At 37.0% G+C, this 72,089-nt stretch overlaps 2 protein-coding genes across 5 annotated transcripts; both read right to left on the bottom strand.

Moving 5' to 3' along the window:
- Positions 1-10,243: 10,243 nt before the first annotated feature.
- On the bottom strand, positions 10,244-33,200 carry LOC149797763 (shiftless antiviral inhibitor of ribosomal frameshifting protein homolog). 3 transcript variants are annotated; one of them, XM_089962704.1, is made up of 7 exons: positions 33,100-33,187; positions 27,870-27,916; positions 26,739-26,876; positions 24,837-24,937; positions 16,803-17,077; positions 12,550-12,644; positions 10,244-10,490 (listed from the first exon to the last, which is right to left on the bottom strand). In XM_089962704.1, exons 1-6 carry the CDS (start codon positions 33,149-33,151, stop codon positions 12,574-12,576), a joined length of 684 nt encoding a protein of 227 aa, XP_089818830.1. In that variant the 5' UTR covers positions 33,152-33,187; the 3' UTR covers positions 10,244-10,490; positions 12,550-12,573. The 3 variants fall into 3 exon arrangements, with proteins under 3 accessions (XP_089818830.1, XP_089818829.1, XP_089818828.1); XM_089962703.1 differs by lacking the exons at positions 10,244-10,490; positions 12,550-12,644 and adding an exon at positions 12,656-13,158 and having other exon boundaries at positions 27,870-27,913; positions 33,100-33,200; XM_089962702.1 differs by lacking the exons at positions 10,244-10,490; positions 12,550-12,644 and adding an exon at positions 12,656-13,158 and having other exon boundaries at positions 33,100-33,186.
- Positions 33,201-43,100: 9,900 nt separating this feature from the next.
- LOC149797762 (solute carrier organic anion transporter family member 2A1-like) lies at positions 43,101-67,095 on the bottom strand. 2 transcript variants are annotated; one of them, XM_089960479.1, is made up of 9 exons: positions 66,386-67,095; positions 65,784-65,870; positions 65,142-65,336; positions 63,718-63,882; positions 57,668-57,860; positions 57,233-57,359; positions 55,991-56,145; positions 54,830-54,894; positions 43,101-45,706 (listed from the first exon to the last, which is right to left on the bottom strand). In XM_089960479.1, exons 1-9 carry the CDS (start codon positions 67,038-67,040, stop codon positions 45,420-45,422), a joined length of 1,929 nt encoding a protein of 642 aa, XP_089816605.1. In that variant the 5' UTR covers positions 67,041-67,095; the 3' UTR covers positions 43,101-45,419. The 2 variants fall into 2 exon arrangements, with proteins under 2 accessions (XP_089816605.1, XP_089816606.1); XM_089960480.1 differs by having other exon boundaries at positions 57,233-57,341.
- Positions 67,096-72,089: the final 4,994 nt, after the last annotated feature.

Genomic DNA, 72,089 nt, shown 5'->3' with positions numbered 1-72,089 from the left:
GTGGAAGGCATCGATCATCAATGGCAAGCCGATTTATCCGATGTCTCTCATTTGGCCAGCTACAATCGTGGCTACAAATATTTGTTTTGTGTCATCGACGTCTTTTCCAAATTTGCCTGGGTCGTGCCCTTGACTTCCAAATCGAGCAGCGACTTAGTGCGAGCCCTGCAACGAGTGTTGAAACAAAGCGGTCGTCACCCTCTTCGATGGCAAACGGACAAAGGCACCGAATTTCTGAACCAAGCTTTCCAAAAAGAATTAAAGAAACGTGACATTCATTTTTTTACCACCGAGAATCCTGAAACCAAAGCCAGCATCGTGGAACGTTTTCAACGCACTTTGAAAGAACGCATGTGGAAATATTTTACGCAACACCACACTCTGAAGTACATCGACATCTTACCGCACCTGGTGCAAGCGTACAACCAATCTTACCATCGAAGCATCGGACGTGCCCCGCAAGAAGTGACTTCCGACAACGAAGTGTTGGTGTTTGAGCACCTGTTTGGTACGTCCCCGACGAGGGCTGTCCCCAAGAAAAGTGGAGAGTTGACCGTAGGAGATTGGGTGCGCATTGGCAAAACCAAACGCACTTTCGACAAAGGTTACTTACCTAACTGGACGACCGAATTGTTTCGTGTCACTGAACGAGTGCATGGCCGTCATCCTGCCGTCTATAAAGTGGAAGACATAAACGGAGAAGTGCTCAAAGGAACGTTTTATTTGCCCGAGTTACAACCTGTCACCAAAAAAGAAGACGACGTGTACGACATCGAAAGCATTCTCGAACGTAGAACCCGTAAAGTGGGCAAACAACGTGTCAAAGAATTCAAAGTACGTTGGAAAGGATATCCACCCAGTTTTGATTCTTGGATCGACGCTTCGCAAGTCATCGACTATAAAAAGAAGTGATCATCATGCCCTTTCACACAGACGCAGCTACGTCGACCACTCCTTCACCCAGTTCTTCTGTGCAAGATTTACAAAAACAACCCTTGTGGGTGTGGTGTGGAGAACGTGTGCCTAAAACGCAAATCCTCTTTTTCTGCCAAATCTTTGTGGTGTATTGTGTCATCGGGGCAGCCATCGCCAATTTGAGTTTGCAACAAGGAGACAAACAATTGTGGACCATTTTATTGAGCAGTTGCATCGGTTACCTGCTTCCTAGTCCCTCCCTGAAATTCACCTCGAACGGGAACCACGGGAACCTTGTGTCCAGTGCCAGTGCCAGTCACCACTCCAACCACAACAATAACAACCCCATTTTAGGCGGAGACACGCATCTGACGTCCAGTAACCCCTCGGGCAGCCACAGAACTCTGGAATTATGAGTCACCAAAACCAATTTTACTTAATCTTACCCAGTGACAATTCCATGGAGGTGTTTCCCCACAACACGTTGTGCTGTTACACGGCCAAATTACCTCAGGCCATCCCATTAGAGCACGAAGCCTATTGGGAAGTGGCTTTGGTAGAAATGATTTACCCAACACAAATCAAAAACATCACTGAAACTCAAAACACTTTTGACGTCGAAATTCTGGACCCAACGGTGCAGCAAACGATGACGAACACTCCTCAACATAGATCATTTCTTGCGAAGGACCCAATACCCCGCAGCAGCAGTGACACTTCTCCTCCTTTTTACGTTTATCACTTTAAAATTAACTCAGGCCATTATTTTAGTGGTCAACATCTGGTGGAGGCCATCGCTGACAAATTCTATGCAACATTTGACAAAGTTCTGACCGGACTAAAAAAACGTGTCACCATTGCGTACCACAAACTGTCTCATCGTCTACTCATCAAATTTGAAAGTGAGAAAAAAAGTATACGTATTAAATTTTGCCCTGAATTGTATGACATTTTGGGTGGAGACCTCAATTTGGTCACGGATAAAAAGACCAAAAAGATAGAGAAAGCAGAGATTGACAACAACGGGCATTTTGCAAGGTATTTTCGTTTCCCGGTAGAACTGAACCAGGGACTGAATTTGTGTACTCCGATGTGGTGGAGTACAACGTGGTGGGACACACCTCCGTGCCGTTACTGCGTGTCATTCCTTTCAAAGTAAATTCTGCCACGAACACTGACGAGGAAGGTGGAAACACTTACCACGTCCACAGCGAATTTGTACATCCTCACTATTTGCCTGTCGGCAAGTCGTATTTGGACACGGTCAACATTCCTATAAAAGGAGATCTGGGACAAAATATTCCATTCACCAAAGGAAAAGTCACGGTGAAACTCCATTTTCGAAAACGGTTCTCTAGCGACTCGTAAGTCATGTATCCAGTGTACCGAGGGGTTGCTCGACAGCGAGGACACGGTTTAGGAGATATGTTGAAATCGGCTTTTCGTTCGGTGGCTCCGGTGTTGAAACCGATGGTGACACGCGGATTGCACGCCTTGAAAGATGCTGCACTGACACAAGGCAAAGAATTTCTCCAAAATTTCATCATCGACAAACAAAACCCTAAAGAAGCCTTCATGAGGGCAGGCAAAAATGTCTTGCTACAAACGGGTAAAGACCTTTTGGGCCGACGAGACACAGCTATAAATGCCCTGCACGCTACCGAGTCAGGCATTCAGCAAGGACACGGCAGAAAGAGACGACGAAGAAAACACCATTTCACCAGACTTCACACGTCTAAAGCTAGAAAGACCAAGAAAAGAAGAACCGTTCGAGACTTAGACATTTTCGATTATTGAGAAACAGCAACAAAAAAATGATGCACCGAGAGTCATGCGCCTGTTCCAAGTCGGAACTGGATCTGTTTGCCATGCCCCCCACCATGATGACGATGCAAGAATCCCAATGGGTGGAATTTCACCCTGTCTCCTCATTGACAGATTCCGCTCCCATCGAGTTTGAAATCAAGGGACAGCCCGAAGATTACATCGATCTGAATAGCAGTTACTTGTACCTGAAAGTCAAAGTTCTAGATAAGGATGATGGTGCAGTAGAAGACACTGAGAATATAGCTCCCGTCAACAATTTCATGCATTCCTTGTTCAGCTCAGTGGACTTGTACTTGAATAACAAACTGGTCAGCAGCAGCATGGATACTTACCCTTACCGTGCCTACCTGGAAAATCTCTTGACGTACGGAAAAGAAGCCAAGAATACTCATCTCAATGCTTGTGTGCTATGGGAGCCTGACGAAGCGGGCAAGTTTGACTTAATAAATAAAGACAATGACGGCTTTGAGGAAGACGAAACAAAATCAAAGATGGACACAGTTTAGAACTGATGGATCGTTTGCATTTGGACATGTGGTTGTAAGAGAAATATTTGCTGAACGGTGTCAATGTTCGCTTGAGACTGAATCGCAGCAGTGCCGCTTTCCATTTGTTGGCTGATACTGCTGCTGACAAACCTAAAAGCAAAATCGAGGAGGTGAAACTCTACGTACGACGCGTGGAAATGTTACCCAAAGTGGGAAACGACGTTAGTCAGACATTGAGCAGAACGACCGCCAAATATCCCTTACGACGCGTGGAAGTGAAAACCTTCACCATTCCCACTGGACATCATTCCATGATCGAAGATCATCTGTTCCAAGGACAGTTACCCAAACGTTTAATCCTTGGTATGGTCAAGAATTCAGCCTTCAACAGAGACTTCACTAAAAATCCTTCTAAGTTTAAACACTTTAAGGTGAAGGAAATCGAAGTCAGTCGCGATGGCAAGACCTTGTGTACCAGACCTTTCGAACCTGATTTTAGTGACACGAAGATGAATTACTTGAGATCGTACTTGTCCCTGTACCAAGCCACCGGCCAGTTAGGGACCAACACCAGTCACGGCATTACGTACGAAGATTACGCAGGAGGCTATGCTTTGTGGGTTTTCGATTTCACTCCAGACCAAGGCAGTGACGAGGGACATTTTCACCCTATAAAATCCGGCCAGATTCGTGTGGAACTTCAGTTTGCAGAAGAAGTGAAAGAGACAGTGAACGTCATCCTGTATGCAGAATTCGATAATACGATAGAAATCAACAGTTTGAGAGAAGTCATTCTAGACTATTAGAAGATATGGAAGACTGTTATCCCTCTTTACCTAGTGGAGAAACTTTGGACATGGAATGTGAGGAGACCGTGGAAGGAGAATCCCAAGACAAAGATGAAGAAGTTGTCATGATGAAGTCGAGATGGCCAGAACAAGAAGCCCATTTAGTCTCCTGTTTTGCCAAACACTTGGTCGAAAAAATGACGGAATTGATCAAGAAAGATTGCTATGGATGTCAAAACGATCATCCCAGTCAAATTCAACACGATAAATGCCTGATGCTGAGTCAAGAAGAAAATTGGACGAGTATCTGGACGAAGCTTGGAGTCTCATCTCGGACGAAGTCGTGTTGCACCAGTGGTATAAAGACTTGCGTGAACATTCTTGTCCACCATTAACCACTCAAGAGATCCATCGTATCAAAGCTCTCCTGAATCAGAGTGAGGAGACGAAACGAAGAAACGGTTATTTGTCAGACATTTTCAAGCAAAAAGTCAGGATCGAATTGATGACTTATTATTACCTGTGAAGAAGATAAAAACCAAAACATGGATACCTGGGAACTTTATTAACTTTTGAACCACATTTCGTATACGACTTCTTGGAATCCTGTCATCTGTGCTAAAGATGAACTCCCTCATCGCAAACCTCAAGACCATCTAGCTTATGTCATCAACACGGACGACAGTCATCTCCCAGGAACCCACTGGGTAGCCGTCTACTTTCCTCAAGAAGGATGTGTGGAATATTTTGATTCGTACGGATTGCCCCCTTTGCAAGACGATATCATTGACTTTATGAGAAGAAATTCTCAGACCACCCGATTCAATAATGTGAAATTACAAGGCACAGATTCCTTGGTGTGTGGACAATATTGCGTGTATTTTCTGCATCATCGCAGCCTGGGCTATTCCTTAGAACATTTAGTGACTCATTTTGATCCTCGTTCTTCTTCTAGAAACGATGTGAAAGTAGATCGATGGTTTTGTGACCATTATGCTTATCTTTTGTCTCAAGCTAGGAAACGTAGTGTCCATCAATGGCCTAATGATTTCCAACAGTGGAAATCACAATTTCATTCACAACGTTGTCAGCCCTGTTTAAAGTAGAGTGTGAATTGAAAAAAAAATGTTTGTCATTTGAAAAAAAATGATGTTATATTGTTGGATTATTGTTAAAAATGTTAGAGTTGTTTGTTACTGTTAAGTAATTTGGAATAAAAAATGTTGTGTTTTGAAAAAAAATGCCTTTGTCTTTTGTTTGGCACTAAGAATGTTGATTCATGCTCTTTGACTTCTTACTATCCCTCTCATGACACTCATTGAACGTTGCGGCTCGAAAACCATAGAGGAATGTTTTCCTTCACGTCCGTGCTTTGACTTTAAGAACCGGGGAAGTTTCCAGTCTAACCATCCATTGTCGACTCATCCTCCTACGAAGATGTGCTCCAAACTAGCTAAGCTAAACGAAGCCTACGTGAGTTTGCATAGGGTCAGACACAGTCTGATACCGAAGCCAGAAGAGATAGAGAATGTGAGAATGTTAAAAGTCACTGAAGACCTGATAGAAGAGCTCTTCAGAGAAGAAGTGAACAGGGAGAAAGAAGAATGGACAGAGAAGTACAGACTTCAGAGGCAGCAGCAACAGCAACAACAGCAGCAGCAGCAGCAGCAACCTGAACCTGACAGAGGCTTTGTCGATTGTCGTATCGACACCAAAGAGTTCTTCTTCTCTTTCCGAAGAAGCAGACCTATCGTCAGAAAGTCTATCCTCAGAGGACGTCGCATTCTTAGAAACTAAAAGATTGCCATAGCAAACAAAAAAAAAAACAGCCCTTTTCAGGGCTACCCAATACTCTAGAAAAGAAATAACAATCCATTTGCCAATGTGTGTAGGTAGAGTAGTGTGAATATAAACACTGACTCTTTTGTGATGTGAGTGTATGTGTTTGTGTATAGGATTGTGTGTTTGTAAGTGCTCACGTACGTTGGTGTGGATAGTAGATTAAGATCATGTTTTTTTTTTTTTTTGCTGTTTGAGGTGTGGGGAGAGTAGATTTGGGGATGGATTGGATTGCTTTGCGTATGTGAATAGTATATTATTTGTTTAATAAAATTTTTTGAATAGTGATGGGTAGTATAAAAAAGTGAGTGTTTCTTTTAGGTCCGCGCGTTGTTTGGTTATGATCTAGGTAAGATCAATTTTGCTTAAGGGGATGTTTTCCTTCACGTCCGCGCTTTTAGTATAAATTGAAACTCACTGGGCAGTCTAGCTACCCTGTTCATTCGTTGACAAGACAATGAATACCAGAATTGTGAAACTGCTAGAACTCCAGATGCACCTGGAATATGCCAGGCGCATACTAAATGAACTGGCCGCGGAAGCCATTGTCGAAGAGGCAAGGATGAAAGAGGAGGAGGAGGAAAGAAGAAAAAAAGAAGAGGAGGAAAAGGAAAGAGGAAATTTCAGAATCCCAGAGACAGAAAATTGGGATTCTGAAGCCACTTATCCCGCCTCTGCACTCCCAAGTAGAAAGGTAAAAGGAGACTGGGGAAGAAGATGTGTGTGTGGTGCCAGGCCTGGAAGGTGCCATCATTAACCAGGTGTCACTGGAGTTCAAAAACAAACAGCCCTTTTCAGGGGTACCCAAACCTTTAGAAAAGAAATAGTAATCAATTTGCCAATGTGTGTGTGTATGTAGAGTAGTGTGAATATAAACACTGACTCTTTTTTATAGTGTTTGTGTTTGAGTTTGTAAGCGCTGATGTAGGTTGGTGTGGATAGTAAATTTGGGTTTCATTTTAATGCTGTGCGTGTGTAAATAGTAGATTAGGGGTTTGTTTATTGATGCTTCACGTATGTGGATAGTAGATCATATAAAATGAGAAAAGTAGGGGATGTTTTCCATCACGTCCGCGCTTTTCGTATAAGAACCCACAGTATTCGTCGTTCAAACCATTCTACAGAGAAGATGGCTTCAAACCACCTCGATAAAATGCAAACATTGCAAGACGTCCTGGACAATTTGGGCATGATGGAACAAATGCTAGTGAGGCTAAACGAAGATCACTATTCTTATAGTCCCCATCGAGTGAAGATGGAGATTAACAACTTTCGAAAAGTAAAGGACATGATAAGTGATGTGATGAAAGAAATAAAGGAGGAGAAGGAGGATGAAGAGGAAAGGATAAGGATAAGAGCATGAATGAAAAAATTGAAAAAGAAGAAGAAAATGAGAAGAGGAAGAAAGAAGAGGAGGAGAAGAAGAAAGAAGAGAAAAAAGGAAGAAAAGAAAGAAAAGAAGAGAAAGAGTGTAGGGCAGAAAATAAGAAGTTGGTGGAGAAATAGAAGAAATTAGAAGAAGAAGAAACCCAAAGGCCCTTTTCAGGGCCACTCATTGGTCTCGAAAAGAGAATGACTTTCCATTGCCTACCCTTTTTTTTAAAAAAAATAGGGTCCCAACCCTATTCCATTTCCCCTTGAGGCTCAACAGGCCCAAACGTCTTTTTCTTCCAATGTTAAATTCCCTTGAGGCTAAACAGGCCCAGGGTTTTTTGCCCATGTTAAATTTCCATTGAGGCTAAACAGGCCCAGGGTGGTTAATGTTAAATTTCCATTGAGGCTAAACAGGCCCAGGGGGTCTGTAATGCTAATTCCCACTGAGGCTAAACTAACCCACTTCACTACTGTGGACCCTTCCAAACGTCGGAATGGCAAGAATGCACCTGCTATCACGTATCCGGACCTTCGTTCATCCATCGCTCCAGTCTCACACTGCCCTGAGCTCCCCGTATCTACTCCTCCGACCGCTCCGGTGGCCTAGTGGTTAGAGCGTCCACCTCGGATGCAGGAGATCGTGGGTTCGATCCCCGACCGAGTCATACCAAAGACTTATAAAAAATGGTACCAACAGCTGCATCGCTAGGAGGTTAATGTTAGGACTGGTCGGCCTGGTGTCAGGATAATGAGGCTGGGTGGGACATCATGCTACATGTCTCTGTCATGATGCACCAGTGTTAGACATCACTATAAACTGCCACACTGCAGAAATCCAAATCACACACACACACACACACACACACTACCACTCCTCCGGAGACAGAGAGAGAGCAGCCGTCTTTAGAAGTGAGCAGCAAGTCAGAAAGCGAGGAAGACGTTGTAGTTTCAGATGATAATTTCAGAGATGGAGCTCAGAGAGAAACCCACACTACCCCAACCAAAAAGACCTCAACGACTTGATCAGGGATCGCGGTCTCACCAAGTCAAATGCCAATCTTTTGACGTCTAGGCTCAAGCAGTGGATCTTGTTGGATGGAAGTGTGCAAGTCGCAGATCAGAGGAAGCGTCAGAAGGCTTTTTCCAGCTTATTAACCCGTCAAGATGGCTCTGCTTCTGCCACAGTGTGACCAGTCGAGGCAATCGGAATCGCCTGTAACCAGAATGAGTGGCACCTCTTCATTGACAGCTCATCCACGAACCTCAAAGCCGTGCTACTCTATAATGGGAACAAGTACACATCTCTTCACCTGGCTCACTCACTGCACCTCAAAGAGGATTATAACATCATCAAGACCTTGCTGGATGTCTTGAAATACGATGAGTACGGCTGGGAGGTCATCGGAGACTTCAAAATGATGGCATTTCTGATGGTTCTCCAAGGCCGTTTTACCAAGTTTCCCTGCTATCTTTGCCTTTGGGGCAGCATGGACACCAAGGCGCACTACCACAGGCGAGACTGGCCACAGCGGACCGAGTTCTCTGTGGGAAGGAACAAAGTCAAGTAGGAGCTACTGGTGGACCCCCGAAAGGTGCTGATGCTACCTTTGCACATACAATTGGGCCTTATGAAGCAATTTGTCAGAGCTCTACATAAGGAGTCAGCAGCCTTTAAGTACCTTCACGACTTCTTCCCTAAGTTGTCTGAAGCAAAGGTCAAAGCCAGTGTCTTCGTCGGACCACATATAAAGAAGATCCTGGAGTGCAATGAATTCCCCCATGAAGCTCACTAGTAATGAGAAAGCGGCGTGGAACAGCTTTGTCGCAGTGGTTCGGGGATTCCTGGGCAATCAAACAGCCGAAAACTATGTGGAGTTGGCTGAGACTCTGGTGAAGAACTACGGCACAATGGGATACAGGTCAAAGTCCATATCCTTGATGTTCATCTTTCTAAATTCAAGGAGAATATGGGAGTATACTCGGAGGAGCAAGGCAAGCGCTACCAGCAGAATATACTGGACCTCGAACACCGCTACCAAGGACAGTATAACGAGAACATGATGGGAGACTACATTTGGCGGGGCAAATTCGTGAAAGTGATTAACAGTATGATCTTAAATCTCGAAAAACTACTCACTTCTAAATCTTTTGTGGTCATTTTTATATTACTTTAGTATAAATACATGTTAATTTTGATTTATATGTTGTTATTTTCTGACGTTATGTGTACGAAAAGACTCAAATTTGCCCGTTTTCTCATTGGAAATATGTAAAATTCAAAATATCACTGTCCTGTCACCAAAGCAAAGTTTGTGGTGAATAATAGATATTTTAAATTTTTTTTAGGCATAAGCAATTACGAAATAACACTTACTACCAGGAAAAAAAATGTTACATTGTGTTCTGATTGTAATATGGAAAGCCTGTATGTATGTGTCTATGTTTATACAATACACAGGAAAGAAAACTCCTCCAATGTTTTGTTGGGGTGGGTGGGTGGGGTCGGGATGGGGTCATTTGTGATCCATCATTGCTTGAATTCGCAAAATGATTGGGGAAAGAGGGAATTAAATCCTCAAGTTATCTTGAACTGTTTCTTGAACCAGTCTGCTTTTTGAAGTAACTACCAACCACGAGAGAGAGAGAAAGAGAGAGAGAGAGAGAGAGAGAGAGAGAGAGAGAGAGAGAGAGAGAGATTTGCAGGGACTGGAGTGTGAGAAAAGGGTGGTTCAAAGGAGTCATTTCTATAAACCTGAAATTTAGAAGAATGCATACTTATGTATTTAATGAAAGATGATTCAATTCCTCTGATGGTTTCTATGGTCGTTTTGCTGCTTGTTTGTTTTTGTTCTTTTTCTCTAACATCCTCAATTTTTGCAATAACGTTAAATTTGATTAGAATAATTTAGAGCAGATGGTTGAATACTGGCGTTCTTTAAAAGATGAAAATGTGGTAAGGAAGACCCCCCCCCCCCCCCGGACTCCATCGCATAAATTATCTTTGACAGTAACTGGAGTCACAAGCATATATTGTGGGATCAGTGGTCGTGAGGATTTTCTCAGACACTTTGAAAATCGCAAAAATATTAGAAAGTTAAAAAGGCATCCAGCAGCAGATAGATTCCTATCAAGCTTGGATCGTCGTATTCAAAAAGCATATCTGATGAGGAGGGAGCTGGTGGTATCCAAGTTCCATAATCCAAGTAGGCCTCACGGATTGAAGAATACTTGTTCGGTACAACCCAATCCGATTAGCGTGCTGGAAAAGCAATATCATGTCTGAATGAAATCACGGGCAGTTAAAGTTAGAAATTTACGAAATCACAATAAAAATAGCACATGTGAAAGAATAAGACAAGTCTTGGAATTTTTAAACATAAATTATTATCGACAGAGAAACTGATATAATTAGGACATTAATTTCTATTTAGTTTAATTCACTGCTATTAATCATGGCATATGGTGGAAGTAATACTGTGCTATACAACATTAGGCATGGCATATGGTGGAAGTAATACTGTGCTATACAACATTAGGCATGGCATATGGTGGAAGTAATACTGTGCTATACAACATTAGGCAGCGCAATACCAATACTTTAGGGTCTATTTTCAAACATACCAGGCCATCCATCTCTTTAGGAGCTATATTATGTGGAATATAAATGTTAAGTATGAAAGTCAACAACTCACTCCAGTATTAAAAGCTTTGGTTTAAATAAAGGTATTACTCAACTTTGATAGTTCGTCACAAGTCAAAGACGGTCGATGGAATGACCGGCAAACAGTTTGGATACATAACATAACAAGTGAAAACATATATAAGAGCACATTCACAAACTTTACGCTTCCAATTACTTCATGATGTCCACTATTACAGCAATAATCGTTGTAATTAAGGACTTGTTTCGTGTATGCAATTGTAAAACCACCCTCCCAACCCATAATGTTGCATTTCAAAGCTCCATTTCTGCAAGGAAGGAATAGCCAATAAATGAAGATTTCCCAGGTCTAATAACAGCTAGTTTGTTTCTCTGCTTCCTTTGTTCCTTACATTATAGCGAGATGGAACGCAGGGAGCTTAGGAAACAGGAAACCAGACTATATTAACAACAACAATTGACTTCTTATGGGAGAATCAGTAAGACAGCATCCAGTCATATCTTGCAGTAAGATAGCAGCCACCAATCATATTGTGTAGTAGGATAGCAACCACCAATCATATCTTGTAGTAAGATAGCAGCAACCATATCTTTTCCAAATGCTGTTTATCTGCTTAGTAACACATCTGTGACAATTCCTCCTGCGATATCGGGAGAAAGCTTAGCCAGAATATAACATTACAGAAAATTGAAGTATGAGAAGAAATTTTAAATGTAGCCTTTAAAATAAAAATTCGTAATTAAAATGATTTTCCCTTTAAAATAAAAATATCTCACGTCAAGAAACAATGAACAGCATATTAGTCGAAAAATAAAAGAATATGAACGACGACCTTGATTGGCTGACATGAATTCAATAATTTGAATGCAGTCATATATATATATATATATATATATATATATATATATATATATATATATATATATATATATATATATATATATATATATATATATATATATATATATATATATATATATATATATATATATATTGCTGGATCCTGTGTTCAGAATGATTTGCGTCTTGATATATGTTATATCGTGATGGTCTGCTAATGTAGTGGATGATCCTCTTTTTAAATTGTCAAGAAATGGCCGAATCCTGCCCAGATTAGGTCGTAGTCTCTAGACATGACTCTTAACTCCAATCATCTATACACAATACAACCCTTGACCTTTATGTTTCGATGTGCATTTAAACAGTCATTTATCAGACAGTCAGTTGTTTTATTTCGTAAATTTGGGATTTTTCATGTACTAACGTGGCATGATCGCAATTTTGCAGGAAAGTAATGTGCACAAAATATTGTTAATAGCCTTCCAAATGGATTTTTTTCCGGTATGTAACACCACGACAGAAGTATGTCATACAATCTTACCCTTGTCCATTCGTTCCACAATTGTAAAGGCTTGAGTTTTTATTTTAGTTGTATCCACTGTGGCGCGGAATCCTTGTTCGATAAACACGTTTTTAGATTTTATTCGTGTCATGTGAAAGTTTTCATAAAATTTTAAAATATTAGGGAAATAAAAACAAATTACAGCTCTGTTACCTTAACAGTAGACTTAACAATAACTTGTTCAAAAATATAAAATGTACAATATGCTAATCAGCAGATTTTGTGATTTGCACAAACTAATATTTGTTATTTACTTCAAAATGTAAATTTAGTACTTTCTAGGATAAGATGTTCTCCACCATGAATGGCCCGTTCAACCCGGAACAATGACGTATACACTGCATTAGACCTGAAAGATACATCTAAAACGTCATCAAAAAAGTAGTAAAATGTGACATATGGTTTTAATTTAAAGACTTATTCATATTCACTTACTAATACAATCAAAGACATAAAAAATCAAAACCACATAAAAACAAAGTACAAAAGCAAAAGAAAAGCAATAACAACAAAAGCAACACAAACAAAAACACCAAAATCTCCAACAAAATAACTACAGCAATAGCATGCAACAAAATAACCACAACAATAGCATACAACAAAATAACCACAGCAATAGCATGCAACAAAATACATGGTTTTCGATCTGGAGCTGTGAAGCTGATGAGTCCAGGTAGTTCATCGACCCTCGTCGTCATCGGAGTCCCCCTCCTCGCCGATGGTATCAATACTAGGGTGGAAGGTGTTAAAGTCCCCCTGTTTAAGGAACGTGTCCACGGTGGAACCCGTGCTTTGATGTACAAGACTGGGAACGATCACCGTACGCTTATTTTGTCTCGAAATAGGGTGGATGCATACGGGGTCTGTAATGGAAAGTTTGCAAAATGCATGTTTCCAGTTCGTGAATCATAAAATGCACCCCTCTGTCTCTGTCTCTCTCTCCAAACACCTACACAGGTTTCGATTTTAAGGAGTTTCTGTTTATTGAGGTTCGTACATTTTACCTATTCTGATAGGCAAATAACCTGATATGCAGTTAGTTACATGCAATCATTTGTCCCGTTAGCTAAAGCTTAATATGTATTGATTAGTGCCTGCTTCACGTATTTATTAAGAAAATGATACTGTTTTATTAATATTTATAATTTATGTGATACACTAATTTTCATTTAACACATGCATCTTTATCTCTGTGCACATTTACAAGTTAAAAGTCCCGTTGACTAACATTATTTTGTTATATAATAACTGACTTAGTCAAATGATTGGCAAATAAACACAATCTCCTTCGGTTTGCATAAGTATTGCAATATGTTACAAATAAATGATTGCACAAGATAACAGGTCATCAGCCTGTTTTTTTTTTTTTTTTTTTTTTGGTGTGTGTATGTGTGTGTCCTGTCTGATCTTTGCACACCATTCGAATCGTTCCCCATCCTTAAGTTATGGTTACCCGAAGGCTTATATTGTAATCAAGTGACCCGAAGGCTTATTTGTGTGATAAATGCTATAACTTTTCAGTTAGTGTTTCTGTATTCCGCCAGTGCACGGGATAAGTTTTATGGCATATGTTGATTTCCTATTATTAGCCATTTTTCATGATTTGTCTTTTACCGTCAGAGCACGGGACTTTTTCCATGGTTTTTATGGGTAAAGGTAAGGGTCGTTTTTGTCCATTTGAATCTTTTCTTAATTGTTTTTTCTTCTTTGTCCATCTGGATCTTTTGTTAAAATTTCAAAATTAAAGTCTTCTAATTCGTATTCTGCATCTTCTTCGAGCTCCTTGTCAAATGTCAGTTTATATACATCTCTGATTTTCCTTTCACTTTCTTCGGAGGTTGTTTGTGATTGGTCCTTTTGAAAAATATTGTTTAGGGATCTTCGAGCTTTCTTCTTTCTCTTTTTCATTTTTTTTGTGCCTGTTCTGTCTGTGGTAAGTTTTCTGCCCTTTCCATCCTTGCAGCCTGCTCACTGTTTTGTTCTATCGAATGTTCACTTTTCTGTCTATATGTTTGTTGTTGTTCTTGTACATGTGTCTCTCTTTGTTTCTCTTTCCCTTTTGTTTTCTGATTTTTGGGTTGGGTCGTCGGTTTTGTATTTCTTTGTTTAGCTCACTTTGTTGTATTTGTTGTTTCTTATTCCGTGGTCTGGGTACTGGTACCTTCTCTTCTTGTGTTTCTTGTGTGCCTTTCTGTTTGGAGTTCGTACTGGTTCCACTGCTATGGATTGTTTTTCCTGATAGTTCTTTAGTTGTTGGACATTTTTGGTGTGAAAGTCTTACATTTCCACACTTCTTGCACCTCCTATGATAAATACAGCCCTTATACAATGTTCTCACCAGAAGTCACTTTCTTCATTGTCCTGATTGTTTCCTTGTCTATTTCAAGGATTCTAACTCCAGAAATCCAGAGTGTGTGTCCAATCTTGCTTTGGTGACTTTGAGTTTAAACTTTTTCTCGAATCTTTGTACTGTAGCATCCAATGGTATTTCAAGCGGGATGTCAGATGTGTGTGATTCAGCAGTTCGTATTTTATCTTCCGCAGAAAGGGTGCTGCCTCTTTATGTCAAGATTCAGCCCTCCACAATCCAGTTTTCCAAATGGAAGTATTGGAGTATTCCCTTTATGTCTCAGGATAAATGCTTCATCTCCTTTCCTATTCAATGAATCCGCGAGGTCAATGAAGTTCTTGTCAATCAGTCTCGGGGTTGTCAGCACTCTTGCCATGCTAGGTCTTTTCTCTAACTCCATCTCTCTCATACTTATTTCTTGTGTTCCTGCCTTGTATGTACATTCTAAAAAAAAAGCCATCCTCTGTCTCAATTCTCCTCGTATCGAAGTATTTTTTCCAGCTCGGTTACTTCTCTATGTTATGACATTGTTATTTTTGCAAGTGCAGTCCGTGAATTCAGTTCAGTCGTTATGAGTACAAGTTTCTGTTTTTATTTCTTCTTCTTCTATTGAAATTGTAATAATTTTGTGTATCCTATTCTATGATTCGAATTCCTCTTGTTGTAGAGGTCCTCTATTTTACTTTTATACTTCCGATGGTACAATTTGGGTCCGGTGGACTTTATTGCTATTTGCTTTGTACGTGCCATTCAGCCTGTTCTAAAGACCACTCAGTCTGATTAAAATCAGATCTCCGCTGTCCTACGTGAAGATCTGACGACGATTGCTCAAGGGTCATGTTTTGGCGATCTTTGCTTTAACCATGGAAATGCACCTTTAAAAATCTGAAAGTGACACAAAGCGTTCGGTACACATTCATGCTCTTCATTCACAGTGCTCTGTCTCTAAAAGCAAAGATATAAGACTCCATCTGATTGGTTCATAAAATAAGCGATTATAGCAATAACACACATTACCAGAATATGAACCATAAGTGGTCGCTGTCAGATCTTCATGTATAACAGCGGATATTCGATTTTAATCAGACTCAAAGACAACTGCTTATCCTATAGTTTTCTCTGGTCGTAATCTATGTCAGCGTTTCTGCTGGGCTTTGTTGTGCTTCAAGCCACGCTATTTCCAGACCTCGGGCCGACCTCATTACTGGTTTAAACGGGTGAGAGGTTTTCATAATTTTTTAATGAAAATTGAAGATGGAAATATTTGGGAGCGTCCAAATGTTTTGGTTTAGGAAGGTTCTGGTCTTGACCTGTTCACACACACACACACAAACACTCGAAAAGGATAAGGATACGTGGGCGTGTGTGTGTGTGTGTGTGTGAGTGAGAGCGACTTTACGGTCGTAAGATACACGAACGCAGATGATTGATTTGATTTTCCAGTTAATCAGATAACAATTGTTTCAGTTCTGTCTTATTTATAATCCTTTACTTAGCAGCACAATTTTAGTGAGAGGTGATATTATTATTTCCTTAGAGTCTTTTTGCCCTCGTATGCTTTTTGACGGGTGAAAGTCCAGCTAGATGAGCTTTTTTGTCTTTCCTTCCTTTGTACGTTGTCATTTCACCGTTTCACAATTTTCATTCACCTATATAACGTTATTAAAAAAAATCAAAAGATCACAACCAAACAATATTTTAAAAAACTATTGAGAGATTTTCCACGACTGAATTTCCAAGGTTTCACCAAATTTAAAGCAAACGGTACATTATATTCGCTTTGATTTCTATAAACCTCATAAAGCAAAAATGTCATTGTATCTTACCACAATCTGTCTATGATAATAACTGGAATAACCGAAAGATGAGTGACCGTGCTGAAGTAGAATATATGTAACACGCATCCACGGCTGGGATCGCTAGATAATTCCTTAAATCGATTATCGGTTGAAAAAACTATTGATGATAATCGATGATATCTACTTAATGTTGTCAAGTCAGATATTTTGATATCCGATACTTTAATAATATTTGGTAAAAATTAGTCTCTGTCAGATTACTGATTACCTGACAAGAGTTGATGTCGATAATCGGTTGTAATTTTAGAAATATGTGCATATAGTTGAAATAAATTTATTTTCTAAACCCTCTGCCCACCCCGTCGATGCATCCTTCGTGATGTGACACGATATGGGTGATATCCGTAGTTTTGTCTGCTGCCGTAATCCAGGCATCCTCTAAGCGGGTCACACCGACTGCCAAACTGACGATAAGCAGGACAGTCTGGGGCGTTACAACTATGTCGAGTCCGTGACAGTGGTCTCCTGCGATGTCTGTTTGGTGGGATTATGCGTGCAGGAAATGCCATTCTTCCACATCCGCCTTTATTCATGTAGCATTCACTTTGTGTCACATTCATTTGACCATAGCCACTGAAAACAGAGAAGCATACAAACCATACTTACACATGTACTTACAGCTTATTCAGATCACCTTTGTCTACTCCTCGACACATTGATACTTGTCGCTGAAAGAAAATAAGACCCTGGTACCGATGTTTAACAAAACCATCGCTAGCCTGGTATACTGTCATCTCAAGATGTTCCTTAGGAAAGACGGGCATCATGCTAGACCAACACATGCATGTTCTATCAACGCGTTTTCAGTCGTCTTCTGTGTTTCCGCTGACAACTGCAGACGGTGCTGGTGAGACTGCAAACTATAACTCGTTCTGCACAGCATCGCGAATGATATCCGAGTCTGTTTCTCTTTGAATTTTCACGTCAGTATCTCCAAATGTCACTTAAATTACCGAATTCTTTACGCGCACGAAAGATTTAAACATAATGCATATTGACTTACAACGCAACACCGTTTATTCAATACAAGCTGATAAAAACTCTTCTCTGTTTATGTAATCCGCCATGTTCGTCCAGAGTTCTGGAAGAGTCCATTTTTGATACTGCAAAAAAATTTAATGGGGAGGGAACTACATTATGACCGAATTGGAAAGCTGTTCATTCCTTTTTAAACAAATCGACTCTTCCACAGGTCATGGTGGCATCGAAAAGTTTGGTATAAATAGACCGCCATGTTATAGCAGGTATTTAATGAGACGTGTTACGCTCGATCGGAAATGAACGATGTTGAAAATACTTCGTGCGCTAAAAGAATAAGTTACAGTTAATGACATTAACCGGAAAATTTAGCAAGCTACAGACGTGAATATCATCTGCGATGCTGTGCGAAACCACTGGAGTCTGACGTTTTATCAATAAAGTACGAAGAAATCTCTGACAGCACGAATCGGTAATATTAAAAGATAACACAGACTCTGCTCCGTGATCAGTTCGAGTAGTAGATCCTACCGCTTATTTACTGCAGGATATAATCTGGTGAAATATGCTACATCCGCCTAATGGTGTTCTGTAGAAAGACTTTGTGACCGTAATGGTGAAAATAAAGGTTAATTCGCCGGAATAGATTCATGCGATGGTCGTCTGAGAGTTATGCGTTGGTAGGTTACTGTAATTTTGAATGGATATGTGTTGTTTTTCAGTCTTTTGGCGATTCTGAAGCGATAAAAGACACGTGACAAAAGTCGAATTGAGCGGAGGCTGGGGGTCACGCTTGCACTCCTTGTGTTAATTTATCGTACCGATACGATGATTTCGTGTTGTCAGAGATTTCATCGTACTTTATTGATAAAACGTCAGACTCCTGTGGTGAAAGGAATTCTCTATGTGACCGAAAGTACGGAAAGATGAACACCGCTCCAGAAGTGCCTGCAAAATTACATTTTTGGTGGGTAGGGGACAGGAAACATATAGTGGTCAACATACAATGCACTTTAGAGATGGTAGAATAAATTTGTGTCAAAGTGGTCGATGCGTGTCCGTTTTTGGTACAAAATGAATACATGGCAGTCAAACGATTTGCAGAATTATGGGGAAACATGCTGTAAAGCACGTCATGTAATCGGTTTTGTTCGTGTCAATGTTATAGCCAACCATCATTGAGACACTGAGTGTAAAAACCAGATACACTCGAATGAGACTTGGAAACTTTGGTAAATATTCATTATTGAAAATAAATTATGGATATAGGCCTTTTTGGAAGCTTGAGAGGGAAGCTCTTCAGTGCCGACAACAACTTCCGGGGACTATGAAATCAATGAATGCGGTCGTGGAATCAACAACTTCCGGGGACTATGAAATCAATGAATGCTTTCGTGGAATCAAGGAATCTTTGATAACGCATGTAAAAACAAATCTTCAAAATGTAGGATGATATTAATGTACGGTCAAATAACATAAATAATAAAATTAATAAATTTTGTGAAAACTGATTGGAATTGGAAGGATATTTAAAAGCAATTCCCCCCCCCCCCCAAATTGTACCTCACCGTCATGCAATTAAGGATGTCAAACCATAAGTTATTTGCTGAATCTTGTCAATGCAATAACATTTCATATGAAGAAAGAAAATATATCAAATGTGAAAATAATGTTTGGGTGACGAGTTCCATTACCTCTTGAAGTGTGAAATCTCCAAGAAGGCTAGATTGAATTTGATTAAGAAATAGAAACACACACACTACCAAATATTTTGAAATATCAGCATTTAATAAAAATAAGAACAAAATACTAGTGACAAATTTAAGCATATTAGTTACAAAATTATGAACGAATTAGAAACGGAATAGAAGAATGGATAGCCACCTATGCTGATTTCACATTCCAACCGTTTGCGACACTTTTACGTATTAAGTGAGACATAAAAACGTTTTCATTTAAATCATTGATCACTTTTCTTTAGCAACTTCCTTGACTTGTAATATCGAGATAATCCTCTCTCTCTCTCTCTCTCTCTCGTCTGTTTCGTAGCATTTCTTACTTCTCCCTTTTCCTTATATCACACCATAATGGCTTCGTACATGGGCGACCGCAGCATAGGTCAAGTGGGGTCACGTGACCCCTCCTGGGAATCATACTGCAAACATATATATAAATTCCGACAAGTTTAATCACGTAAATGAAGCTGAAAATATGTCACAAGATTCTGTTCAAAATGCTTAGTAAATAGTAGCTTTAGTTTCAGGCTGCTTCCTATACTCTCTCGGCCGTGATTGACTCCCCCCCCCAAAAAAAATGTCCTACCCCCCCCCCCCCCCTGCAAAAACTCTTGCGGGCGCCCATGAATTCGTATATAATATAACCTCGACAGTACTTCACTCGCATGCCTTGTATGCATGGCCCGAGTACGATATTTTCATTAATTCTTGCTCTGTTCTGTTCATTAGTTCTACATTTTGTTTAAACAATACTTTATTGTGATTGGTGTTACGCGAAATGTGAATTGGAGAAATAGAATACACCTCTGCAAAATCGACCAAAATCCTATGTTACTTGCAATGCTTTCTCTGTTTTCTTTTTTTGGAGGTGGGGTGGAGGTGGATCTTTTGATTATGAACAGCTAAGTCACAGTATCTAAGCCGCGTATACATGGTTCTACCTACATCATAACTTCTTCACCTGCATTGCTCTGATCTTTGCGAGAAGACTCAATATCATAACAAAACGTGAAGACCAACAATTATTTCAAGGGGTCTTCATATCAAAGGAAATTTCAGCGGACAAGGTGTTTTACATTATTCAGTCTTTATTTTGTAAACATATGGAAGAAAATAAATCTAAATCCAGACATACCTATTCGGATCTTACGGAGAAATAGTATCTACTGATATAATTAATAAAACAGTAAATTTTAGAAACTCCACGTGGTAGACTTGCTTGAATTTGATTTCCTGTTTAACAACCGAATCTGATCAGAACGTGACAGATTAGAAGTAGCAATAGAACCCGGAAGTTGTGGTGCCAAAGTGAGCATGCGCACTGAGTGGACCGAAGACTTCTAATTTAAGGGGAGAACCATACTTTCCGAAAAGGCCTATATCATAATGAACTAGCGCGATATGGCTGATGAGGCAGTACGAGTGTCCTACGTTTCGATATTGTTCGCAAATTATGACAAAAGAAACCAAGCAAACAAATACAAAATGGAAATTTACATCAAAGAGTGTTTTGAAGGAGTTTTGCAGAAGAAATTATTTACTGGCAGTGACCTTTCGAAAAAAGCGAGAGCGCCACCTGCAAATAATATTGGCTAACTCTCAAATCGTTCATCTTGAATGTCTCGTGCCTTTCTGCGAGCAAAAATACACTGAATTTAGTAGTATTAACATGTTTAATCCCCCCACCTTTAGAAATATAATCTGACCAGTTCAGTACTATTGTCTTTCAAAAATACATAAAATGTAGCTTACAGTGACAAGAACTCAGGAAAATTTACTTTTAAAGCGGATATGAATTTGAGAGGAAAGGATCGATTTAGAACAGTCGGCGGAGTTTGAACTATCAGAAGGATGAACTACGACTGCTTGTTGCCAGTGGCATCACTAGGGTTGGTGTCATCCAGTGCGGTAACTCATGATGTCACCCCATGGACCTCCTTCCTGAACAGAAATTCAAACATTTTTTAGACAGTCATTTTGGTGCCACAACCTCTCATGGTGTCACCCGGTGCGGTCCGTACCCCCCCCCCTCCGTGACGCCACTGCTTCACGCTATGCCGGCACACTTGACATTGATAAATTATCGTGGTTTTACTTGGAATATACGATCCTCATGTTCTTTGGTTGAGACTACACTATCCAATAGTGTTAATACCGTGATTTCTTTTTAATATCCACCCCTATTAAATAATAGACAGAATGTAAATTGATTTTACCAAATTGAAGTGAACACAAATATATTTAGAGAGATATTTTTTTCTACTTGTTTTCAGTCTGAATCGCGTAAAAATAGATAATATGTCGTGATGTGATTGTTCGTAATATATATGGAGGATCTCAAATGGGTAATGATTTAATATTGAATTTATGAAACGAGTTGAATAATATCTAGCGTTTGCGAGCCTTGACGATTCCTTTTATCACATGGTTTTGATTTCAGTGGAAACTATTTAAATAGAAAGAAGAAAGAATAATTTCTTTCATTCTGATAGACGATGTAACTTTCATTTGTTGTGCGTAAAAATAGTCCCAAACAAAGTTGAACTAGTATTGACGTTTAAATGTAGATTGTAGTTTTCTTACAAACTATAAGTCAAAGACAAAGCGTCCTGCCTAATAAGCACAACATTTTACACAGACAAAATCATTTTTCAGCACAGAACGTCCAATGCGCGTGATGTCGCATTGTTTGATGAATTACCCCATTAGAGTGCAGTAGACGATCCATGTTTACGTAACCTAACCTGTCACTTTCACAACTAACCATTACATTGTTGCAATTTTCGTGAAAGAAGGTTTACTGGATTCAGATATTCCCATATTTACTGTAATGTATTTGCGACCGGATATTTGCAGTACTTGACTTGGAACAGCAGACTACAGAATATGTAAACAAATTTTCTTTTGAGTTGGAATTGCATCATATATTTACCGCTTAAATATGCAGCGGTTGGATAGACGTCTGTCAGTTTGGAGACCGATTGATGTCCACATTATTCTGTGAACAGAGGTGATTTTATTTACTTTTGTAAGTTAACATTTAAGCTACGCTTGTATATAGGGTGGATTCTATACTACAGGTTTACTGCCCACCTCCACCCTCACCCTTCACACCCATTATAAACTGAGCAATACTCTTAGTTTTACATGTTGTTGTTGTTGTGTTGGAGTTTTTACGCCATTTTTCTTATGATGATATTGTTATAGAACTCATGCGAGACTAAATTGTCCAGATTCAGACAAACGAGATAATTTTTCCTCAAGTTCCTTTTGCAAGTCGGGGTGAAAAAACGGCCGCCAAAATGTTCATTGAAAACAAAATATTCCAGAATGCGGGGTTTCAAAAAACGTTTTCACACGATCGAAGCAAATCAGTAAAGAGAATACTGCCTAATAATTTCATGGGCTTATTTAGACCAATCCGAATCACATGATGTTCACATATTAAAATATAAATAATATGAAAACTCCACACACTGTAGACAAAGTATACCGACTATGTGATAAATAAAGTATCTCAAATGGGTAATGATTTACTATCAAATTTGTGAAACAAGTTGAATGATGTCCTGCTTTTGCGAAACTTAGCGAGCAAAAACTGGACGTTATTCAACGAGTTTCATATATTTAATATTAAATCATTACCCATTTGAGATTCTTTTTATCAAATAGTGTTTATTTCAGTGGAAATTATTTAGATGGAAATGTGACAGACGTTGCACTTTTCATTTGTTGTTAGTAAAAAATAGTCCCAACCAAAGCTGAACTTGTATTGACGTTTAAAAGTAGATTATACTTTTCTTACAACTATAAATCAAAGAACCAGCATCTTTCCGAACAAACATAACATTTTACACTGACAAAATCATTTTTCAACACAGAATGTCCAATGTGTCTCATGTCGCATTGTTTGATGCACTATCCGTACAGTTGACAATCCATGATTTACATAACCATAAAGTGTTACTTTAACAACTAAACATTATATTGATATTGCGATGTGAAAGAATGTTTACTGGATGTAGAAATTCACATGCTTACTATAATGTATTTGTGACGGGATATTTGCAGTCTTTGATTTGGAACAATAGACTACAGAATATGTAAATAAATTTCAATTTGAGTCGGAATTGCATCTTATTTTTACCGCGTAAATATTCAGTCTTCTGACAGTTTGGAGACCGGTTAAATGTCCACATTATTCTGTGAGTAGAGGTGAGTTTATTTATTTCTATAAGTTAATATTTAAACCACGCTTGTATATAGGGTGGATTACATGTTACAGATATACCGCCTCCTTCAACCCTTACCCCATAAAAGGAATACCCATAATTTTGCTTGTTATTGTTTTTGTCTTGTGGTTTTAGCCATTTTTCATGTTATGATATGCTATGCACGACTTAACAAACCCCTATTGGGGGTAAATTAGCCATATTGAAACAGGAGAAACCATTTTTCCACAATTCGTTTTCGCGAGTCTGTTAAAAATGGCGGCCAAAAATATTTATTGAAAACAAAAAGTCCAGAAGGCGGAGTTAAAAAAGTTTTCCCACGATCAATTAAGAGAATACTGCGCAATAATTTCATGAGGTTATTTGGACCAATCGGAATCATATAAAGTACTATTTTAACGTGTGGTAATATAAACAATATAAAACTGCACATACTATAGGAAAACTATAATTACTATTTGATAAACTGAGTTATGACAGACCAGCAGTGACGTCATGATGCATGACAACAAACTTATTGCAGATAAATGCATCCATTAAGTGCGTGATGACGTAAGTTGAAAATTTACTGGATCAACCTACACAATGCATTTGCATAGGCAGTCACGAGCTGGGTATATAAGAAGAGAACGAGACCTTGATAGTCTAACTACTGTCTGCAAAAGTTCATAGTGCACATACGTCATCTGAAGGAGTACCGTAGTATGAAGGCGTGTACCACTGGTGGATACGTCTAATTTTGTTGGTTTGCTTGGTATGAGTTTAACGACATTGTCAGCACATGATAGGCTACATGCCAGCTAGTATTTGGTGGAGGAAGAACCAAGAAAACAAAGGAAGAACCAACACCACACGGGAAGATACCGGCAAACTTTCTCACATACAAACATTGGCTGAACCCGAGTCTCGAAGCCACGCGAACAGAAGTGATATGTCATGTGATCTTTAAAGGCGAGCGCCTTAGATCACTCGACCATCCCCCAGTCTAAATGGGAAGAAAATTCTGGTATTCAGAGGTATGTATGCATGGGTATGAAGTGTGCATGCATTTGTGGCAGAGTTAGAAATTCAATCCTTTTGAACTAGAAAGTACGAATTAATTATCTAAAATACTCGACAAAGATAAAGATAGAACTCATAATTTTAATTGGTTACATAAAAATCGCTGGCACTGCACGCACGGCAAACTCGTACAATATCCATGGGTGAGTTAACAACATAATTGATGTTGTTTTGCGAGCAATTTATTTAGTTTTGTGTTGTTTTAAGTAGTGTTATATTGTTTTAAGTAGTGTTATATTTTTTTAAGTAGTTGTATGTTTATGTCTTAAATTTTTAGTATTTTTTATGTTGTTTCTCAGTTAACCGTTGTTTTTCTTTGCATACCCAAATTTCCTGCTGCAGTCACACTCAAAAATAGCCCATCCCCATTCTTTACTTCTGGGGATAGCTTCGTATCTCGTCCAGCAGTTCATGTATTTGGATACCTATTTCAGGAAATGAAAGTCAGTATGATAAACCATAAAAAATATCACTTATTATATAATAATGAAATTGTCATTATGCGCCAATATTTAGTATTTTGTTTAATATAAAAAATTATGTTGTTACTGTTCGGAAAGTACCAAAGGACGTATTAAATGTTCTACACGCATGATGGTGGTCGACGTGTGCAAGGCCACTAGTTGAACATCCAAGTTGACCCCAGCCCTTGGTACAGTCATTTGTGACTTTCTTGTGAGGGATTCATAATTTCAGATCTCACCAACTGTTACAGCTATGCCTTCTTCTGTCCTGTTAAATCTACGAGGTCATCCAGTACAAGGGATTCCTGGTGTTTCGACCATTATATTTTAGAAAATTTTGATTCCGAGCATCTAATCAAAAGAGAAGGTGAGTAGCATCCGGGGTCTGTAAGACCATGATTTGATTCAGTCGAACTATTACATAAATTTAATCGTGGGGTACCAAATACGTGATATTTTAACGAGTGGCGACGACACGAATTAAATATATCGTTTTTGGTACCACAAGATGAAATATATCCGGAATTAACGTATGAAAAAGATTCTTTTTATTATGTACCAATTTTGCTCCAGAATCGAAATTTAGATGATTAAACTCATTCTCCGGCACAGCACGTAAACCCCCACCCCTTTGCGTAAATTCACTATACTTTTATATACAGGGGCCCGTATCGCTGCTTACAGTTTAGCTATCAGTAATACATATAGTATAAAATAATACAAGGGAAGATGCTTCTCTCATTTCTCGCGCGACCCAATTAGAACCAGCGCTGATATTTCAAGCTATATTTCGCGTAGCGTAATAAATTTGGTACCGATGTTTAGTTCAGGCATTCGACTTAGTATAGCTATCCAGAATTTGGCTACTATCATATCTTTAACGACTTCCAGACCATTTTCTCACGCTACTGTTCGACATGGCCATGATCGTGCCCGCTTAATATGTAAGTGAAATCCCGCTGAATGTAATGCTTTCCTCTTAATGTTTAAAAAAGAATGACGTCCTGCATTATTTATAGTTTATTTTCAGTTGGCCAATGAGAAGGCAGTATTCCACTGAGCGCGTTGTTATAGCTACATCAATGTCAACAACTATTGATACATCTTACGCAATGTACTCTTTAAATATCTTAAAATAGAATTGTATATCCGTGTACAAAATATAACTAATATATTGACAATAGATGATTATTAAAATTTATGAATAAAAACTACATATAAAATAGACACAATCATCTACCAAGACCTTCAAAAATATAGATATACAAAACACGAATTCTGAAAGTGATTCATAAATGGCATCCTTAATTTGAAAAGTAATACTTTAACTAGTACATATTTACTTCATATGCTTTTCTATTATCTTTTCGGAATAATTCTCTGATTCATCTCGATAGCTCGACTTTGCAAATCTCCCTTTTTATCGCACATAACCTTTCTTGAAACAGTAGTATTATAGACTTCTGATGACACCCCGTCTCGATCCCTCATTCACCCTTGGCAGCGAAAAAGGCTGAACTATTACCCAAATCCTTTATTGACATGCTATTTGTTACCTCTGTGAGTACATAAATGAAGTTGTTTAAGAGTGAAAAATATCACCCTAATTTATCATTTGATCCCTTTCTTAGACCCAGGTGGGTGAAAAGAGGACGGGCAGGGGAGTGGGCGAAATTGAGTGAACGAGTAACAGACAGGTGGGGCGAATCACAATATTTCCAATGTTTATTTCTAACGAATATAAGGATAAAACCCTACATACCGTTTTTCTTGCTGGAACTTCTCGCCACCACATATGATCGCATGGCTCACATGCAAATTGTCTGGTTTCGAATCCTGGGCTTTGCTTTCTAAGGAGATCTTGGATAATTTCATCCTTTTGAATTGTTTCGATCTCATCCTAGACCGAGATGAATAGAAATATTGTCCGTTTACGATTATGTTATTTTTTAATACAAAAAAATGATACCAATATTAGATTTATATTATATAATCGAGGAATTGATCTATTTCCAACGCGGAGATAGCGCGACCTAGGCTACACCTTAGCATATAGAGTCTTGCAATTTTAAGAGATTTAATTTTCACAATTAGCTCATTAATTAATATGAATTCCAGGTATATACAGACATTTTCGTGAAAATTGGATGACAAAAGGTTAGGTTAAAACAATTTGAATTTGTATATGTTCAGAAGTCGCATTAGTGTACGAGTGTAAGTAAAGAAAACTGCAATTTTTGCTGACTCATCTAGCTTGTGATAAGAGCAGTTATGGGACTACTGTAATTTGCAGTATGCTCGAACTTTACTTTATCGTGCTAGGTTGTACGAGCTTACGAAATTAGTCAGGTGGTGTATTTGTGCATGTGCGTTTATACCGTATACTTGATAAAAAATGTATGCATGTATGTATGTATGTATGTATGTATGTATGTATGTATGTATGTATGCATGGATGGATGGATGGATGGATGGATGGAATGGATGGATGGATGTATGGATGTATGTATGTATGGGTTTTAACGTCACGTCAGCGCAATGCTAGCAATGTAGTGTTAATTAAAAGGTTATGCCAATATAAAGCTAACACACTGCAAGAGAAACAAGCCAAAAACACCTTTGGGAAGATAAAACCTTTCAAATAAACAGAAGCAGGACAACAAAATAAAAGGTACATATATTAAAAGTCTATAAATGGTACATATATTAAAAGTCCGTAAATGATACATATATTAAAAGTCCGTAAGTGGTACATGTATTAAAAGTCTGTAAATGGTACATATATTAAAAGTCTGTAAGAGGTACATATATTAAAATTCTGTAAATGATATAGAAAAAATGTAATTCTCAAAATACAAGTAGATCCGTGATGAATATAAATGGGTTAAATCACCTTATCATTCCTACGAAGCATCTCCCGCAGGTCACTATGGTCAGCTACTAGTAGAAAAAAGTTATAATTAATAAGTCTGTAATAATAATATGTACTAATTATTAAATAGCATGTAATATTACTACTACTACTACTACTACTACTACTACTACTACTAATAATAATAATAAGAGGAAGAAGAAGAAGAAGAAGAAGAAGAAGAAGAAGAAGAAGAAAAAGAAGAAGAAGAAATTAAATTGTTATTCCATCATGACGAAGTATAATCATTAGATTGTATTTGTAAAAATGTATTTTATAATCTCAATTGTACCGTTGAGTTAGATGATGTCTCAGTGTATCTACCTGTTTAGGGTTGATCTGCTGAAAACTGATAAAGGGACGGAGAAGTATGGATGAATCATTCATCGACAATGTTCAAATTAGATTGGGTAAGATGGAAAATGTAGGAAATTTCGCGTCAGATTATTTTCAGATTCTAGAACTCTCTAGCATGTCATTCTGTCAGATCTAAAATTACATAAATATTTATATCACCATTCAAGTTATGAGAGTGACAACTGTATAGATGACGTATCTGTCCAGTACATTGACCGGGGGGAGACTATCGTTTCCGGCAGGTCAACACGCTTAGTTCACTCAGGTTTTCCCTTTGCCTGAACTTACAACTCTCGAATTCCGTTATCACAGAATATATTAAAATTAATCGCATAAACCTTGAGAATAAGTTACATATTATTATTAATAATACATATTTAGTTCGAAAGCGAAAGCGTAGACTAGAAGGATTATGTTTGCTATCTAAGTTAAAGGTCGAAACTGATAAAAATTGGGTCAATAATTCGAATGAGATAGAGTCTTTTTATTGGTTGAATGCCAGTGATTACATCATAGGAAGATAGTAACCAAGTCATACCTGGAGAACGTTTTTGAGCTCTAGTGCAAATATTGCCATTTGTCTTTAAGTTTAAATCAGAGCACTTTAAAACATGTTCAGTTACTGTCAACATAGTAGCTAATTACAAGACAAATGGAGCCATTACTTTTCCTTTTGGAATTCAGAAACTGATGCTTATATGTTTGCATTCTAATTCAACATCGATCATGTATATTGAACTGATTTCTTTTCTAGTAGGTTAGTATTTTTAAAAAAAAACTATTTGCATCCTATTTGTGACAAATATAAATTGTCCATGGACATGAACAATTCGTCACGAACGTTATGGCATAAATAAACAGGTTTTGATTTCCAAAGTCTTATTTTTAAATACTCCATAAAACAGTAAAACTGGGAAACCCAAACAACAAAAAGAAGAAAGACATTTTTATGCATATATTGCTCCAGTATGACTAGAAGCGAAAACGAATCGCAATTCCAAGCTCAGATATTAAATTAAATGATTTTAAAAAATGAAGAAAACCCCAAAACAAAATAAAATCCAAATAGTTTCCATGAAAAATTCATTCGATGTCGATGTTAATGAGAAATTGGTGATAGATTAAAAATTGAAAATGACTATGTCTTGTTTTATTCTTCAAAATTTGAACGTTTTCATTACAATACAATATGGTTCCCGAAGCTTGTATAATTAGATTTCAATGTTGTTATTGTTTGTTTGTAAAATCTGTAATAAAATCTCCACATTATTGCATCATAATATTAAACGCATACTGACAAGGCAACGAAATATTTCTCTTGTTGCAGTTTTAAGGTAGCACTAAACAGGTTTCAACATCTGCTGGAGTTGAGGATGTATCCTTTCACCCTTGAAGTCACCCACTAATTAAACTCCAGCATGTATATGTCTTCAAGTTCTTCACAGAAAGGGCAAATCAACTCAGTAAAAGAGAACGGCAACGATTATCCTTCTTTGATTATATGATTATGATCAGCGGTTGCTCAGAGGTCTGACTTGTAACCTTACAAAGTTTACGGGTTCGATTGCTACCGTTGGATGAACATTTTCGGCTGATGTGGTATCCCAATCGGCAAGGTACTTTTTTCCCCTGGCAAGGTACTTTATTGCAAATACTTTGGCACCTAATAATGTTCTTGTGATAATGTGCCTTTAACAAATAATCAAACCAAACCTAGCGTCGGACCACCATCACCCTTCCCCAAAGCGTGAACATCACCAAGATAAAACAGCACATAATTAGCAAAATTAGAGATATTTCACATAAGACGGTGTCAACTGAATGCCGGATATTACTTTAACAAACACGATCAGTATGGAAATCCCCATAAACATATAAAAAGAACTAGGAAAAATGTGTAACCGCTTATACGAATGTACGCAAAAATGTACTAACGAACGAGAAACATGTAGATAAAATATATATATCTATACAGTCACACTTTCATTCTATGACCAATTATATCAGAGGTTTGAGTTCTACCTTATCTAACATTCGATAATCCTCCCTACCCCTTATTGTCAGAAATACTTAATTTAAAAACACCAAATAATACATTACGTATGTTTTCTTGCTGTGCTCACAATAAGATACATACAGACCCATATCAAGTATCTTTTAAGAGTGCATTTCGCTACATTTGTGTTAACCGACATATGGGGAAACCTGAGCTGCTTATCACAACGAAAAGCTTTGACAAAATTGCAAAACATAACGATAAACACCACCTTGGTATCCCACTGGATACAAACTTATTCAACAAAAAAATTAGAGAAATGTTTCATAAAGTATATATAAATAATTTTTTTCAAGGCTGGTACATCTCAAATTTTGACCCAAAGCAGTGAAATATAACTATTGTTCGCTTCATGATCTTTGACACTGATGAACTTGAGATTTGATTTGAAAGATACCATTGTATTATGAATCTTTTATATCTGACTGACAAAAGGTGAAGTTTCTAATTCAGTTGTATTACAATTACTCATGCTGCTAAAATGATAACGTGTAGTGCGAATACTATATACGTACTTCAATATCCTGCAGTTAGAGAACCAGAAAAACAGAAACAAATTACCTTGGTAGGAGTCATGTTTCACGAGGTTTAAGCCATTTTATTATACCCTTCTCCAGGAGAGGTTTTCATTAAGGTAGGACCCAGGAGCTACTGGTTACAGCCGGGATTTAGAATGTTCCCTCACATTTGAAGCCAGGTGTAATCAAAATAAATCTGTCACCATGTTTACGTTTTCAAACTTATCAGAATGGAGAATCCAAATAAGGACATTGGCATGGCGTATCTGATCCTTATGTGATTACCTCCAGGAGAGTCACCCCTGACAACCTTATATCTTTATGAAATTCCTTATGTGACTACCTCCAGAAGAGTCACCCCTGCCCACCTCATATCTTTATGAAATTCCTTATGTGATTACCTCCAGGAGAGTCACCCCTGCCCACCTCATATCTTTATGAAATTCATTATGTGACTACCTCCAGGGGAGTCATCCCTGCCCACCTCATATCTTTATGAAATTCCTTATGTGATTGCCTCCAGGAGAGTCACCCCTGCCCACCTCATATCTTTATGATATGTATCAAAGCATTATGACCAAATATCATTATCTCTAAAGCCCCTTGACATTCATGGTACTATGCAGAAAATTTAAACTGCCGGATGTTTATTTCATGCAGAACTTGTTAGAAAATTCCAGATGTGAAATTTGACCCTTGGTCAGACTGGACAGATTTTGGAGGGCCAACAAGTGTAAAAAAAATATCAAAGCTTTTATTATGGTTTTAGTATTAATATTCCTCAAAGAAATTGTTCCGAAATCTTGTGAGCGCACAAATTATGGTCAACATGTATTGTTTGCCTGACTTGGTCTTAGATAAGGGACCGACACATTTTGCCAATTGTAAGGCTAAATGGTTCCTCAAATGCAACAAAAGGTTGCAGATGAATCTTAGGTGTCATCTGATTTGGTGTAAATTTGTAATGGGCTATAGCTAATTCTATCTAAGTAAGGTCAAATTTAATACAATTAGGCATCCAGTAGTTGAATTATTCTGTCCATCACCCTGATAGTCAATATGCTTTAGAAAGAGTTCATAAAACTTTGAAGAATATGATTCGGTCATATTGCTTTGATACAGGAAAAGATTGGAATAAGGGTGTTCATTTGTTGCTAATTGATGTTAGGGAATCAGTTCAAGAATCATTGTGTTTTAGTCCTTTGAACTAGTTCATGGACATACTGAACTTGGACCATTTAATTTTATCAGAGGCGAAACTGTTTTCAAATGAAGATTCCAAGAGAAATCAACTTGACTATGTCACTGATTTCAAATATAAGCCATCAAAGGTTTTTGAAGGAGCAAGAACTAATCTTCACTCTCATTTAATTTTACTATCAAACCAAGATACCCGTGTGTATGTGTGATTTGAATTTTTAACGTAGCTTTAATAATTATTCAGTCATATCGCTACGATGTCTTCATTGAGGCAGGTTATGTTCATCATTGGGGTAGCATTATTTCCCACCTAGTCACATTATCCTGACACCAGGACGACCAGTCCTAACACTAACCTCTTAATGCTGTGTGCCTAACGAGGCAGCTGTTAGTACCAGTTTTATAAGTCTTTGGTATGACTCGGCCGGGGTTGGAACCCGCGACCTCCTGCATCCGAGACTGATGCTGTAACCACTAGACCACAATAGCGGTTTTTCAAACCAAGATACATGCTTTCCAATCAGATCATAAGCCCTGTCATCCAACTTTCCGTTGTTTGTAACTCGAGTGCGCACTTATTCGTTTTCTCAACTTTGGTTGTAACGTGTGTTCGACGTTCAGTATTTTCATAGGATACATGGATATACGCTGAATATTATGCTGACAGACAGACATACAGACGGTTAGCTAACTAGCTACGAGAAAGGGAGCTAGATATGTATAGAAACATACAGATATACAGAAAGGCAGACGAAACGAGTCAGAAATGGACTGACAGATGGATAGACAGAGAAAAACAGACCGAAATATAAATAGACAGACACATAGACAGACAAGAGCGAGATATGGACAGACGTACGGACACAGAACAAAAACAGATCGATACATGGATAGATAGACCGGCTCACAGAGAGGCAGATTATAAGAATTATGCGTGATATGAACTTTAAAGATTGGTAAAATAAGCAGCCTAAGAAAAGAAGAACAACAATTAAATTTGTTAATGACTGTTTACCTTTAATAAAGAATTTTGCTCTGCTTCAATTAAAATTACCATTAGTATGATTCTAACATATCTTACCTCTTTTATTCGCTCGCCTGTCTGCCGAAACTTCAGACTTCGGTCCAGACATGATAAAACCGTCGTATTTGTATCTGTCACAATGACACAGATTACATTTGCGGAAAATATGTTGTGGTATATTGAAATCACCAAGGCACAGTTTGATAACGCATATATCTGTAACGTCACTGTGATGTATACAAATAAAGATACTGGGATGTTACGTAACACACTTGTCATATACGTCTCGCTCAAAATTAAAAAGATTCCAAGCACTTAGAGTTTTTAACATTATGTACAGCTGGATACAAGATCTTCGAATCACTTAGCGTGAGAAACATTTTGCACAAATAATTGATTTTGACTTTATAACAATATATTATTCATTCGTATGATTGGATTTAATAAAGGAATAGAAATAGACACTAATGCAAATGACACGAAGCAGAGCACTGAAGCGGTACAACATTTTTGTAAACACGAGTCGTAAGTTAGTTGCAAACCATTTCGTTTTAAATCATAAAACAAATGTAGTGGGGACTATGGGCTGATATAACATCATTTTATTTGCGGGAAGAGATTATTCCATCCTGAAAAACTCGTGCTGTCTTGCGTCAGTTGTTCGTTTCTTGTCACTGCTCCAAGGTTGCCTCTTTTCTTGTCTTTCCTTGGTTATGGTGAATTAACTTAATGTACAATTCAGCATTTGTGTGTGTGTTTGTGTTTGTTTAGAACCCTGAGGTTAACATATCTTCACTGTCACTTTCATGAATTTTTACGATCAAGGCTGCCAAATATTGACCAAAACCTTACAGGGTTTCAAAGACATAATTTACCTCTCCTGTCCTAATATTTTCTTTTGACCACTTGGATGATGGAGGTCGCGGGTTCGAACCCCGTCCGAGTCATACCAAATACTTATAAAAACGGTATTAACAGCTGCCTGGCTTGACACTCAGCATTAAGGGGTTAGTGTTAGGACTGGTCGGCCTGGTGTCAGGATAATGTGACTGGAATATAAATAGTCAAAATAGTCCGATTAAGGAGGAATTATATGCTCTCATATTTCTTTTGTTTGTAGTTTCCTAGATTTATGTTGGATTTTCCAATGAAGATTCTATTTACATCTAAATACTTCTACGAATTGCTTGGGTAACAAACGTTACGTGTTTGTTTTCCAAGGAAATTATAATCGAGCAAATATTTCTTAGAATCGTCTGCGTGACTAGCATCACATGTACGAATATCACACTAGCATCACATGTACGAAAATCACACTAGTATCACATGTACGAATATCACTTGGCAACTAGTTTTCCTCGAAACCAGCTGCATCAGTTTGATTTTGTTTCATTTCAGCATAATGAGACTGTATTTACCATTTTCCTACCATTTCGTTTAACCGTTCTGTATATTTGTTTATGTCTGAAACATTAATGAGCGAATAGATTAGGGCACATATAGGGAAAACCATAAATCGATAGAACATGCCTTAAAGAGTTAATTTAAACATTTACAGACATTCAAAGTAGAAATGACATCTACGAATATTTTGCTTTACCATTTATTTTTCAGTTGATGGTAAATTCGGTCTATGAATCTATGAATCGTCTCGCTCACAGAAATTGAAGTTAAGTCATCTAAAATGGAAATAATAGACATTTTGTTTTCTACATCATATGAATATGTTTGAGAGTTCACGAAACTGGCATCGGTACAGGGACGTCTGTCTCAGCTGCTTACATCACCAACCGGAAGTTCGTTTGCGTTATTTGATTTTATATCCGTATAATTATCTAAATATCCAATCAAAATCAGTCTATTCAAATTTGAACAATGTTCCAACAAGATCAAGAGAAGGGAAGCGAACAACTGGAATGGACTCATAAATCAGCAATTTTCCACTGCCGGTCCGTGTTTGTACAAATACATCGTTTCTCTCAAATACACCTGTAATGGCTTCTCTCTTGTACATAGTCATTCTTTCAATATTAAACTTACAACGTATCATTATGAAGTAAATTGCCTCCACCATGTTTGGCCAGTGTACCACTGTTACACTCTGTTGGTTAGTTGTCCTTACATACTAAGGTTAACATCTCATGAAATCCAATAGATGTCACAATGACAAGGCTTTGAAGTATCTGAACTGTCCGCCATGGGGTAGATAGGTTTAACACATCGGAACATTGGCTAGCGAAGATGCAATAAACCGAGTTATCACTCTGCGTTTGTAGAAGCCACAATTCCACTTAACATTACCGGTAAATCCTACGTAAATGTAGCAAGAGTGGTAAAGAAATCCTTCACAAATTCTGCCCGAACAAAGTCAGACATTACACCACACCAAGGACGGCAACTGAATTATATATTTAAGTTCGGTCTGATGGGTCACTTATCTTTGGAAGATGGGCTTTACAGAATTAAGTAGGTACCGCGATTTCTGAAGGTTATCATTGGGGCTGGGCGTATCTTCGAGCAGGATATTGTAAGTCACTATATTCCACATCAAAATTAACAGCACAATGAAATGCATTAATCCAGGAACTACCTGAATAATATACGTTGACGAGTCCTATAGATCAAAAACAATGCACACCAAGGAATGTCAGATACAGGTATGCTTAAAGAGACTTTAGAAATTGTCAAGAAAACGGATTCAAATTTGCTAAATGAACAACCGTTTTGTATGTTCTTCCGGACGTTTTTTTATTATCTCTTTTGCTGAAGAAATATTTTTTGCGCTTATCCCTGACAGTAAACTAACATTCCTTCCGTGCATTAGATACGTCAAGGACATATGTAAACAAGCATATGAAAGTCCTGTCAAACACAGATTGTGGGTGGGGGGGGGGACGGTCAGGAAGGTCTACTCCTTTGTACAGGACATCAAGAAGAACCTATACTTGAATATTGCTCGACTGTGCACAGTTCAGTTCGCAAATCCTAACTGCAGATGTCCGATTCCATGCACAATCAGGAACATGAACTTTGTTTGAAAGTGTTTATAACTTTCCATTCAGTTATTAACGACCCTTCCCTTTCTCTCAAACGAATGAAGTTGACTCTGATGTTTGCTATCACACTAATCAAGGTATATCTGTATATGACTTCACCTTTATGTCAAAATACCAAACCTTGTTAGATCAAAAAGACAATTTCATTCTATCAGCTGGCATACGAATTCGTCCTCAGTTGATAGCTGTAAACAAATAAATCTTGACAATACCGCACAATTATCCATGTTCACATTACACAAAGTTAGTACCCCCACCCCCGCATCGATAAAATTAATAATTGATCTTTACCACCACATGATTTCCTATTCGATTTATCTCGCTTCTCATAGTCAATGAAGGAAGCTTCCAACTGTAGCATAGGTAGCTGTATAACTGAGGTTCAAAAAATGGAGAAGGGGTTGCAGCAGCTGTTGTAACATCCCACTGCACCAGCTTGGGCTGGTTACCAGATAACGCCCGAATCTTTGTCGCAAATGTATCCAAAATTTGAATTATTGTAACAACTCTAAGTCTTAAAATATCTTGCAGAAAGAAAGTTAAACCAGCACTTTTTAGTCAAACCAACATGCAATTTATTTCTCTACAATACAAAATTGAATTCAAGAGACACTTACTGTATTGTGAATTAAATTCCAAATAATCATAATGTCTAAAAATACCTTCCATACTAATAATGCGCCATATTGCGGACACTATGTTCTAGTTTATTTTCCTCAGCCAACAGAGTAACGTAGTTCATCCTATTGGGTAACTGACTGATAATTCCGTAAATTACCATAATGTTGAGAGTTTAGAGTTATATCCCTTTGCACACATGAACATAGAAATTACACCGCTTTTTAAATCCACGTGAAAGGCAAATTTGTAGTTGTCATTATTTTCCTTTGCTTGAATCGACATTGTAAATATCGGAAGCAGATGACGTAATATTTTCCTTCTATGTACATGCGTAGTCGGGCAAACATCCCTGAGCTGGAAATAGACTCGTCCAGGAACTGGAAATTACTGACAAGTAGAGTAGTCTTTTACACTGAAAACTTCCTTTTGGAATGAAACGTGCAAACAATAACGGTGTTAGAGCGCCCCCCACCCCCACCCCCGGCACAATCTAGTCTCAAATTATAAATCAGTAAAAAGAACCAACCTCTGATTCAATAAATGTCCTATCACAGGTCATCATAAATGTAGAACGCTCCGAATGAATTCCAAAAGTCTTGAATGTCCTGATATAACACAACTATGCAATCCAGAATATAGTGAATGAACATTTCAGCAATGCCAATGAATATTTTAAATAAATAACTCCTCTCAAATTATATTTGTCGTTAACAGCACGAAAGCAAATCATGGATTTCTGCAGACTGATATAGAACATGAATACATTATTTGTCAGCTGCCTTGTCACACTGAATTTAAGATTGGTAGATGAAACAGTTGATCGAATTTCACCCTGTGTGACAGCAGTTTTAAATGTACCACCAGGGGCAATCTTAGACATTTGCGTCAGGATAATGTGACTGGGTGGGACATGATGCCACATGTCTGCGTCATGATGCCTCATTGTTAGACATCACTATAAATTGCGACACTGCTGACATCGTAGCGATATGACGCAAATTGTTAAAGCTACGTTAAAACACACACACACACACACACACACACACACACACACACACACACATTAATTTGCCATGTATGATCAGTATCGTTATGCTTAAGTCACCACGACCATTGTTGTTTTTCATATTCGCATGTCATCTTGTGGAATGAAAGCAAATCTGAAGAGTAAGAAATACTTAAAACAATCAACCAAATTGTATCAGTACACATGTATATACCATGCATATTAAGATAACTTCTTGTGGTAAATTACAAACACAAATAGTTTTTAGTCAAATGAAGTAAAACACATAAGGACAGGTGATCGATGAAAAAGATCGATATCGAAGACATTGTCTCTAACTTGTATATCAAGTCTAAGTCTCCGCTGATTTCTATGCATCACGTAGAATGCATTGTGTCAAGTAAAGATAAACACTTTTTATATAAATTTGAAGTAGGAATATTACCGCTTACGGAAGTTAGATGTTCATTAGTCAGTATAACACCATCGGACCAATGACCTATAGTACATTTTACAGTGTCGTAAGATTAAAAAGCTAAAACCTGCCATATCTTACTCTTTCCTGCAACTAAGCTTAATGTATTAATTTGGCCAACTTTCCTTAATCAAGTCAAAATAGCAAATGCATTTAATTTTCACATACACTCGATTAGGCAGTTTTGATAGCTACACTTAAAATGATTGACAGTGATGAGTCTATGGAAAGATGGAGATCACTGTGTGACTTGAACGCTTAGCAGAATCAAGTAAACTGGCAGAACAGTGTGGATGGTTGTCGAATTTCCTTATTGCATTTCATATACAAAGAACAGAGTATGATTAGTATATTCACTACTTCCATCACATCATTAGTAGAGATACATCGTGTAATGGGGGCGCTCACCAGTTATTATGTACTTTTGAGAGAGTGACGTATGTATGGTGAAGCTGTTTGCATTTAAAACATGCACAATGGAGAGAAAGGTGGCATACCTCTATGCTACATTAATGTAATGTTGATGATGTTTCATTGGATATTATACTTTTGGAAATTGTGCATGAGTTAAACACACTGCTAACTAAAATGAATGCTTCCTTGTGCTAAAAAATCAGCCTGAATTTGTCTAAAGTATACTATCCATAGCAGCTATTAAAATAGGGAAAATGAATTTTGCCAGACTAGACAATACCAACTTCTGAAAATGCAATGAATGAATTATCACATATATAAAATGTATAAAAAGTTACGGGCTCATTTTTATACAATTTACCTCTGAAGTTCAGGAAGTGAAAATGACCCAGTGGACCTAGCACTCTTTTTTTAAAGGTGCACATCTGGAGTAAGGCCAAGCTATATACTCTATAACCCATATAACACCCATCAATCATATACCAAAATAAAGGAAAGTAAAGGTTCTTTGAATTATACTTAAGATATATAAGGTCTTTTTAAAATAGCCATTATAACCAGTGAGGAAAGCCGGGGAAATTCTTTTTCTTTAAAATCCTATGCAACGTACGAAACTGTAGAGCGCCACCAATACATAAATACATGAGAGATAATGGAACAGAAACAGAGAAAACGGAACACCAAAGTCTTGGGGAGCTTACAACTGCTCTTGTAAAATATGTTTACGATCGGAAATATTTCTAGTCATGATTAGTCATGGAGAATCTTGTCAGCTGCTTAATAAATGAATTTATAACAGATAACGCTTAAAATGTTTGTAGGCTTGCTTATTTCTGCAATACAGTAACTGATTAACATATGACGGTATTTCAAGGTGAAAGCAAAACAAACTTCAGATTATCTGTAATCAGTAATTTACAAAACAATTTATAGTACACAGTCTGTTTTATAGTAGTACAGTCTGTTTTATAGTACACAATCTGTTTTATAGTATACAGTCTGTTTTATAGTACTGTTTTATAGTGCAGTCTGTTTTATAGTATGCAGTCTGTTTTATAGAGTACACAGTCTGTTTTATAGTACTGTTTTATAGTAAACAGTCTGTTTTATAGTATACAGTCTGTTTTATAGAGTACACAGTCTGTTTTATAGTATACAGTCTGTTTTATAAAACCAGTCACTGTTAAAATTGCAATGGAGCTATTAATTATATTAGAGCAAGATTACTTCATGGATGAACAGATCCTGCTAAAATTCCAGATATACACAATTGCTTCAAAATTAAAATTCAACTGCAATGTTAGTGATGATATGGTGGTTGAAATAATTTTGACATCCAGTGACTCATTCAACTGGGATTAAACTCTAAACAGTACAAAATGTAGATAGAGCGGTATTCGAAAACGTAAGTTTTATGAAAACATAGAACTAATCCCAGTATCTATATTGGTTAACCATTTTCGAATTGTACAGAGTAAGGCGGAACCTGATGATATACGATTAACATTATTAGCTACAAGTTTATCAACCAGAACCACACTCACATAATGCTCCTGTTCTCATTATTAAAATATATCGTTTGCTGGGTATTTTTACGCTTGAAACTCCACCACATACATTGGTTAACAGCTGTGGATTTAAGTACGTTCCATCACGTTTTCTTGGTTACAATTTAAATGAAAATATATATTTTTAACAATGGCATTCAAACTAAGGCAATCATGAGAAAATGTTTTCACTTTTAGATTGGTTTAGCGGTAAACGTCCAACGAGTTACTATCTAATGAGATTTTGAAAAATAGCCAGAAAAATGAATTTATATTGTGAAAGCGTGTTGTGTAATGAAAAACGCTTTGAATGTTACTGGACTTTCGGATACTAACGATTATGTGTGCATTGTATCATTATGCGCTTCCTCGGAAATTAGGATGTGATATAACACTTGCAAAAACTTCTGCAATAATTGAAGGCGGAAACCCAAATTCTGATATCTTAAATATTAAATATCGTGTTAAAAATAACCTAACTAGATTGGCTTTTGTGTTAGACATTTTATAATAGTGGTATTAGTAGTGTTCATGCAGACGTACCAACCCATTATCAGACATTTTAGGGAAAATGCAGGTTTTTGGGTCGTCTTCTCTGGCAAGGACAAAAAAAAAGGCTATTAAAAAGTTACTTTCTGATGCTTTGCATTTTGATGGGAAATACTGCATTATTCATGAGTCGTTTTCGAAATCATTATTAGCATTTTGCCTCAGACTAATATTGAGCTTTATCGGGAGTTGTGTAATTTAAGTTAATATGTCTATATAATATTTTTTTCAAAATGCAACAAATTGGCATGGGTAATCCGGCCGACTTCGGTTTTCATCACTATTATGAAATAGAAGCCAAAGCATGGACTGTGAAAGAAACCAAATGTGATGAAAATGTGGTATCCCAAGCGTTTGGGCGCTACGAGGCTCTATGAGGAATGACTAGCATAAAATTAAATGAATAATGACAACAATACCAGCTAAATAAGCTACCACAAAAAATTGAAACAACGTTGTCTCATGAACTTCTATGCAGACAAACAACCTTCAAAACAAACTGAAGCGAATTTGATCTGATTTAACAGAAAGCATGCTTCTAAAAGGCCTTGAATTTCCACAACGATAATAATCCACCATCCAGTATGGTTGTGATTACTGAAACAAATATGCAGACCTTTATATGTAAGAAAGATTCACACTGGTCAGCTGCCCTTTGACTCTTAGGTATGTTAGCCAGGTGAGAGATCTCAGCACCACTTGGAACTCTTGTTATAGATAGAGGAAAAATGTTATATGTGCGATTTTTAACTTAAATATTGTGTCATAAATTAAAACAAGAAAAGTGCGCGAAACTGACATTATTGGTAACTAAAAAATGTCAGTAAGTTATTGTCAGGAAACGTTTTACTTGGAAACAAGTATTCTTTGCATCATAAATGTATAACCTTCTCATATATAACTAAGAATATGGGGTTTGAATATACGAATGAACGAAAATCAGCTTAAATATGAATATTGTAATGGGCAACTGGCGGATGAACACCAGCTTTTACGGGAATGAGACGTTGAGAATATTAATTTCAAATATGAGTAAGAAAAACCTTTGGTTCAGAAGTTGAGTAAAGATATATTGTGAAAATTTCATTTTTATACAGAATAGTTCCATGTTCATATTTATCAACTAATTATTACTGTGTACACTTCAATTCATTGCAATGTGCCAGACTATCATATGAACTATGATATATGCTGGAATGAAGAATTAAAAGGATGAAATGTCAGATAAATCAATTATGAAAGGACTGACGCTGGTACGAAACCAAAAATTTGCATAAGCATGAAACGTAACCTTCGTTACAAATGTTTGAGATGATTGTGACCTTATTGATAACTGATAATAGACCACGTAAATGACAATATACCTCTAATTTCACTGACGATAACAGACATCTTTCTTCCCGGAAAAGCAGCCTTTTCCTGTTTTGAAAGTGATCATTTCAACTTTTTAGGGAAGCAGGCCATAGGGATGGCGACAAGAATGGATGCTAATCTAATAATTATGAATCTGAGCCACCACGCCCCGATAAATCGGGGTCATCTGGACCGATGTCAGTATCTATCATAAGATGAACCAAAAGAAAAACTAATATATCTTCATATGACCGTGAGATTAGGATTAAACCTGATAGATTACCTATTTTAATGACTTTGTAGTTTGTGATTTCATGACATTTTCATATGACGATTATACTGGATTAAGCTCGTACCCCCTCCCCCCACACACATTGAATGTCGAAGAACTAGTGAATCGAGGCGAACAAACAAGTTCCGTCATTTCATGCCAGTGTGCATGGACTTTCATTAGCAGAGTTCTTCCCATTATATATTTATTACATAGTTTCATTGTGTTTTCTTGGTTACAAGTGATATAAAAATATATACTTTTCAACAATGTCATTCAAAATATTATAATAATAAGAAAATATTTTGACTCTTAGATTGGTTTAGCGGTAAATATCCAACATGTTGCTATCTATTGAGACACTGGAAAACTACCTGAAGAAAGAAATTACAGTGTGAAGGTGTGTTGTGTACGAAAAAACCCCACCTTTTTTAATGCAACTCTATTTTCAGATAGTAAAGTAACACTGTTGCAAACGATTATCTCTGTATAAAGTTTTTTTTTTTAAATTTAAAAAAAGCTCAGCAAATATAAAACTCTGTTGCTACAGAAGGTCAGCAAAACATAAATTATTACCTGGGTTCTCGATGAAGACAAAAGTTTACTGAAGTCATTAAGAATGCGATAAACAGAGTTCACAATTTGATCCCCGACTATTATTAAATCTGGCATGCATTGATACGGACATAACGGGTAACTGACTACTAAATTTGCTAACCTGCAATAAGATATTCAGCATCAAAATCAAGGAAAATAAAAATGCAGATGCTAATAAAGTGTATATTTGTTGTGGATGTATTTCAGGTTCATATACAAGCAATCAGCTTAAATCACTTATATTTTCAGCATCAATAAATAAATTTTAAAAAACTGTAGGTGTCCTTATTTATTTGTGGAGTAACTAATTATGGAAAACATTGCTAGTACTAAATCTAACGGTGCCTGAACACAAAGAATTTACATATAGACTTACATACCGTTGTCTTCCACAATCATACTCTGGACAAATATAAAGAACGCATGGCATTTTTATCTTTTAGTCTGGAGATATTTTTGGTAATTTAAACAAGAACGAACACGTGTTTCCCCATCTGAATCCTCATATCAAACATATTAAATAAAATACTGATATCATTATAACCACCATAACCACAGCCATATTGCAAAAATAAAGAATTTCAACTTGCGAAGTTTATATTTCGCGTCTTTTTTGTGAAGCCATTTAAACAAATATCATTGTTGTGGATAACAAACATCAATATCATTGTTGTGGATAACAAACATCAACTATCCTTGTTTGGAGAACTAAAAACCATCAAATGTCATTGTTTTGGATATCATGTATCAAATATCATTGTATTTTGATAACAATCATCAAATATCATTGTTCTGGATAACAAACCTCAGATATAACAGTTTTGGTCAACGATTAGTAGCACTTGCAAAGGTTTACAGTGATATTTCACACGTTATATAATAATTGCAAACAGCGGCAGTCGTCCAGCCATATGAATGATGTAATATTGTTTGACAAATCATTTGACACACAGCAAATATTTTAAGAAGTCGGTATGCAGTGTTTTAATGGTATAAGAAAATTCGTTACCATAAATTTAGGACCGGTAACAAGAGATGCAGTTTACACACATCATCAAAAAATTGCTTTTTATAATTCTGGATCGCAAGTAAAGATTGTTGGGCTTGTGGCTAGCGTTTTAAATCAACTGGATTCCATGGAAATGCCGGCGTAATTATAAAAACCAGTTATTTATAAACAAACTCGTTTTAATAATATTAAAATTGTAAATCCTGATTTGTATTTTCACAGACGACCACACTTTCGAAAATCACTGATATACGTTTAAGTTAATAATCATGCCAATATTTTCACAAACTTTCTACAAAATATTTACGCGTGTAAGATTTTCTGTACATATAATCAGCAACCGCGTTGAAAATTTCTCTCATTTGTTTTTTTATGGGCATGCATTTCAATAGTTTTCAAATCCACAGTCCTGATAATTATTAAAATGTTCCAGAAAACAAATCAATAATTGAATTTCTCCTGACATCCATATTGTGATACAAGGATCTGTAACACATTACTTACAGTGATGAAATCTACTGGATGTTCGGGTCTCAATTTTAGCTGATAGTGTATTGGGAAATGTGCCAAAGCGTCTACATTAAAATAGGAAAGTGAGGAGAAATGTTCACCAGAAGGAAAGTTGTTGCCACATGTCCCCCTCATTCTATATAAGTAAAGTTACCATGCACATCACCATCTAATCTGACATTCAGAATATTTATAATAAAGATGCATTATAATTCAGCTGAAGACTTTGCATTCACGACTAAAATATTAAAGGAATACATTATCTCCGTCGTTCTGCTCATCGTCATCCTGTCTTTTAAGAAGTCTCATTACCTTTGGAGGCTATAGTGTTTATAAATCCACGCAAATGGGAGCAAAATACATGTTTTGATTTTGAAGGAATCTCTGTAATGGCAATGTATATTCGAAAAGCTAGGGGTGTAGGAAAAACTTCTTGCACCCCTCCACAGTACACAGAACATTCTGCAAACCCCTTTAAATATAAAATTTTCTTTTGTGAGTATTCTCCCCCCCCCCCATGGGTCTGGGGCCTCCCCTCTCCTTGGGGATTTGCTTTGACGGTTTCTACGCCTATGTTGAGAACGTTTCCTGTTTACTTCCTATTTAGTTTTAGACTATGTTACATGTACACTGGTGTTAGTCTAAAAGCGCATTTTGTATTAAATATTTCGGAGCGTTTTCAAATGGCAAATTTTCGTTTCAAAATGAAAATTTATTATGTATCTGTGCCATACTTAGATATATATATCCTATTCCTTCTTTAGTTCAGTATGATATATTTGTCTTAAACATGTGAAGTTCAACGATCTGAGAAAGAATATGGCCGAGTAAAGTGAAAAAATCAAATGTTCAAGATATACAAAGAATACTGGAAGGACTTATATGCTTCAGTGACAGCGCATTCATTTTCTGCGTTTTTCCTGTGCCATTGTTGTGATTTGTTTGTTTTGCTTTTGATAAACAGGAAAATCAGTCTTCAATAGTGTTCTCTCTATTTATCATCATCGATTCCTTCTCCGGTAAAACGGGCTGTTTCTCCTCAGAATTCCAACGTGGTAGCTGCTTTGCTTTGAAAACTGCAGCCGACAAAATTAACAGAGCGCAACATCGGAAGCCGATCATGAGCTCGTGCAGTTTGAATCTTTGAGCTTTGATATCATATTGACCGCAGTAGGTACCGGCGTTTGCCGCTGTGTTCCAAATCAAGCAGGTGCTGTCAATAAGTTTACCTCCGATCACTGGGCCAGGAATCCAAGCTAGGATAAAATAAAATGTCAAAATGATTAGAATTGTTCAGTAGTTATATGTTGCAGTGGGTCGTTATAAAGGCGTCTATGTAATGTATATGAGATCATGATAATGAAGTCTCATATATAAAGTATAATGGAAAAGAGGATAAGATAGAACCAGTCTATACAGGCGGGAACATCCATTTTGTGTAGAGATAAATGAACCCCTCGAGCACACGTACATTTCTAAATCACCACCTGTCAGTGCAGGAGCACGAGAACACACAAGAATAAGTGTATTTTGAAATTATTACAATCTTCAAACCTTGCATTGTACATGATCATACGAAGAAATTTGATACACATCCTAGTGCAGTTGGTGAATAAATGCAGCGAACACAAAATAAAAGGAAACATAATTTTACACATTATACATAATGGCACAAATCTATATCATTCTAGATTCATCAATTTTCAGAGAGGTGATATAAACATGTCCCGAATTTAACATGAACGTAATAATGAGGATCTCAAGAGATAACATGTACTTGTTTGCAACAGTGCTAGGGATAAAAGTGCGGTCAAGGCAACAAACATAGCTATCATGTATTGCCATGTTTTAGAAATGATTACGCTTTGCAGTTAACATTAAGTTTCAGTTACGTTGAGAATGGTATCATCATTTGGAAGGAAAGGTGTGTAAAGATTATACTATAACGAAGGAATAATTGAAGCATAAATGCAGATTAGTTTAAGGTGAAACTGACTGTGAACCTAGATAATCTCGTAACCTTTACAAACTCGAATTGCAATGTTTCGACAAACCAGAGATGGAATTTGTGGATAGCTAAGTTCGATTTAAAACAGCACAAGGTGACTCAGTATAACACTCTTGTTTTTGTATCAAAGAGATGGATTTGAAAATTTGACAGAAATCCAGAATAATTTCTGCTTTGTAAAGGGATTAAGAAACGTTGCCAAATGCTAAACATAACACTACCTTATATAGATTATTTCTTGCCTTGTTCATAAAATCAATAGACAATTTGTTTTGGTTAAAATATTCTTTGCCATTTTTATTGACATAGAAAGAAATATTACATGCATGTAATACATATATCTTAGTCAATTATTTACCCCAAAAGACAAGCAAGGGGATGATAAAATGTACGAGGGATGGAAGAGAAAGCTATTGAATAGAGAAAGAAAAAGTTTGCATTAATAATTTTACGAAAACATATCAAATACGTATGATAATATTAATAATTCTAAAAATTATGAGAATCATGCATAAACATACATACTCATGTACAACAAAAATATTATAAGCAAATATACATATCGCGTTGCTTAGACCGAGCTAAAAAGTCATGTATAAGATATAATTTATCTGTCTCGGGAATACTACCTTGGCCTTGTGTTTGATCTATAAACATTACCGCGGGGTAGTGTTGAACTCTTACGCAAAGTTGCCATGACCAACCAGAGATCGGAAACTTGAGACTGCAAAGGCGACCAGTCGCGTCACTTAACAAAGGCTTGCATTTATCACATCTATATGTTAAAGATAGGTTCACGGACCAAAAAGGAAAGTCCATGGGGTGAACGGAGCGTGTTTTTATCCGTCCCCACATTGACAGACAGCAAGAGAAACATTGTCCGCTAACTTTGATTGGATTGGTCCACAACGATATCCAATCAAAATTGAGATAGCGGTCGTGATTACGATTCAGACCCGAATGATACCTTCCGAAATCGTAAAGAGTAATTTAGTATTCGCCTGGAAGAATTGCAGATCAATAGGGTTTACTCCGAGAAGGAGGCCACTCGTAATCTGGCGGCAGAACTTGGAGGTAAATTCTAGGAAAGACAGAGCTTCGCAAATGTCAGAAAGGTATTTGCTCGATTTTTGCAGAATATTACGCCATCATAATTGTAATTACTTGTTGTATTTGCACTTAATTACTAGGATCGTTTAGTATGTAGACTTACCTTTGTAATGTTTCATTTGCATGAGTATTTAAGAATTGGGCTTGAGCCTTAAGTAGATAATTATTAGATGCGAGGCGGAATTATGTAGATTGTAAGCTTGTGATCAGAATAAATTTTGTAATTCGCTATTAGGTTACTTGGTAGTAAACCAGTGCATTTATTAATGCGTTATAACATAATTTACACATGCTTGAATTGTGAATTTGGAAATTGGTTGAAGTATGTAAGATTAGTTACTATGGACGTATGGATATATCAGAGAATGGATATTTTAATATTTGCGTAATTGGTATGAATTGTAAGGTAAAGAAATGCGTCTGATTATTGTGATAATCTTTAGTATAACGGGATGAGGAATATGTACTGATGTGACGGAATTTATTGATGCATATAAGAAGTAATTGACACCGTGCTGTATTATGACGTTTGTTTTATCATACAAGAACGCATGGGGATCTCGATGTGAACGAATGCTTGACCGAAGAAATTTGACAGCCGTTATCTGATGATAGGCTGTGTGTAGTGTGAGATGAGAGGGCTAAGGAAAAAGATTGTACAATCCGTGTATTTTCACGGAAGATTTTTAGGGGACAGAGAACTTCCGGTTATATTGGGTCCCAAGTCTTCAAGAGTTGGAAACTTAACAAACATTGTAGTCGAGGCAGTCGAAGTCAACAGAATTGTATTCGTGGGTGAGAAAGTGGAGGAGGAAGATTAGGAGTCTATAGAAAGTGGAGGAGGAGGAGGAGAAGGAATTTGGAGAAAGGTCGGAGAGGAAGAGGAGAAAGAAATGGGGGGAAATAGGAGAGAAAAGGATACAACAGATGAGTAGAAATACAAGGACAGGTGGAAATCAATCTCACATTGCTAATCAAGTGATGCAGTAGGCTTATTAAAGGGTCAAGCGGAAGGAGTGTAATTGAAAATTTCATTCATTTGATTATTGAAATGTTATTAAAAATGTTATTCACTGAATCTTTACCTCTTTTGTATATTTAACCATCTAACCGTCAACATTGCTGATTTGGGGCTCGAAGCCTTACATCTATCTTTCACTTAATTTAACTTCCAACCAAATAGAGCCTGGGTGGGACTTCTATAAAAGTTTAAATAATATATTGGGAGCACCCCACCCCAGCTATATAGTTTGCCACAATACACAATTTTCTATACCCACATACATTTGCATATATTTTTATCTCTGCCCGCATATACGTATTTGTATATCAGGTATAAATGGCTGTGAAGGAATATTACTCAAGACACATGTATGCCTATCCTGAACATTCCGATGCTCACACATATACAATCAAATGTGGGAACAGTTTAAATGGAATAGAACAAAACATAAAGAATCTATCTACACTGTGGGAACAATTTAAATGGAATAGAACAAAACATAAAGAATCTATCTACACATTAGTAATGCAAGGGAGACGAAACAGGTAAGAGTTTCTGTAAGTCAGGCGGAGGACTAGTGAGAGCAGGTATTATAATAAGTAAGCATTTGACAGTAACTCTCTCTCTCTCTCTCTCTCTCTCTCTCTCTCTCTCTCTCTCTCTCTCTATATATATATATATATATATATATATATATATATATATCGTCCATGTCGCCTAGCTGGTTAAGAAAAGTGGAAACAAGCATTTTTTCGTCGTACGCGGATCTTTCAAAAAACGTATTTAGAGAGAGAAACCATGTTAAAATACACTTTGATGAGGGAACATAGTTTTGCAATTTACAGTTAAGTTACTTGAAGTAGGAAAACCTTAGGTAATTTTTAGCTTACCCACACAAATGAGCATCTGTAGTTGACACGTGCAAGAATGTGGTAGTAGTAGTCACAGAAAGGAATCCAGAAAATGTGTTGACATTTCACCATACGTAATTAATTTATACAAGAACACGACAGCAGACTGGAGTTGAGGCAAACAATGAAGAAAACAGATCGAAAGTATGAATCAATGTATTCATTTATTTGATGACTGATACATTTATAATTCACAGAATAAAACTAGTGAGATAATCAATATTTCGAAATACAAAACAATATTTGCAAATGGGCTTCTTCCAAAGTTTATCGAGGAAATATTCCAACTTGGAGAAATAATTATCTACGATCCTGTCGTTGACGATCTGTTCATCTTAAAGGGACAATGACATTATTTTATCTCAATTCGAAATAAGAGAATTACTTCTACAAAATTTAAGGACTGAATGAATGTGTGTTAAAAAGAACCCCAGGTAATTGCGAAATGGAAATGATATAGTGATTTGTTTAACAGATAAATGATGGAAGCATATTACACAGGTATATGAATTTACAAGCGTGGAAACTTTGAGCTCTTGAATGTAAAATTAGTTTTAGAATCCGAAATATGTGAAAAAAGCACATTAGAAAATATGAGTTTTACAACAGGCACGTTATAAACCAGATAAAAATGAACAAACTACATCCCAAAATTTCAAAGTCAAACAACAAACCAAAGCAAAGTTGAAGTGGGAAACGAAAGCAAATACCTTGAACAAGGTTGAAGGCAATGAAAATTACATAGATGATGACAGAATTTCGAGTACATTGAAACTTCTTTCCAATTTCATTCTATGATGGTGTAGCAGCTATTCGCAGAAATGCTCAATCGAATATTGATTTTACTAATAACCAAAATGAGTTGAAATTTGGAATATGTTTACACCATCTGGCTAAAGTCGAACCCAGTACACCTTTCATAGTGTGCATATATAATGAGTTTTACTATTTAGTTTTACAGAACTTACCGTTGATATTAAACTATCAAAATTGATGTGGTATCACTATTAGGGAAACCGTCACACAAGATACCGTCCAGCACCAATTGTCAACCTTTTCGTCTGAATATATTATGCATTGTTGGAATTTTGGCACGTTTCTGTAACTTTACCATCTTAATATTAATAGCTACACTAGAGTTTCAACGTGTCTGATAACGTTGCAATAGACCAGTGGTTCCCAAACTCTTTCGGACCACCGCCCCCTTAGTTCACCTCATCGCCCCCTACCTTGCCCGGTAAGAAGCATTATTCAGCATTAACGCTCCCCCCCACTCCCCACCCCCGTAATCCCACCGCCACCAGGGGGTGGTACTGTCCACTTTGTGAACCACTGCAATAGACTGTGTAATAGATGTTCTGTTTCGTCCTTCTGCACCTAAATACAAATCAAGAAACTCGGTTGTTTTGATTTAAAATTTCAATATCTCCATCTATAAGACCATTAATATCGTGCAGCTAACAACAAAACGTCTAGCCATCCGATTTATCGTCGTGCAGCTAACAACAAAACGTCTAGCCACCCGATTTATCGTCGTGTGTCACAGAAATCATTTTATCAACTGACAAGATTCTCCTGTATTCAGAAATAAAATCATCGTGATTATATGTAGCATTGTATCAAGCTAACATAACGGTAGGTAGTAGTCTCATTAAACATTATTATACATTAGTATGGTCTTTTGAACCAGTATTGATAAAGTATTTGTTTTTCTCATGGAAGTATCTAAGGTCATGCTGTGGGGGTTTAAAATGAACGCAGACTCTACGAAATTATTTCACATATTTGATTTAAATGCATCGCTTTGGGTTTAAGCAATTAGATTCAGGCAGCAATGTTCGAATAAATAAAGCAAACATCAAATAAGCATCCAGCTGTTAAATGATTCATCATATCATTTCCATTCACAAATACTTATCCGTGCTAGGTTGAATATCGTATTATTTCAAATTTACAATTGTGCCTGTTTGTATTCTCTAGTTGTTAAGTGTGCCTGTGATGCTCTTGTATCGTTACACGAAATGGTAAAAAAATGTCTATAAGTGTGGTTGTGATGATCTCTTGCCAATGCACGAGATGGTGATTTAGAAATTTAGAAGTGTGCTCAAGATCTCCACGCACACACACACACACACACACACACACATATACAGCGAACAGTGCGAAACTAGTATTTAAATTGCCTAAGCGCCTTCGACTCCTTAACAAATCTTTTTCAAAGGCAAATACAAAACATAGACAAGACAAACAGATAAAACAGAAAAACGATTATGTTTGCAACCCTTTACATGGCAGTTTTTACAGGAATTAAACCTTTAACTTTATTATGTTTCAACTAGTTTATTTCCACTTGTTGCTGATACTGGAAAATAGTTTTTATTGACCTAGAAATCGATGAGCCATAACGATATATATTATTTTATGTAAATTTTATGTAAGCGCAAATTATATCCAGGATATTTCCTTGTTATGGTAGTCATTATAGGCTATTAAGCAAATTTAGAGGGAGCGAAAGAATGTCGACTGGTATGAGGCAAACTGGGAGGAGATGGAGCCCGTGACTGAGGCAAAGAGGAAAGCCCTCCTGGCATACAAGGCTGCACCTAGCCCCAGAACACTACAAGCCCTCAGGATTGCAAGGAATAACGCCCAGAAGACCGCCCGCCGCTGTGCCAACACCTACTGGCTGAACCTTTGCAACAGTATACAGACAGCTGCTGACACCGGGGATACAAGAGGAATGTATGAGGGTATCAAACAAGCGACAGGCCCCCCCAGCTACAAGACCGCCCCCCTCAAGTCCAAGACGGGCGAAGTCATCACAGACCAGGGGAAACAACTGCAGCGATGGGTTGAGCACTATCTCGAGCTATATGCAACCCAAAACAATGTCACTGGAACTGCCCTGGATGCCATTCCAGACCTGCCTGTCATGGAGGAGCTAGACACACAGCCCACCCTGGAAGAGCTCGGAAAAGCCATCGATTGCCTTGCCTGTGGGAAGGCTCCCGGAAGCGACGGCATTCCGCCTGAAGTCCTCAAGAGCGGAAAACCAGCACTGCTCCAGCCCCTACACACACTCCTCTGCCTTTGCTGGGAACAGGGATACATCCCACAGGACATGCGTGATGCCAACATCGTCACTTTGTACAAAAACAAAGGAGACCGTAGCGACTGCAACAACTATCGGGGCATCTCCCTCCTCAGCATCGTCGGAAAGGCCTTCGCCCGTGTTGCCTTGGCACGCTTGCAGATCCTAGCCTCCCGCGTCTACCCAGAATCCCAGTGTGGATTTCGAGCCGGCAGGTCAACTGTAGACATGATCTTCTCACTACGTCAGCTGCAGGAGAAGTGTCGCGAGCAGCGGATGCCCCTCTACGTTGCCTTCATAGACCTGACGAAGGCGTTTGACATGCTTAGTCGGAGTGGACTCTTCAGACTTCTGCAGAAGATCGGCTGCCCCCCACGTCTGCTTGCTGTCATTATGTCGTTCCACGAGAACATGCACAGCACAGTGTGCTTCAATGGCGCAACATCTGAAGCATTCCCAGTCGTTAGCGGAGTCAAACAAGGCTGTGTCCTTGCACCGACGCTCTTTACCATCTTCTTCTCCATGCTTCTCCAGTACGCATTCAAGGACTGCAGCGAGGGAGTGTACATCCATACCAGGGCTGACGGCAAGCTGTTCAACATCGCCCGTCTCCGTGCTAAGACTAAAGTCACAGAGGTACTCATCCGTGAATTGCTCTTTGCCGACGATGCAGCCTTGACATCACACACGGAAGATGGACTTCAGCAGCTGGTATGCTGCCTCTCCCATGCATGTAAGGAATTTGGACTGACCATCAGTTTGAAGAAAACAAATGTCATGGCACAGGACACAGACTCCCCTCCCTCTGTCTCCATCGATGGGTACAATTTGGAAGTTGTCGAGAACTTCACATACCTCGGGTCTAACATCTCCAGCTCACTCTCCATTGATTCTGAGGTGGGCGGCAGGATTGCCAAGGCAGCAGCAGTGATGGCCAGACTTAACCAGAGGGTCTGGAACAACCCCAACTTCACAGAGAAGACCAAACTGCGTGTCTACCAAGCGTGCGTGCTCAGCTCACTTCTCTACAGCAGCGAAACATGGACCACCTATGCAAGACACGAGAGGAAACTCAACAGCTTCTACCTGAGATGTCTGCGGCGCATTCTGCACATCCAGTGGCAGGACAAAGTACCCAACACAGAGGTTCTAGAACGCACCAACATGAACAGCATGTTCTCCATACTCAGCGAGAGGCGCCTTCGCTGGCTCGGCCATGTCAAGAGAATGGACCCAGGACGCATTCCCAAGGACCTGTTATATGGGGAGTTAGCAGAAGGTGCACGACCAACTGGACGACCACATCTGCGCTACAAAGATGTTTGCAAGAAGGATATGAAGACAGCAAACATCAATGTCAACGACTGGGAGAGCTGTGCAAACAACCGTTCCAGCTGGCGTCTAGCTGTCAGGCAGGGAGTTCAAAACGCAGAGGAAAAGAGAAGAATAAAGCAAGCTGAAAAGAGAGCTAAAAAGAAGGATAAGCAAAAGCGTACTTTGGAGCTATGCCATCGTCTCTCGTAGACGGACGGATGCCAAGGAGAGAATTATTTAAAAGAAAATGTGTCGACTGCAGAAGATAATTTTATTTGTGCATGGCTGTCTTTTTCTAGTCTTCTTGCTTTAAGCCGCTTGGTTTCAATGTTCTAAGGCGGCGTATCCAATAAGATTCCTTTTCTTTCCTGGTTTGGGAACACTAGTTGGGGTTGTGAGCAACTGCAGTAAGTGTTATATCACTGAAAGTGTGGCCAGGGGATGAGAAGTGTTCTTCGACCAGGCTTCTGTACAACTTCTTTGTCATTCAGTCAGATCCATGAAGGTTGATCCGTTTGTGTAGCTTTTCAGTTTCTCCGACATACTGAATGCTACAGATCTTACATGTGATGAGATAAATTACATTCTCTGATTTTGCACGTTTTGTTTCGACCATATTTGTTTAGTTTTTCCTTAGTCACTGTGATAGAAAATGTTCTGGTCTCTATCATATGTTGACAGATCATGCACCTTTTATCGCCACAAGTGCCAGGTTGATTGTCAATCTGGCCCCTGTATACATACATACATACATACATATATATATATATATATATATATATATATATATATATATATATATATATATATATATATATATGTATCAAACTCTTCTTAGAAATACAAGTCATGTAAGTTTTAAAACTATTCAAAGTTTGACTGGCAAAGCACTTTAATTATATGCTTTAAAAAATTAGAAAATTTACATGATGAACTATTTACCGGCAATGGAAGTAGAGGCCGCTGATATCCCTATGGCAAGGGCCTTGTGTTCCTCATTTGCAGACCTGAAAAATGCCATACGACATGTCATGGGGCAGGTTTTATAAACTGGAATCACACACACACACACACACACACACACACACACTGCACCACTGAACAAGTGAAATAGTTTGACACGCGAATGGGAATAAAATTGCACAGGAACACTCTTTAGTGATTATAAACTAAGAGAATTATTAAAGAAGTTGGCTTTGGAGACTGGTTTCTAAGACTCTGCGAAAAATGCGCTTAAAGGTTTTTTTAATCATAGCAACTGGGGTCATATTTAACAGCTGGTCGACATAATTTTTAGGAGACAGAAAACTATTCATTTAGTTCCAGGAAGCTGTCAAATTTGAACAACTTGTTCAGAAAAAGTTGGATCAAGTTTCTTCTTTATAGTAATTTTGGTAGCACTGTACAGACTTGAAAGACATTTATGCGAAGATGCTTTCCGTAAAAATTACAACGCCTCTGAAGAGCGAGTATTGTATGTTTTATTACATTATTCTATTTTTATAATACAGTGGCCACATTTAAAGACGCATTTGCATTATCTGTGTAAACTTGAAAGTGTTTTATCCCTCGTTTGGATGAAATTCGTCCAATTCTTTTGATCTTGCAGAATACGTTTAAACTAACAAACACTGCACGATGAGCAACGTACATCGGATATTGCACGACGGATACAGGACCCTCAATCTACAAGCCTATGTGGCCTTGCAGACAAATGAGTTAAAACAGAAGACATACAAATGACGAAAATGTCAACGCTGTCCTAGAGCCAACATCCTCCACAATTAAATTTTTATAAATGTTTTAGAAAGTTTGGTGACTAGGTTACTTGCTGCTGGAGGTCAAAGAAGCGATACTAATTTTATGTCTTCTCAAAATTTGGCGATGTAAAGGACGAAACCTTTAGAATACGAGTGGATCGTGCTTTCGTTTTGTTTCATATGAAAAAGGAGATTGGAATAACGTTTAGAACTGTGAAAACGTTAACACAGGAACACGTTGTTTTGACAAAACTCTTACTGTCTATGGAGATATATAGTTTCTCAGATACCGATAAAAGGGAAAGAAATCAAACTTTCTTAAAGTAATCCTTGAGCTACTTACCTCAAAAAGACTACGAATACGGGCATCATTGCAACGGCGTCGAGAAATGACTGGATAAACTTGCAGATGGAGTATATCCACACCATATAACTTCCGGTTGAACAAAGGCCGGATTCAGCTGTGCCACCAGGAATCAGGGAACAGTTCGAAAAAATCTTTGACACAAATATATATATATATATATATATATATATATATATATATATAGAGAGAGAGAGAGAGAGAGAGAGAGAGAGAGAGATTTCAATACAGTTCATCTTGGATATTAGTCCACCTATGTATCCTACCATCTATCCATTAATACAACTATATTTCTCTTCAACATATACGTACATACTAGCGTCGTTAAGAAACAAGTTTCTTTAAACTACGAATCGTTCTAGGAAATACGATTAGTTTGTTGTTGCAATCGTATATCATAGAAAAGAATGACAAATATGTGCTCACTTTCCTGGAGATTGTATACAATTCTAAAAATGGTTATTCTTATTACAGGCTATTATTTCAGCGGTTATTACCATGATTCTTAGGGGAAAAAATGTCTTTGAAACAAAACCCAGACCTATCAATGCAATTATCCGAGTAGTTGCGGAATTTAAATACCACAAAATAGTATATATTTTCTATCTAAGTTACAAAAGAGATGAAACTAATTTATTGTGAATGAAATTGGTTTAGACAGAATTTGAACTTAGGGAACACTCAGGTAACTTCAGATTGCGCTTCTACTGTTTATGTACAAAATTTACCAAGAGTAATCAATATGATGCGAGAAAAAGAAAAACTTTTGAAATTTGTTGTTAGGTAGCATAACGAATTTCGGATGGATATATTGGTTGTCGTCGTGGTTGATTTGGAGTTAATGCCATTTTGCAGCACATGACAGGCTATACCTGGCAGCCAGTATATGTGGTGGAGGAAGAACGTGGAAAACTCCCAAGAAGAACCACCGACCCAAAGGAAGCTACTGGCAAGCTTTCCCACATACCCACGCTGGCCGAGCCTCCTGAGAATCAAACAAACGCAGACGTGAGATGTCTGTAATACGAGCACCTTAGACCACTCGGCCACCCATTCCCTGCATGCGTTGGTGATAATCATCACCTCCCGTGAGGTTAATCCATTCGATAACTTGTTTTAGTAACCTATATACAGTGTTACATTTTGTTTTTTCATTGCACAGGATGGTAAGGTACTATTTGCTGTGGGACAAGGATACATATTTTAATGAAATGCACCTACAGGAAATGTTCCTTCCACGCATCCTGCATGACATGGAGAAAAGTAGTTCCTACCGTCAGCACCACAAACTGGAAAATACTGGATCGCTGCACAATCGCATGGTACAAATCTGGAATGGTTGGTAGTTCTAAAAATAATATTAGAATAACATAAATAAAATTACAACAAACTGTGATATGGACCGAATTCAAATCTGTTAATTTTAAGGTAGCGACAGCTCACTAATATAGCGCGAAACGTAAGAGAAATATAAAGTTATTCACTCCAAACTTTTGAGTCAATTTATTTTTGCTATCCCACTTAGATTGCTAAATTGCTGAACATTTCTCCATTGCTAAACACTACCGCTGTGGATATAATAATAATAATAATAATAATAATAACATATATTTCCATACATGTGGTTGATTTATATACTTAAATTTACTGACTTACCTTACACTATCTAAAGGGTTTAAAATTTCAGGCTGTTCAAATCCTAGTAGCATACCGACAATTAAACAAATGACGACCAACACGTACAAAGCCATGATTATGGCAAGCGTGATGAATGGCGTCATTTTCACTTTCTTTGTGACGTAGCCACCAACGAGAGAACCGGCACTGTACGCTATTATACTAGCCACTCCTGCAAAGAAGAACAAGTAGTTATTTAAGAAACAATAACTGGGCATGCGCAGAGTCGAGCTGTCGCTATAACAAAGTACTTTACAACAAGGCCTGATAGCCCACCTAGGATCCAAGGGTAGCAATGATACACGGAATTAGGTTAACAAGATCCTGTTTTATATTCTAAATAGAGTGTAAATAACTATAGATTAAAATGTACGTCCCCATTCAAGGACATAACGCACAAGCATTTAATGGAACAAGACTGTTTAAATGCTACTACTGCAATTAATAAAATGCATCCTTCTTCTTTGCCCTATGGGGCATGATCCCGGGGAATCAGTGCCAGTGATACAGGTTGATATGTTATTATAATTAGTGAACTTAGTAAGGGTTCAAATGACTATTATACAAACAAGCAAAAGACGTTCTACTTACTGACCAACTGTTCCCATCCAGGGAAAAGTGATTTTTGGGGATCATACAAAGACAACATCAGCATATAAAAAGACTGTGTTTGGAATCATAATTTTCCAGATTTATACTTTACTATCTTTTACTGATTTTGATAGAAACAAAATCATCATCTATAGTTGACAAGCGTGTGGCACTCTGCTTATTTACTCTACATGTTCATGTTTCTGAATGTGTTATTTGCGTTGTTGATTTCTCATTTGGTGTTTTCGTATCATTTTACAACTTTTTTTATTATGAAATTCTAATTTAAGATTATTTAAATGATGACGGTTAAATGTTAAATTCCTATATGTTTTTATATTTAGGGCTACAGCTGCCCTAGCAGATCAACAAACACTCCTAGTGTTCCAAATCTTTTTCATTTCCATGAAACTCGGAAACTATCTTCTTTGATCCAATGGTTTAGGAAAGACTGTTATTTGCAGTGTGATTTATATATATATATATATATATATATATATATATATATATATATATATATATATATATATATATATATATATAATACTATACGAGTGATGAAACTGCTTTAGTAGAATGTGGACGACAGTGGGTGCGTATACCATACATTGTATTAAGTTATGTCCTGTACATATTTAAGTTAGTTCTTGGAGAAATCCCTATGTATTACTTCAAAATTGGTGGGCTAATAAGATCACAAGGGCAAAAGGGATCGAAAATCTACCTTTTATGAAACGAGTCGGATATGATTGGATATCTCACTGTTCAAGCATTTCTACAAACTGTCGTTCAGCCGTACAAGATCCGGGCTATCAAAGTTCGCGAGGAAAATATTGGGAAACTTCCAAATTAAATTATAATAACTGGCACGAAACTGGATTGAAATCGGTTAAATATCTCTCTTTTGATGAAACTATATATTTTTCAGTAAGATCCAAATCAAATTTCAGGTGTCTGAACCATGATTGCATGACTGAAATATGGAGATTGATGTCTGAATCATAAATCGTATGATTGAAAAATGGAGACAGCAGAAAATCTAATAAAGGCTCGAATATGGCCAATTTGTCAGCAACAAACTGATGAAGTGGCTTTTGGCTTTCATTGTTATACATTTGCATTGGTTACCAAGAATTAAGACGGAAATAGAGTAAATAGACTATGTTTTACGCACTAAAGAGAAATTTGTCTCTTTAATAGCCTCCACTAATCAAACTACGATTTGTCACCTTGCATGCAGTATATATTACCATTTTTATTACAACTCGCATTAATTAAAAGTAGATATCAAGAAATAAACTGCATACTTCCTGAAATTTTCTTAATAATATGCAGTATATTAATATAATATCCATACAAAATGTTGTAAGTAATATACAACAAGTTATAAGAATGCATTTTATTTGCATTACAGATATATTATAAGTGACTTCTGCTAATGTTAACACCATGTATAATGCTATAACATTATTGGCGGGGGGCGGTCTAAATTTTTGGGTGTAAAATTTTTTAAACTTATACTGATTTAGATTGTAAACATAATTTAGAAACAATTATCAAAAATTGAACAAGGGGCCACTGAGAAATTTGAATCTATCTACTGCTACCAAACCGTGATTTCAAATACATTCATAAGGCTATATATATGTACCTTGAATTAATTTAATTGTACGGTTGTGAAATTTAGGGTTGTCATCAAGGCACAATATTTAAACGAGTTCAATTAAGAGTTTATAAAATGTGTTAGTTGTGAGAATAGATATGCAAGATAATGTTGAATAGGACTAATTACGAAGTTTAAAAATAATCTAAACTAGCTGACTACAAATATAAAATACTACAGAAAAAAGGCATAACAGAGTCATGGAAAAACGTACTTATAATTGATTTACTATTTTATGCATACAATATTAATGCAGCTAACCTTCTTAAACAACGACTATGCGAGTAAAGATTCAAATATGTTTGGAATGTCCAGAGGCAGCTCTTGCTTTAGCTCCTCTCCAATAATAATAATAATAATAGTAATAATAATAATCTCCAGTAATACTTCTGCTACTACTACTACTACTGCTACTACTACTACTACTAATAATAATAATAATAATAATCTCCAGTAATACTTCTACTACTACAACTACTACTACTAACAATAATAATAATAATCTCCAGTAATACTACTACTACTACTACTACTACTACTAATAATAATAATAATAATAATATTCAGTAAAACTACTACTACTAATAATAATAATAAAGTATTGTTTACTCAAATAATACAAGATTGTTGGTTTGAACAATATAATTACTCTGATATAATCTAATTGTTCATGGACAGTTTATATCATAACCTTAAAACACAAAATTAACAGATTAAAATATCATGTACAAGTAAAGGTGGCTAAACTAATTGGGGTACTTACACATTTGAAAACCTTATTTCATTATTTGACTGTAGAATCAGCGAAATTGTGTTCAGTTAACCGAGCTAATAATGAATCCATGGTATTATAGAGAAGGAACACCATTTCCTTATTGAATGTCCTTTTAAAAATAAATAAAGATAAAAGTTTATCCGACCATATTTTGAGCAGAATATTTTTAATCAAAGTAATATCTTTGTTTACATCAAAGAGTGCAAATATTGTACGATATCCATATTTTGCTATTTTGCATTAGAAAGAGCTTCAATGTATGTTTCATATTTATTTATTTCATTGATATTGGATATAAATGCTTACAATATTCTATTTCATATTTAGTATTTCATTGACATTTTTTATAAATAGGTTACTATATGGTATTTCATATTTAGTATTTCGTTGATTGTTGCATTTCTTTCACGTGCCCGCTGTGCTGTCTATATGTACACTTTACATTGTTGCATATGTTAATATGCGTATGTTGCTGTTTCTTATTACATTTTGTTTTGTGGAATTAATGAAGCCTATTTGGTCTATTGGTAAAAGCACGTAAATGAATATAAATAATTGACAATGAAGTCCAGTTGGTCCATTTGTACATATATGTCAATGAATATGAATAATTTGCCAAGCATTTAAGTCTCGGTCACGAACGTAGTGCTGTGCACTGTGTTGATTTAAGTACAATGTACATGTAACTGTTCAAAAACTGTCACATAACCAGTTTTGTTGTGTTTTTGTTGGCTCCAGACTGTATTGTTTGGCTGACTTGTCCATTGTACATGACTAATATTAGGCATTGTTTTTAAAAGTACTTTAATTGTCAGTCTGGGTTTGTCAGAAAATGAAGATTTCCATTGATTTTGCTGTGTTCAAATGGCAGAAGATTATATGAATCCACTGTCAAAAATATGAAATTCAGTATTATCACGTATGATAAAGTACCGATCTAACTAAAAAGGAAAGAATGCGTTTTTCTTCTGTTACATATCTATGGATATCAGTGAGTCTCGAGTCGTTAACAGCGACAACATTTTTTTAAAAAAAACTAACTGTTAATAAAGGAAGCTATATGTTACAGACAATCTCTCTCTCTCTCTCTCTCTCTCTCTCTCTCTCTCTCTTTCTCTCTCAGGAACGTACGAGACGGAACCCAAGGGGGAAATCTGTTACGGGGTGGTGTGGATTCCTCCGATCTCCATAATTATCCCTGCCGTTTAAAAAATTCTGACCCAAGAACGTTGGGGTTGAGTTTGGGGTGGGAATGGTTTAGGGCTTGTTTTACGGAAAAGGGGATAGGAGAATGATGTGGGGCGGGGTCAACTAAGGATCCAAACCCCGTCGAAAGGCCAGTAAATACTGACTAATTTTCCTGTTGTTATTTGTATATATTCACATTCATGCTTTTAGTAAATAAAATTTAATTCGATAATATATAGAATATTTGTTTTTTAATATTTTAAATGAGAAATGCATTCATATTCGATAACGTTTCGAGAATTCGTCTAAGCCCCCCATTAATGAAGGTCTATATTGAAAAGAAACATTGTTTCGCTTTGCGCTCATGCCTTTTTGTACAAAATATATTATTGAGACAATTTTTACAGCTATAAAATTAATACCTATTGCAACGTATTCCACTTTGATAATATTTTTGAAGAAAATTAGATAGCCCCCGCCCACTAAAATGGATGCTTGACAACTGTTCGAGGCACTCTTGATTTGAAACGCAGGTGCAGTTTGTAAAAAAGTATTTAAATGCACGGAACAAATACAATTTTATAAAGTAGTGCAAAAATGATGACTGTAATCAACAAATGGAACAAAGTGGCATACATTTTAAATCCAATCAATAACAAAGGAGGATATCTTTTACAAAAATTCTGCAGCAACAATGAAACTATATTAGTATTTATGGGAGAAACAAATGAAATATGATCCTTTCACCGTGAGTTCACGCTATTTGAGAAAAGAACACAGGATATATTTCAAAAGAAATGTCTGTGAAATTTACTTTTTAACTGAACGCAAGGCATTTTTTCGAGAATACCTTAAATGTTGGGACGTTAATGAACTAATTGTATAGTGTAGATATTTCGGACGCTGCTATTATATATGGAACGAAATCGGGGATACGTTGAATCCGGTTAATTTTAAAGGATTCCATACTGAATACGTATTGTAACATGTTGTATCGGTGGACCAGTTCATCCAGAAATTATTTTCGGACAACAGCTTTTAATGATGACGTTTCCGTTTTCTCGAGCACATTAATGGGGATGGAGGGGGGGATCCGTACCCTGTTTCTGTAAGTTAGCGCACGTTTCAGACTTTGCGGACATTCAGGTCCAATTTATCCTGCCGTCAACTAAGGACTTAATGAAAAACAAATGGGAATATTTAAGCAATCACAAGCACCTTATTTAACACACGAATAAACAAAATGCTTGATGCCACCGCGAGCATAAAAATGATGTTAAAATAATTTTTAAGTCATCATATAAACAATCCCAAAAGATTATGAGATGATTTAGTATCCGTCCATTAATATATCTATCCATTATTCAGCTATCCATTCAACGATCAGTCTTTAGCTATATGTATATAGCTATCCAGTACTTAATAACTGATCAACTAGATGAATCTGTTTGTCCATCTGGAATGTAGTTCTTGCCAACTGTGTACACTGAATATCATATGGAGGGTTTGTTGTATTTATTCTACTTTGTAAAGGCGAAAAGGCGAATGCTGGAAATTTGGAGCTACATGTTTTTGTTTTTAATTTCTCAGATTGGTGTTCCAAAGGTCGAGACCACATTTTTATTTTCTTGTAATTATAATTGTAATTTCCGAACTAGCTTTATTGAAAATAAAATGATTACTTTATTTCTCCACCTAGGTTTAAAATTCAATCTTGCTAAAAAACTACAATAACTGACAGTTTTCAAAATTAGAACTATCCAATAATATTTTCCCTATTTTGAGAGATGTCTAAGAAAATTAGATGATTACCAATAATGATATTGGACTGCCAAGACGGAACAGCAAATTGGATTTCCAGATATTTGGGCTCAAAGCCTAGAAAACTGGCAACAGAAAGAACTTGTAACCAACCAGCGATTAAAGTCAATGTGTATACTGGCGATCCTAATATGACACCGACCGAGCGGACGACGCCTGAAAATGAATGAAAAAAGTGAATTTAAACCAAATTGATATAACTAATCGTAATTTTTCACGTTCTTAAAGTGAATGTACTATTCAATAATAAACCCGTCTTTTACTAATTCTGCCTAAAAAGTGTTTACGAAGAAATGTAATATTCACTGATTATTTTCTAAACAATTACTCTGTAGTTTTGCCAGCTTTAAAGCAAAACTTGTAATTGTGTTCAGATTTTGAAAGTTGCCATTCTTTTATTGTTTGATTCTATTTAAACATTTGTTGTATCACACAACTACTGTGCAATTTAAGTCAATATGTCTATATGATAATTTTTCACAGTGCAACAATCTAGCATAGATAAACCGGCCGACTGCAGCTTTCATCACTAATGAAACAGAAGCCAAAGCATGAACTGTGGAGGAAACCAAGTGAAATGAAAACGAGGTAACCAAGTTTTTTGGACCCTATGAGGCGCTGCGAGAACTGACTATGATAAAATAAGACAAATAATGAAAACAATGACAACTGCAAAAACTACCACAAAAACTTTGTCATATGCTTCTAAACAACCAACCCTTGAAGATGAAAACTACTTATAAAATACCTTTAATACTTCTACTTAGGATCATAATCTGCCATCCAATATATATATGTCATTACTGAAACAAATACATAGACATTTATATTTCAGAAATCATCACAATGGTCAACTACCCTTGCATTTGACCTTTAGGTATGCTAGCTAGGTGAGCTAACTCGTCACCGCTTGGGTTGCTTGTTATAGAATAGGAACGTGCCATATATGCGATTATTAACCTAAATAATACAGTAGCCGTGTGATAAATTAAAACCAGCTTGAATATGAATATCGTGACGGGCTATTATTACATGAACACCAGCTTTCACGGGCATCCGTTGTTGAGAATAATAATTTCAAATGCGAGCAAGAGAAACTCTTTGATTCAGAAGTTGAGTAAAGATATTTAGTGAAAATATCCTTTTTTAAACTATAAAGACTAATTCCTATTGCATTTTTATAAACTCTTATTATTAATATGTGTACACTGGTTGCATTGCGTCACACTATCATATGAACTACGAGATACGCTGGAATGAGGAATTACAAAGGTGAAATGGCAGATGAATCGATAATGAAAGGACTGACGCTGGTAGGAAACAAAAAATTTGCATAAGCGTCAAACGTAAACTTAGTTGAGGTGATTATGACCTTATTGACAATTGATCATTGAATATGTAAATAACCAACATACCTTTTGTTTCTATGACGACAGTGGACATCTTTTTACCCAGAACCTCAGCCTTTTCCTGCTTTTCACATGCTCCTTTCAACTTTTTAGGGAAGCACGCCATCGGGATGGCGACAAGAATGGACGCTAATCCAAGAATTATGAATCCGAGCCACCACGCGCCGATAAATCGTGGGTCATCTGGACCGATGTCAGTATCTATCATTAGGTGAACCACACAAAAACATATAATATCACATGCTAATGGTATTTTTATTAAGCCTGACAAATGATTTAGTTTAATGACTTTAATTTTGTGATTTCATGACATTTCCATATGGCGATTGTACTGGATTAAGCTCGTCAAATTTTCCCAAATACTAAATGTTGAAGAACCAGTGAATCAAGGTGATATACCCCCCCCCCCCAACTTACATCATTTCATTAGCAACGTAATTTACATTGTTATGCCTTTTCGGTGAGTTCTTTCCCTTTGATTATTCATCAAGTTTCATTGTATTAGGTTATCAAGGAGTTTTGTTTCTTAAATAAAAAGTGTCTTTCCATTAGCAGAATAAGATTCTGTTTTGCTTAAAACAAAAAATCTTTACCACTATAAAAAATATCTGCATTTCAAAGGGTAAAGCATGTTTTTTTTTAGTATACCTTCTAAAGTGACGAATTTGTTGTTGACTAAACTACCAACACCATAGCCAATTGCCATGCCGAAGATTCCAATACTAGAGGCAACACCTGAAAAGAAAAAAGAAAACAACAAAAAAAAATACCCATAGGCCGATTAGATCGTATTAAGATACAGCTGGGCATCTTCCCCAACTCACCAGTTGATTGAAGGTTGCGTCTATCAACATATCCAAAGATAGATTTGGGTATTTTTCTACCATGATGATTATAAAAATCACAATAAGTTACAATATTAGTATTTTACCTTTATCAACAAATTAGAAACATAAATATGACTTAAGAATTACCAACATCATGGTTTGTTCTATTAACAAATAAGTTTTGATGACAAGATTGTAAGATTTGCAATATTCTGCAACAAATAATATTCTGTAATATTTCTTTGATATTCAGCCAATGTGATATCAGGGCAAAATAGAAGACAATTTGCAAGATGACCAACATGCACCTGTAAAGATGTATATATTAATATACAAGTATAGAATGCTGTAGAGACTTTGCATATTATTGAAGTATTGAACACCTGTGTTGGTATGAATTGTTAGAGATGCCTGTGAAGTTACCCATGTAGTAGCCTGTCTTTTTCTTATCCACGCTGTCGTCGACATACTTGGAGGAGTAGGGATAACACGGCGCTTTCCCCCCTCCCTGAAGAATCATCCCTATGTTGAAAAGCCCGTATGCTAATGCCTTCTGATACGATTCGGGAACTGGGTCTTTCGCAACATCGGATGGTAGTTTTATGTTCTTTGCAGAAGTATCAGTCGTATTCAGACATAAATTTGCAGCAGAATTTGTGAGGTTGTGTTGAATATCTGAGTTTTCTACTGGATTGGTAAAGGCGACAAAATGAGGGAGCGCTGTTACCAGGCCCGACAAGCCGCATATCACAGTTGCGAAACCCATTGCACGTGGAATATGGATTCTTGGCCCAAAGTAGCTTGCCAGAAATGTGCAAAGCAAGTAGCCTATTTCCCATACAGTCAACAGCCATCCTGATTCCGAGCTTGTCAGACCAAAGGCTCTTTCAATATTCGTTATTTGCGAAACTGTGATGGTATAAAGAGCCCACGATATTAACGAAAGCGTTCCAAACACACCGATGAATGATCTGACACCAACTAGACGCTGCAGGCATGTTGGATGACAAGGTCCGATTCCACATACATTCTCCTTATTATAAGGAATTTTGACTGGTTTTAATCCAAACAACGACATCGTCCGATTTATTTTGACTTCAGCTGAAGGAATAAAAAGTTGTGAGACGCGTTGTTGCAAAAATGTTGTCCCTCGATTTGTGTGACCTGCATATATTTACCCCATTTATGTTGCAAGTTAAATATCTAGAACATACGTATTGTCTGTGCTTGCATACAAGTGAGGACTAAGTTGTCACTAAGAGCGTCGTGACATTTGACATTGTTACTAAATATCACTTTTTCTGCGCGATTTCAGAGATTCTTATATAGATTCAGCTGGTTAGTGTCATCCATAGTCAAAAATGTGAATTTTGTTCATACTAAGTCGACTGAACAATAAATTATTAAAGTCTGCAATACCTCTAGATGCTGAGATGTCCTTGACTTGTTGTCTTGGAAGAAAATCGGAGAATTCAGAGGAAACTGCCATCCTTGAATGGCCTATCACATATTCTTACATGTATCGAAACTGATGGAACCCGGGATCACAGAGGTGAAAAGCGAACGAGTTACCCGTACGATATCCAGGCCCCAACCATTAATTATATTCACATTCTGTTATTATATTGACTTATGACTAAACTTTATATCGTAAAATCATTTTTACCATGTACTGTAATTTTCACAAATCCAAAAGTATAGAATGCTTCGAATGAATAACAGTTGTTATGCGATTTAATTTCAATGTAAAATGTGCTGATACCCCCGCTGCATTAAATATGTTCATATGCCAACAGTCTTGATGTATCAAAATGATATAATCCAAAATTTCCATGAATGAATATACAATTCCACAAAAGTGATACAGTCATGCAGTCAACAATCACTTCGTAATTTCAATGAGTACTTTAAATAAATATATCCTTTCAAATTATAACCTTGTCCAAGGTACAGAAACTGCAATTAGAAAAACATCGGAACGTTGTTCGCCAAATAGTGACAAGATTCTATCCATTAGTTAAAAGAAAATAATACTCGATTACTCGATCTAGCCTTGCCGATATGGCCCTTGTTAAAAGAGGCTGCTCCTTTAAGAGGAGTGATGAGATGAGGAAAAAAAGAAGGAAATTTTGATACACTTTTCTGGAGAGACATCACACTTGTGCCTTTAGTTCTTATGGCTAGTCGAAGCTTAACTTTAGTTCCATAAAAGCAATCGACGGAACTCCATCGTTATTACGAACTAGGGACAACCCATTTACCTCGTAATCGTAATCTCATCGAAATGTCACAGTTACAACAATGACTAAAGTCGTTGATGGATGTAACCAATTTATCAAAAACAGAAAAAAAATCACATTATGCCAACGTCTTCAACTGTTTCACCAGAAAATATTAGACACAACAACTAAACATATTTTGAGACTTTTCAAGAATATCATAAAAAGCGAAGAAAAACAAAAAGCAGCAAAGTGTAGGGCAGATAGAGCTACATGGATAGAAGAAAAAAAATTGAAATTTGTTTCAAACTCCATTTGGTCAAATACTTAGTATGACAACATTTTTGTTGGTATCTTCCCCAACTCCCAGACGAGATGATATGAAAGCTTGTGTCTAAAAGATTATGTCGACAACTTTCTTCAGCACAAGAAAGAAAAAAAAAAAATAGAAAAAAAGAAAAAAAAAGAGGGAAGACAAAATTTGCAAAACAGAAAATTCAACATTAATCCACAAAAAGATGACCACCCCTACAACTATTGCTCGTCGGACACGTGAACCCACGTCAACACGCTCTCAAATGCATTGAAGTGCTAGTTCGTCTAGTCGCAGCTTATAGTCAAGTATACCATCGTATCATCGGATATACACCCAAACGAGTGGCACCTGATGACCAAGTAATGATGTTTGATCGATTGTTTGGAACGTGATGTTATATATATTATATTTAATTTATATTTGATTTAAGTTGTGTTTGATTTGATTTGATTGTTTTTCGGTTTTGGAGTCTTTTTATTTTTTTTACATGTCAGTGTAATGTAATTTTGTTTACTAGGAATTTGATATTTTTCAGAAAATTCAGTTTGACCTGAGTTTTCCTTAGATACTTAATAATAGAAAGACTTGTTTCTATTTTTAACTTAGTTCCTGATCTTGATTGAGGGTCAAGTAAACAACTTTTTTCTAGGAGTAAAATGATTGGTTCTTATCAAGGACATACAGGAGCTATGTGACTTTTACATGTAAACATGATCACGTCATCCTCTATGTCGCAATTAGGTATTTCCGAAATTGCGAAATACTTAGCATTAATAGTGATGTTGAGAGAGAGAGAGAGAGAGAGAGAGAGAGAGAGAGAGAGAGAGAGAGTCCGGGCTTTTAAACATTTGAAGTCAAGTTGTTTTCTTCTGTTGTGATCAGTATTGAAGAATTGAATTTTTTAGTTTTTGAGTTATTTGTTAATTTTTCTCCAAATTATTTGGACTTAAAAAGATTAAGTCGTTTCTCTGGAAATATTATTGTATTCATACATAATTCTTGAACAAGGACATTGATTGAAAATTTTATTTGGATTTCCAAGACCGAAGGTAAAATTATTGTGTTTGTACAAGGAACTATAGACGTCAACACAGCACAGGCTACATCATACGTCATCGCCTTCCATCTTGAATTTTTCGTCGGGACTAGAACTTGGAATCATTAGAACATTTCAACATTAAGACTTCAAAAAATTTTATTCGTGGATTATTCTTGTATTATTTTTGGATTTGATTCTGGAAACCGTAAGTTCTCATATTTATTTCATTTCTACAGTATTTTTCCAGGGAAATAAATTATTTGTTATATTTTTCAAAGCTTGTTGTTTTCACTCTTTCTTGTGTTACTGTTTATTCGAGCCTAAACACGTAGCACAAGAATAACCCAACACAAACAAGAAATAAGACCGTTGATTGGTTTCGCAACGGAAAAACAAAGGCTATTTACCTAAGAGGAGGAAGGAAATGTTTCTTGTCACTGGGTAAGAGCATGGTCGTGATCCTCTCTGTCTATAAAGTGGAAGATATGAACAGAGCAGTGTTTAAAATAACATTTTACTTGCCTGAGTTACGAGTGACCAAGAAAAAAGATGACGTGTATGATGTGGAAATCATCCTCGGTCGAAGAATACGTCGAGTACACAAATATCGACTTTCATAAGTGAAAGTGAGTGGGAAAGGATCCACCTAGTTTTAATTTTTGAATACCGCTTCACAAGGCATAGACCAAAAAAAGTTAATAAATGTGACCACCATGCTGTTAAACACAGCAGGTACCTCTCCATCTCAGAGCTTTCTCTTCATTAAATATTTAAACAAAATCATTGTGGTTATGTTGTGGAGAACGTGTCAGTAAAACTCAAATCGTCTTTGCCTGTCAAATCATTGTGGTGTATTGTGTCACAAGAGCTGTGATCGGAAATTTGACTCCGCAACATATCGACAAACAACGAGTCCGTTTTACTGAGCAGTTGTAATGTTTATCTTCTTTCCATTTCTTCCTTTAAATATACTACCGTCAGTAACAACAATGGTAGCTTTGCCACGCCAGTCACCACAACAACTCTTCCAATCACAACAGCAGCCTTCTTTTGGAATATTTGGAAAATCATTCTTGCTTGAGCACGAGTGACTAATCGGAAACCAGAACCCTCGATCTATGGATAACAAATTTTCTTTAACATTACCTAGTGACAGTTCCATCGATGTTTATCTTCACATCTTATGAAGTTTTATAACCAACTTACCGCAATCCATTCAGTTGGAACAGGAAGCAATTGGGAAGTAGTTTTGGCAGAAATCATTCATCCCATTCAAGTTCTGAATACGAGAGTCAAACCATTTTTGTCGTCGATATCTTGAATGAAAAAGTTCAAGAATATCTGGACAAAAATAATTCTGGCTTTTACGAGTAAAAATAAACATTAACAACCAATCCTCAATTAATCACTTGTACCATGGGAATTCCTGTAAGACATTATTTTAATGGTTTTTCACCTATGTTCAAGGATGAGTATGGCAAAGCACTCGAGAAAACTAGCCTAAGTGTACTGATCGAGTATCACAAAATTCCCCATCGTCTTAAAATGTATTTTTCTGACATCAAAACGATGACCATTACTTTTTGTCTAGTTGTTTAAAAATATAATATTGTGGGTGCCATCTCTTCATTCCTGTGAAAGAATTTGATAACCACGATCGATTCTACGAGTATTTTCGCTACCAAGTTGAACTGAACAAAGAACTCATTTTGATGTTTGTGTACTCTGATATGGTCGAGTACAATGTGGTAGGAAACACGGAAGCTCCGATTACTAACAGTCATTTATTTCAAAGTGGATTTTGCTAGTCATGCTTACGATGACGGAGGAAACATGTTCACCGTGAATTTGTACATCCTCATTATCATCCTATCAGTAGTAGTGAATAGGGGCACTTTAGCCTCAATGGGAATTAGCATTACAGACCCCCCGGGTCACTTTAGCCTCAAGGGATATTTAACATGGAGAAAAATCGTGGGTCACTTTAGCCTCAAGGGGAATTGAACATGGGAAATAGTCTTGGGCTACTCTAGCCTCAAGGGGAATTGAACATGGGAAAAAGTCTTGGGCCACTCTAGCCTCAAGGGGAATTGAACATGGGGGAATAAAGTGTGGGTCTATCTAGGGACAAGGGGAATTGAACATGGGATTTGTTGTTTGTTTTTTTTTAAATTTAAAAAAAGGGGTAGGCAATTGAAAAGTCATTCTCTTTTCGAGAAATATGGGTGGCCCTGAAAAGGGCCTTTGGGTTTACGTTAATGTATCCATTAACATAAAGGACATCTGCGGCATCTTCTTGTCCTCAAGCTGCGTCTTACTCGAGGGCCATAAATCAGTGTCCTCTTGAGGTAACCTTGTCTTTCTACGTACACTCTTCGTATCCACAGACTGGTGTCTGATTTGTCGACAACGGTCCACTTGGACTGGACATACATGAGCATGTCCGTCCTAAACATCATGGAAGACACAAGGGTGGATGATTCGACTGTGGTCCACATCTTGAAGCGACGAGAACAGGTGAATCAATGCAGTGAACTGCGCTTATTTATAGGT

The sequence above is a fragment of the Sinohyriopsis cumingii genome, chromosome 6 (assembly GCF_028554795.1).
Source record: "Sinohyriopsis cumingii isolate HCF-2022 chromosome 6, ASM2855479v2, whole genome shotgun sequence".
Lineage (NCBI taxonomy): Eukaryota > Metazoa > Mollusca > Bivalvia > Unionida > Unionidae > Sinohyriopsis > Sinohyriopsis cumingii.
The sequence above is the reverse complement of the archived record's forward strand: the minus strand, read 5'-3'. Positions and strand labels throughout refer to the sequence as shown.

Coding starts and splice junctions, on each gene's coding strand:
- LOC149797763 (XM_089962702.1), bottom strand. CDS start 33,151: ATGTCTGGACCGAAGTCTGAAGTTTCGGCAGACAGGCGAGCGAATAAA. Junction 24,938..26,738: donor AAGTTCCAGCAAGAAAAACG/GTATGTAGGGTT, acceptor TTCCTGAAATAG/GTATCCAAATACATGAACTG. Junction 13,159..16,802: donor ACGAAGGATGCATCGACGGG/GTGGGCAGAGGG, acceptor TTTCCATTACAG/ACCCCGTATGCATCCACCCT.
- LOC149797762 (XM_089960479.1), bottom strand. CDS start 67,040: ATGTCGTTGTTTGGATTAAAACCAGTCAAAATTCCTTATAATAAGGAG. Junction 63,883..65,141: donor TGTCGTCATAGAAACAAAAG/GTATGTTGGTTA, acceptor ATTCATTTTCAG/GCGTCGTCCGCTCGGTCGGT. Junction 57,861..63,717: donor GCAGTCCAATATCATTATTG/GTAATCATCTAA, acceptor TCTTCTTTGCAG/GAGTGGCTAGTATAATAGCG.